Below are 72089 nucleotides of genomic sequence, written 5' to 3' on the forward strand. Positions count from 1 at the left end.
TCCTGCCTCAGCCCCTCCAGTTGCTTGGATTACAGGCATGCACCCCTGTTTGTGGTAGATCCCCAGTGTTTGAGCAACAAAAACAGAGCAGACGAAAACCTGTCTTTGTGTCCTTATTAAATTCTGATCTGGATGAAATTTACTATTACTCAAACAGTAGGCCTCCTGTATTAGACAGGCAGTCAGTGTAGATAGGTAAATCGAGTCAGGTTGAATCTAGGAAGCCAATTTTGAGTGAATCTGGGAAGTTGGAGACTGTCCTCTGAGGGATATTATCAAGAACCTGCCCCTGCTCCAACCTGTTGCCAAGGTAACCTGTCCCAGGAATTTCCCCTCTCTACAGAGAGCCCTAAGATTGTTAATGTGTCCTTGTACTCCATCCTGCCCTTCCCCCTAAAACCCACCTATTTTGCAACCTTAGGCCATTCCACCAAGCATTTTTGGGCCTAGACCTGTCCTCAGGAAGGAGAAAGATATGGGGGGAAAGGCAGGATAACAAAGGAAGCATAGGACATACAAAATGGGCAGAACACCTTGCTTCTTGGGATACCCTGATACCAGCTATGCCCCCCTTCTCCCTTCTGGGAGAAGTCTATGTTACCCGTTTCTAAATAACCCCTGCTTTGTATGCTTGCCTCAACATACTTCTCTAATGTTCAAACTTCGACATATGGAAAAGTAAGACTTGTCACCCGTAACCAATGGTGTCACTACCAGGCTCAATTTTGCAGGAAGTGCCTGAAGCCCTTTCCAATCTGTCTCTTGGGTGAGAACTGTCCAATCAAGACACAGCCAGTGATGAGGGGACAGACTTCCACAGTCTTCTATTCCTTTTGTTTTTGAAGGCTGCCATTCATTGAATCCATTTCTCTGCTTCCAGTTTTCTGTGCTACAGTGGAGCTGAAAAAAATATAAGGGGATCACTTAGCATCCTGAAATCCAGAAAATGGTAAGTGTGTTTTTTTTTTTTTTTTTTTTTAAGACTGGGTAGGGAGGCTGTTTGAAACCACTGGGATTGGCAATGTTGGCTGAAAACTCCTCATAATTGTCTCCAGAGTCTGGTGGATAGAGGTTCTCTGCTTGGCAGCTTAGGCTTTAGTTTTCTCTGAATAGTATAGTGGAGCTTAGATCAGTATTTTTGACCTCAAGTCTTTTGTTTCATAATTGTATGGGGTTTTCAGGGCCTTCCTGAATTCCTATGTGGGCATCTGTGTGCCATTAGCTCAGCATGTCCCCAGAATGTGTGGTGAAGACTGGGATAATCATCAGAAGAGGACCCCAACCTTATTAGTTGTGTTCCTGTGTAGGAGAAGCTGTGGCTTTTTTGGGGACCCCTGTTCTTGTTCCTCCTAAGTTTTTATTTTTGTTGTTTATATGTTTGTTTATTTTAGACCATGAATTATTCCAATGGGTGTTTATCTACTGACCCACATTCTCAAACTTTTTCTATATATTTATGTAGAGACAAAATCTCACTGAGTTTCTTAGAACCTCACTAAGTTTCTCAAACTGGTTTTGAACTCAATATCCTCATTTCTCCTGAGCTTTCTAAATGTAGACTCAGAAGTATCTTAAATCCAGAATGGTTATCTGATAGTTTAGCTATTTATAGGTCTGAGATTAAATCCCAAATTTCCAGCTCCCTTCACATTTTCAAAGGCAGGGTTCTTGTTCAACTTGATTGAGAAAAAATAAAATAAAATAGATAGCAAAATTACAAGGCAGCTGTATCATGGACATCTTATTTAACCACACCTGAAGCTTAATGGATAGATACGTTAATGAGCACCATTTAAGCCTATTCAAATTAAAAAAAAAAAAAAAAAACACTTGAGACTCATTTATGGGAATACCTTCAACCAAATTCTTTTTCCTTGCTTGAACCCATTTGGAAGTCACTGGAAGGAGGATGAGATACATTAAGAACAAACATGAGCCTATTTGGTAATAAAAATGCCTTTTTCAATACTCATTTTAAATAGATATTAACCAAAGCACTGCCAAAAACCATATTTAAACTTCGAAACTGACACACAAAAAAATGGGTTCTTCTGCTAACATGCCATCTCCCGCATTTTGGGAGTTGTATTTTTTCTTGCTAAAATAAATTATATTCTTTTTAATATTACCTTTCCTGAGAGTTCAGAGATTTTATTCTTCAAAGCTTGTGAGACAACATTCCAGAGAAAATTGGTTAAATGGGAAATTTAGTTTCATCTCAAAACTTCAGTTTCAACATATTTATGTTTTCCCATGTTTTGTTTAAAGGCATGCTTTATTTGTATTTTTATCTCCAAGAACTGGATGGCAGTTTTAAAAGATTTTGCTTTATCGTTATGAGACTTTCACATAAGAAAAAAGCAGGAAAAAAATTACATGACATTAAAAATAATGACTCTTTTCTTAATAAAATAATAGAGTCAATGTGTCCCAGTCCCCAGGGACAAAATTGCGACATATGCAGTCAAGGAGAGAAATAAAAAATGACTAAATGCTTCTGCCCCTTTTAATGCTTTATTCACTCAAATTGCTCAATGCAATTATACTCTATAGGTTCTTACTCAAGAAAATAACTATCCTGAATGCTAGGCACTGTAATAGTGATAATCCATTCATAGAAAAAAAAAAAGGTTCATTACTTTAATGCTAAGAAGTCTAGATTAATTTTAGACACTGCAAAAGTAACTTAAACATGACAGGCTAGTGACAGACATTCCCTCTGTGTACTAAGTTTAAATGTCAGAACAAAATTCTTAAGCCTTAGCCTTTTACTCTAGCAGATGCACACTCACTCAGACCATGGTGACCAGGTCCAGAACCAAGGCAGGCTTCTCCTGGTTTGGAGTGGACAACAGGTTGAGGAGAGAACCTATGGAGAAGTTGTGGCTTTCACCAAAGTTCAGATGAAGTGGTGGAGTTTGAGAGATGAGAAAATCATGCAGAGGATCAAAAGAACAATGACAAGTGATGGGATGTCAGTTCCTCATCAGGCTCTTGAGCTTGAGTGCATGCTAGTTTCTGCTGGCTAAATCCCTGCTCATTAGCTCTATTATTTATGCTAAATTTGGAGGCTTTAACCTCTCTTTCAATTCTTATTAGCTCTCATGGGATTTCTTCATGACATCATTCACTCTGGGGTCAGAAACCTGGTCTAGTAGTCTCCACTCTGATTTTCTTGTCTCTCTCTCTTATCAGGCAAGTATAGCCTGCCAGATATTTCCCTCTGTTTATCAAGTTAAGGGGAAGTAACTTTTTTTAGGCCATACTGGAGGACTCTGTGTGTGTGCCTGGTGCCACTTCATGTTTCAAACTGGAGTTTTTAAAATGGAGTTGTTTAAGCTCAGGACTAAGGCCATCCTCACAGTCCCAATTAAAGACTTTTTAAAAATGTAATGGGACATTAATTGAGGTTTTTCCCTCCATATGTGTAAGACCATTTTAATAAAATGACCTGTAGAAGCATTCCAAACATTTCCAGGAAACATCTTTGTCCTAGTGTGGAGGAAAATAAAGATGGGACTGAACTTTATTTAAACTATTAGGAAGTTTAATCACAAAGGCTAGAGTACATAGTGTATCTGAACATCAAAGGCCATGTGAGAAATCTGGTACATTTAAAAAAATAGTTATCAATGGACTTTTATTTTACTTATTGATATGTGGATCTGAGAATCCTACCCGTGCCTCACCCATGCTAGGCAAGCATTATGTTACTGAGCCGAAACTCTAGACATAATCTAATACATTTTTAATAACCTGTTATACATAGACATTAACCAGTAGCCTTAATACATTTTCAATATCTGTTTGGATTGAATTAGTAACCCAGAAATCAGTAAAGCAAAGAATCTAATTTTATCTCCAACTGTGGTTTCAGATATCACAGTGTTTGAGTTAAGATTCCCCTTTGAAGAACTTAATTATGTTGTGTTCTCATTCCAACCTCCCATATTTGCCAGTAATTAGTTTTAGAACAGTCTGACAAAAGGGGTCCACAGATATCAATGTCTCTTAGCCTATTAGGAAAATATCATTATCTGAGTCTTCTCTTCTTGAGATCAGTTTGAACTATAAGTGTGTAGCATCTAAGGGGAGTAGTTGGATGCTGTGAAGCTGGAAGAAATCTTTTGATATTCCTTTTACCTAAAGGGTGTTTTTTGGGGGTGTGCATACCAGGAATTAAACTCAGAGGCACTCCACGACTTAGGCTAATCCCCAGCGCTATTTTACATTTTCTTTGGAAAGAGTTGCTTAGTGCCTTACCATTGCTGAGGCTGCTTCAAACTCTCTATCCTCTGCATCAAACTCCCAAGCCCCTGGGTTTAGCGGCATTTCCCACCATGCCTGAGTGGCATTTAATTTTTTTTATTAGATACTATGAATAAAGCTACAATAAAAATGGAATTGCAGTTATTTCTTTGAGAAAAATTTTCCAATTCCTTTAGATATATGCCCAGAAATATTATTACTGGATTGTATGGCACTTTTTAGCCAGATTTATTATTATTATTTTATTTATTTATTTAGTCACTATAGATTAACCCATGGGCACTTTTTCACTGTGCTATACACCAACCTGTACCCCTTTTTTGAGACAGCATCTCACTCATTTCATTAAAACCTTGCCAAACATTGATCTTGGACTTGAGATTTTCCCTTACTCCTGAGCCACTGGAGCATAGGCATGTACAGCCTTGCTTTGCTACCCAAAATTATTATTAGTGGATTATATGTCATTTTTATGTTGAGCTTTGGAAGAACCTTAACACTTTTTTCAAAAAATATATTTCTTAATTTTTAAATTTTCATTAATATTTTCACTTGTGTATGTACACTGGCATAATTGTAATCTTTCAGAAATTGTTCACCTTAGTTGGTTTGGCACTGAGAGATAAACCCAGGAGTCCTAACCACAGAGCCACATCCCCAGTCCTTTTTATGTTTTATTTTGAGACAATGTGGAGAAAACAGGAGCCACTTCAATGAAACTAAAATTGTGTCTGAACACAACAAAGCAATTTTTTCAAACTATAGCATTTATTTTATTTTGAATGTACATACTCTTTTCACTTATTTTTCTGGTTTCACCAGCATGGATGAATATATCTGTAGCCTTATGCTATCATATAACTACATATTATCAGGATCAGAAACACAGTATTTTATATAGGCTTTGCTACTGTTTGAGGAGTATCATATATATTAAATAAACACTTTACACAAAAATAATAACAATTTATATAGTTTCTCTAATTCAAGAGAAATTGTTTCTTGTCCTCTACAATTCTGTGTAATTTTTTTTGGCATCAGATATTAGCTTGCATCTTTTTAATTTGTTAAGATGTTAAGAGGTTTTAATTTTTGAACATTTCTCCTACCATTAGTGTCATTTTTTATTAAATATTCTTAACTTTTATGTGAGCCCATGAGTCTCACACTTCTCTTTATACCTTTTCTTAAAATTATGTTATTATTTAGTTATGGCTGGACATAATACCCTTATGTTATTTATTTATTGTTATGTGGTGTTGATTACAGAACCAAGGACCTCACATTTGCCAGGTGAGTGATCTGCTCCTGATCCAGAAATCCAGCCCATCTTTGTACCAATTAATGAAAAAAAGTTTTTTTCTTAATGTTGCCCAATTTATACTTTTTTAAACATATTTCTGTAACTTTCTGAAAATAAAAAAACTGCTCTGTTTTGTGGTTCTTGAGATTTAAACCAAAGTTGCCATTACACTCATCAACATCCCCAGACACTTTTAAAAAATCTTATATAGAGACATGTTGTTGGCAAGTGGCCCAGCTAACCTTGAAATTTAAACCTTTCTGTCTTAGTCTTCCAAATAGATGGCATTAGAGGTAAGTACTATGACATTTTCAATATAAATCCCTTTTATTCATGCTGGGCATTGAATGCAGGGGCAACTGATAAATGAATCACATTCCCAGGATCATTTTATATATTATGTAGTGACAGGGTCTCACTGAGATTTTTAGTGACTCTTTTTTATTGTGACTGGCATTGAACTCACAATCCTCCTGCCTCAATCTTCAGAGTTTTGCAATTGCAGGCTTGTGCCACCACACCTAGGATAAGTTCCTTGTTATAGTAACTTTTGACAGATATATATGGGCTATTGAATCTAGGGGTGGCATACCCTTAAGCTACAGCCATTTACCCAGGCAATTCAATATTTTATTTTTAGGCAGAAACTTCGTCATGGTGTTCATGGCCTTCCTGTGTTGACAAGGCTTTCTTTGAACTTTTGGTTCTTCAGCCTCTACCTTTCAAGTCATTGAGATTATTTGTATAATACCATCCACAGTTCTATTTTATTTTTATATTGAAGTATATAATACTTCTAAAAATGAGTTTCTTCTGGTTTTAAGAAAGCATATAATATAGTTTTCCCCAAAAATACTTTCTTGTCCCAATGATTTTTTTGGAAAGAATGTCATATTTCTATTTCTGCAAAACACTTCAAACTTTCCTCCAAATTTTAAGTTTCTTGTTGTTTGTTTTGTTTTGTTTCATTTTCTTTTTCTTAATAAATGTTCTGTGTTTCTTACACACATCTATTTATTCATATTATTATAAGGTATGCAATTATTTCTATAAGTTCATGGGATTTCTCCATGATATTATTTACCCTGGGGTCAGAAACTTCGGGTCTTGTGGTCTCCACTCTGATTTTCTTGTCTCTCTCTCTTATCAGGAAAGTATAGCCTGCCAGATATTTCCCTCTGTTTATCAAGTTAAGGGGAAGTAACTATTATTTAGGCCATACTGTAGGACTATATTGGTGTGCCTCGTGCCACTGCATGTTTCAAACTGGAGTTTTAAAAATGGATTTGTTTAAGCTCAGGGCTAAGGCCATTCTCACAGTCCCAATTAAAGACTTTTAAAAATGTAATGGGACCTTAGTTGAGGTTTTCCCCTCCATATATGTAAGACCACTTTATTAAAATGACCTGTAGAAGCATACCAAACATATCCAGGAAACATATTATTTTCCTAGTGGAGGAAAATAAAGATGGGACTGGACTTGATTTAAATTATAAGGAAGTTTAATCACAAAGACTAGAGTACATAGTGAATCTGAACATCAAAAGCCATGTGACAAACCTGGTACAATTACAAAAAATTAGTTATCAATGGACGTTTATTTTACTTATTGATATGTGGATCTGAAGATCCAACCCAGTGCCTCACCCATTCGAGGCAAGCATTCTGTTACTCCAGCCCTAATGTGATACATTTTTAATAATCTGTTTTATACAGACATTAACCAGTAGCCTTAGCACTTTTTCAATATCTGTTTGGATTAAAGTAATAACCCAGAAATCAGTGAAGGAAAGAATCTAGTTTTATTTTCAACGGTGGTTTCAGATATCACAGTGTCTGAGTTAAGATATCCCCTTTGAAGAACTTAACTGTGTGTTGTGTTCTCATTCCAATCTCCCATATTTGCCCAGTCCTTTGTTTTACAACAGTCTGACATAAGGTGTCCACAGATATCAATGACTCTTATCCTATTTAGAAAATATCATTATCTGAGTCTTGTCTTCTAGAGATCAGTTTGAACTATAAGTGTGTAGCATCTAAGGGGAGTAGCTGGATACTGTGAAGCTGAAAGAAATCTTTTGATATTCCTTTCATCTAGAAGGATGTTTTTTGGGAGGTGCAAACCAGGAATTAAACTCAGAGGCACTCCACGAGTTAGGCTCATCCCCTGCCCTATATTACCTTTTTTTTTTTTTTTTTTTTTTTTGAAAGAGTTGCTTAGTGCCTTACCATTGCTGAGGCTGCTTTGAACTCTCCATCCTCTGCCTTAAACTCCCAAGCCCCTGGGATTAGAGGCATTTCCCACCATGCCTGAGTGGCATTTAATTTTTTTATTAGATACTGTGAATAAAGCTGTAATAAAAATGGAATTGCAGTTATTTTTTTGAGAAATGTTTTTCAATTCATTTAGATGTATGCCCAGAAATATTATTACTGGATTGTATGGCACTTTTTAGTCAGATTAATTATTATTATTTTTATTTATTGAGTCGCTATAGATTAACCCATGGGCACCTTTTCACTGTGCTATACAAAAATCTGTACCCCTTTTTTGAGACAGCATTTCACTCATTTGGTTACAACCTTGCCAAATTGCTGAGACTGGTCTTGAACTTGAGATTTTCCCTTCTTATACTCCTGAGCCACTCGAACATAGGCATGTACAGTCTTGCTTTACTACCCAAAATTATTATTAGTGGATTATATGTCATTTTTATGTTGAGCTTTGGAAGAAACTTAACACTTTTTTCAAAAAATATATTTATTAATTTTTAAATTTTCACTAATATTTTCACATGTATATGTACACTGGCATAATTGTAATCTTTCAGAAATTGTTCACCTTAGTTGGTTTGGCACTGGGAGATAAACCCAGGAGTGCTAACCACAGAGCCACATCCCCAGTCCTTTTTATGTTTTATTTTTAGACAAAGTGGAGAAAACAGGAGCCACTTTAATGAAACTAAAAATGTGTCTGATCCCAACAAAGCAATTTTTTTCAAACTATAGCATTTATTTTATTTTGAATGTACCTACTCTTTTCACCTATTTTTCTGGTTTCACCAGCATGGATGAACATATCTGTAGCCTTATGCTATCATTTAACTACATATTATCAGGATCAGAAACACAGTATTTTATATAGGCTTTGCTACTGTTTGAGGAGTATCATATATATTAAATAAACACTTTCCACAAAATAATAGCAATTTATATAGTTTCTCTAATTCAAGAGAAATTGTTTCTTGTCCTCATCAATACTGTGTAATTTTTTGTTGGCATCAGATGTTAGCTTGCATCTTTTTAATTTGTTAAGATGTTAAGAGGTTTTAATTTTTGAACATTTCTCCTACCATAAGTGTCATTTTTTATTAAATATTCTTAACTTTGATGTGAGCTCATGAGTTCTCCCCCTTCTCTTTATACCTTTTCTTAAAATTATGTTATTATTAAGTTGTGGCTGGACATAATAACTTTATGTTGTTTATTTATTATTATGTGGTGTTGAGGATGGAGCCAAGGGCCTCACATGTGCCAGGTGAGTGATCTGCTCCTGATCCAGAACTCCAGCCCATCTTTGTACCACTTAATAAAAATTTTTTCTTCCTTAATGTTGCCCAGTTTATAGGTTTTTTAAACATATTTATGTAACATTCTGAAAATAAATAACTGGTCTGTTTTGTGGTTCTTGAGATTTAAATCAAAGTTGCCATTACACTCATCAACATCCCCAGGCATTTAAAAAAAAATCTTATATAGAGACAAGTTTTTGGCAAGTGGCCAAGCTAACCTTGAAATTTAAATCTTTATGCCTTAGTCTTCCAAATAGATGGCATTAGAGGCAAGTATCATGACATTAGCAATAAATCCCTTTTTTTCATGCTGGGCATTGAATGCAGGGGCAACTGACAAATGAGTCACATTCCCAGGATTATTTTATATATTATGTAGTGGCAGGGTCTCACTGAGCATTTTAGTGACTCTTTTAATTTTGGCTGGCATTGAACTCACAATCCTCCTGCCTCAGTCTTCAGAGTTTTGGAATTGCAGGCATGTGCCACCACACCTAGCATAAATTCCTTGTTATAGTAACTTTTGACAGATACATATGGGTTATTGAATATAAGGGTGGTATACCCTTAAGCCACAGCCATATACCCAGGCCATTCAATATTTTATTTTGAGGCAGAAACTTCGTCATGGTGTTCATGGCCTTCCTATATTGACAAGGCTTTCTTTGAACTTTTGGTTCTTCAGCCTCTACCTCCCAAGTCATTGAGATAATTTGTGTAATACCATCCACAGCTGTATTTTATATTTATATTGAAATGTATACTACTTCTGAAAATGAGTTTCTTCTGGTATTAAGAAAGCATATAATATATGGGGCTGGGGATGTGGCTCAAGTGGTAGCACACTCGCCTTGCATGCGTGTGGCCCAGGTTCGATCCTCAGCACCACATACAAACAAAGATGTTGTGTTTGCCGAAAACTAAAAAATAAATATTAAAAAATTCTCTCTCCCTCTCTCTGTCTCTCACTCTCTCTTTAAAAAATAAAAAGAAAGCATATAATATAGTTTTCCCCCAAAATAATTTCTTGTCCCAATGATTTTTTGGGAAAGAATGTCATATTTCTATTTCTGCAAAACACTTCACACTTTCTCTAAATTTCAAATTATTGTTGTTTGTTTTGTTTTGTTTCATTTCCTTTTTCTTAATAAAGGTTCTATGTTAGTTACTCACATCTATTTATTCATATTATTATACGGTATGTACTTATTTCCATAAGTTCATATTGTGCAACCATGTGTGGTAAAATTCATCTATTCTTCAGTGATATACTTCAAGTAAATATAATATGTAGCCTGAACATTTTGCAATACAAAATTCTAGATGTCAGTATTCACTATGACATATAAAAAATAAATAAGATAAATTTTTGAAAAAAGTTTAAAAAGTTTAGAGTTTATTTATTGTAATATATACCTATTATTAAATGAGGCATATTTGGTTCAGGTACATATATATTACTATTATATACAATTAATATTTTATTGCTACATCTCAAATTAATCATATCTCTTTCAATTTAATTTGTCTTATGGAAGCACCCATACATGACACCCTATGCAAATGGACATTTTTTTTGTGGTGTGAAAATTTTGTTTTTGCTTGTATATTTTGCCCTTTAGTCTCCTTTTTATGAAATTGTCATTTCAAAATTATTCATTTTTCTGAATTTTTGACCTTTTATTTTAACTAGTGAAGTCTGTAGATTTTCTTTTTATTCTCAGCTTTAGGTGCATCTTATTATATAAAGTTTTAATGTTCTGAAATTGACCTCTAATATTCTGTAAAATTTACTTCCAATTCTGAGCACTCTGGAAAATTGATGTCTGAATGAAAAAAAAATTCAAAATTATTCATGCAAAAAGCAGGAAACGGATGGATCAGAATGTAAGACTGGTGGATGCTAAGTATGTAGGTGACATTATTTTTTTAAAAGTATTGGTGGAGGGGCTGGGCTCAGCTCCAGATTTCTGGACATAAGCGCATAAGAGGCCCTCTGCTTGATCATCAGCACCACATAAAAATAAATAAATAAAATAAAGTTATTGTGTCGAACTACAACTGAAAATAAACACATTAAAATTGTGAAATATATGGGGGTAGGGAGAAAAAGATCAATGAATAAAAAAACTAGAGCAGCAGAAGGGTTCAGATGCAACAAGTTTATAATGGCATCATGAGGTTAGAGGGGTAGTGTTCTTGGAAGCAGAAATAAAATTTGGGAAGAAAGAAAAAGGTAACTGATGCATTATTCCAAAGTGAGGGAGCCAGTTGAGTGGGTTCTGTTTTTAACTCTTCCCATCTATATGTGGAATTGACAGTTCATGAGGTATGCCTCAGTATGTAGTCGAACACCATATCGAAGTACCTTTACACTTTTTCAAGGCTACAAGCTCTCTTTTACAATTGCATTCACATTAAATCTTTGTACTTTTTAGTTATTGATTCATTTATTTACTTATTTATTTGTTTCTTTAATTACCACTTTTTCTTGTCATTGTGTTTACATTACTAGTGATTATATAATGGTATAAATATCCCGAATGTTAACTTCTTCAATGTTGGTTTATGTGTTTATGTATATACTTATTATTTGAACAATTTCCCCCTTGCCAAGCCTGATTTATATTATATCTTAATCTTGTTTTATAAATACTTGATAAAAACACATTATTTTAAACACCTGAAGGATCTATCTCTGAACATAATTCCAATCACAAATTAAAGTGGGCATCTGGGTCAGTTTAAAGCTGTGTGAAATCTTTTCTTTGTTCCTATTTACACATTACAGTAGGACTCCTCTCTCACTTGTATATGTTTGAGAACATACTAATTTCTCAATTCAGCATTTAATAAATATAGATGAGTTTTCATCAACAAACCCACTATTGTTTTTTAATTGTTTATATCCTTGACCCTGAAAGTTTCACTGGTTACCCCCTCACCCCTCTCTCTCTCTCTCTCTCTCTCTCTCTCTCTCTCTCTCTCTCTCTCTCTTTCTGTCTCATATTACAGATAGAACCCAGGAATGCTTTTCTGCTAAGAAACATCCTCAGCCCTTTATAAAATGTTTTATATAGAAAAAGGGTTTTGTGGGGTTTCTTAGAGCCTCACTAACTTGCTGAGGATGGCTGGCTTTGAACTAGCGATCTTTCATCCACAACTTCAGAAGACTCTAGAATTACAGGAATGCACAACTGCACACAGCTTTTGATACTCTCTTTAAAATAATCAGTCACAACTCTAATAATTGAAATTGCATTTACATCACTCTTTTCTAATGCAGTAATATATGACCATCTAAAATATTTTTTTAAACAAATGTATTAGATGACTATTATTTTATTCCCAGAGTTTATTCTGTTACCTCTTTAGGATTGATAAATGGTCTTCTTTCTCTTCTCTTTTCTTCTCAGATATGTGTGGTCTCTTGTTATCAAATGGGTCTATGATAAGTGTGTTGAAAATTATGATTCTAAACCTATCATGAATCCCAACATTTCCAAGAGTATTGAGAGCAGAAAAAGAACAATATTCATAATTAATGAATCACTTTCAGTGGAAGCATAATACCAGTGTCCAAGTTGTAATGCAATCAAGATGCTTCAGTGGTAAGGTGGTGTCAGAACACCACCCTAGGGATTTGGGGACCTCTAAAGCACCATGTCCATATCAGAATCTTTTATTCACATTTTAAATACAGTTATTGCGGCTTCCATATAAATAAAACAGTATGTGTATAAAAAAGGTGAATGAGAATTAAATCCTCTGGAGGCACCAAGGTCGATCTTTAATTCTAGTGGATAATTAGAAAACTAAGAAAGACCTTGCAATAGCCCCATCTTTTCCAACAACATGGAATAGAACATTTAGATGTACTAAACTGAAGTGACAAAAATGCATTTCATGGAGGTGGTATCAAAGAAATTTTAATGGCAGAACCCTGGAATTGTTAGATAAAAATACACACACACACACACACACACACATATATATATATATATATATATATATATATATATATATATATATATATATAGAGAGAGAGAGAGAGAGAGAGAGAGAGAGAGAGAGAGAGAAAGATAAATGATAAGCTCATAAATGCAATGGTAAATTCAGTGTACATGAGTTGTATGCACAAGGTAATGATAATAGCATGAGTTGTATGTACAGGGTAATGATGGAACTTAAAAAATCAAGAAAATAGTAATTGAGGTGATTCAGAACTCTATAATCGTGGGGAATAATAATAAAAATTTAATAAAAATAGATACTGTTATATACCTTTGGGTATGCCTCTTTCCTCTGCTGTTCATCTGAATTTGATTCTCTCAAATAAGCTGAGGTGGGTATTTTGTTAGCTAAGTCTTGGAATGCCCAGTCCTGAACTCACTTTTGTTGCTTTTTAAAAACTTATTTTCATCTGCAGTGGCACAAACCCACTTCACTCATTTTGTTCAACAATCTGACTTTTTTACATCTTTGCAAAAAATGTTTGGAATAGTCAGTCTATAGGAGGGTCTTCCATATCATATAATATGGTTCTCAGACCCTGTGGGAATTGAGGGTAGTTCCCTGCTGTTTTACTATCATCTTCCCTGTGAGAAGGCTTATCTATCTTTTGTATCCCACCAACTCAGAAGAGAAGTATTTGTGGTCACAAGCTAAAGAACACTAGAAGCTATAAGATTTGATAAAATGCAAGAAATAATTTTCTCTTAGACTTTTATAGGCAGTATGGCTATTTCATCAACTTGATAAAAATTTATATACTCACAGTCATTCACACTATGAAAGTCTTGTATTTAAATAATCCATAATTGTAAGAAATAATTTCTGGTTATTTCATTCCTATAAGTGACTTAATTTTTTAGCTATATTAAAAATCAGAAATTACTGAAAGTTAAATCTATGTATTCAAATTTCCATCATGATAATGTGATCAGAATTAAGTAGGAATTAAAAGAACATTGAACAAAGTTGCTTTAAAACATGATTGAAACTTCCCTGCCTTTTCTGAGTGTAAGAATCAGGTTGATAAAGCAATGTCAAATTTCTGAATAGTATGTAAGTTTATTTGTGATTCATTTTTTCAGTACTAGTTCCAGGGCTGAGGATATAGCTCACTTGGTAGAGTGCTTTCCTTGCATGCATAAGGCCCTGAGTTCAATCCCTAGCACATAAACACTCAAAGAGAGAGAGAGAGAGAGAGAGAGAGAGAGAGAGAGAGAGAGAGAGAGAGAGAGACCTGTTCCTTGGTGATGTAACTCATTGGTGCTCTTTGCTAAACCATTCTCTTCATGTTAGATACTCACATGTTCTCTTTGCTTTGAGTTCCTTTTGATAATTTCTGCCTTAACTATTATTTTCTTATGAACCTAATAGGGATACATTTTATTATTTGAAACTAAGAAAACTGCTTTTCAAAAACATGGTTTTCTACTCTTTTATATATATATTCTGATCATTCTACTTTTATATTTTGGAGATTGGCTGTTTTTTTTTTTCAGGTTTTAACCTACTCAATTTAAACTTGGTCAATTTGTTGGCTAGTTTCCTATCATTTGTTTCATCAAGTGAATGTAGTTTGATCAGTTTATTGTCCCATTCTCTATTTTTTTACCTCATTGATATTGGTTTCTTCAAAGTTTCCCATCAATCTCTCTGATTGTTGGTGGGAATAACTTGAAAGTAAACTCAGGGCTACTGGAGAACTGAGCCTCACACCCAGACCTTTTTTGTATTTGATTCTGTGGCAGGGCCTCACAGATTTGCTTAGTGCCTTGTTGCTGAGGATAGCTTTGACGTTGAAATCCTCCATCCTCAGTCTCTTCAGTCTTCTAGGATTCTAGGCTTAGTCCACCTTACCCAGCTAGATATTGCATGTTGTAATTTGATGTCATTTTAAACTTGCAAATACAAGTATGTTGCACTTACAGAAAAATATTTCCATTCATTATGCAACTATTAATGTGGTAAGAATTTTTTTTGGGGGGTAATGTTTCTCTATAATTTTTTCTGTTGTACTTATTAAATTAAGAATATATAATGTTAATGTCATGTTAATGACAGTGTTTTACAACATTTAATATTTTTGTAGCTATGTAGTAACTAAAAATGAATAAGCTCATATTTTTTCAATCTTATATGACCCCAATGTAGCTAATTTCAGACACACTTTTTAATGTTTGTACTCAAATTTGTCATTTTATGATTAATAGGCCAAAGACAAAATTTAGTTTTCTTCAAAATATAAATATTTAATTGTATTTATTCAGATTATCATCATATTTGATAAGCCTTTAAAGAAAATAGTAGTGTGACTACTTCATAGGTGATTGTGAGTTGTTTTAGTAATTAATATTTTACCACAATGTGTCCATTAGAAACATCTCATAATTTACTCAGTGTACATTCATTAAAATATGATATTTTGAAAGACCTTTAGCATGACAGAATAAAGACAGTCATGAAAGGTTAGCCCAGAAGAACTAGGGAACAGAAAACAAATTCCAACTATTTATAATTGCTGGTCCAGAAAAGTATCTCAAGAAAATAGACAAGTAAAGGTATAAACAAAAGTATAAAAGGCAATAGAAATACACATTTTCTGCTTTCTTAATGGATATTGAAAGCAAAATATAAAACTGCATATTTAGAATATATGTCCCTAGTTCCTCAAAAAGCCTAACCTGAAAAATAAAAAAAAAAAACAAAAACAAACAAAAAAACCCCTCTCACTATGTGGTAAGCATTCTCAGTATTCTTCTTTATATTGTTTGACACATATTTTGAGATTTCTTAAGAAAAACATGTAAAAAATATAGAGTGTCTTCAGACTGAAGTGTTTAACATTTTTTTTTTCATCACCCACACACATACATTTGGCTTGGTACAAAAATCCTTGTTTAATTCTACTAATTCGCACTTTTTTTCAGAGTGCAACCAAAAGTTTCAGGATGTGTATCTTCTAGTCTAGCATGTACTTAGTGGCAAATTAGTTATTCACCAATGGAAATCAGTACTCAAAAAGCCCTGATTAATTAATTAATTAATTTTTAATTTTACTGTAGTATTGACTTTAGTAAATGTGTGGCTCTTTTTTATTCTTCTTATTTTTGCTCTTCTTTGTACTGGGGATAAAATTTATCAGTGCTTTATAATTGAGCAAAATCATCTCTGCCTAAGTTTCACAATTAGTCTTGTACTTTCATTAGTATCAGGAATTAAACCCAGAGGAACTTAATCACTGAGTTACTTGAAAAACTTTTTTTTTTGGTTAAATTTCTGAGGTTGCCTTTAACCTTAAGAATTACCTGCTTTTTCCTTCTGAGCTATGGTATTACAGAAGTTCACCATCATAATAACGAATCTTGTAATTATTTGTTTGGCCTCACCATCACAACTTACTAAAATTATAGATGTACACCATCATGCCTGGTGCTTGCTGAGCAAATTTGAGGTAGTGGGTTCAATTCTAAGGATCACATATACATAAATAAATAAAAATTAAAAGTCCATCCACAGCAACATTCATACTTCACATTTGTTTTTTATTTTATTACTAAATTAATATTTGTTAATAAAATTGTTTATTAAACCCATACTATTATAATTAGGCTTTATAAAACTGAATAATGAACTAGAAGTAATGTATATGTTTTGGTCTCAGGAGATTACAGTTCAACAGTTATTTACAATATATATCATGTTCCTTTGATTTGCAACTGTTAGTTATCTCCTTCAAATAGAAATTAAAGTAGAGGCTAAAAAACTTTTAGGCCATATTTGTTTCACCTAAGTGCTAATTTTGTAATTTAAATAACTATTAGTTAATTAATTCATTTTTAGTAAATTTCAGATATTAGTCATTTTAATGGCTGTGGTGATTGACCCCATTGACACTTTACCAGTAAGTCACAGCCTGAGAATTTTTAATTTTAAGACATTGTCTCTCTATGTTGCATAGGACTTCACTAAGTTGTTGAAGTTGGGCTCCTACTTGCAATTCTCATGAATCAACCTTCAACATTTCTGTGATTACAGTAGTGTTCCACTGTCCCCTAAAGTTATTAGATTTTAAGAGAGCATTATTGGAAATTGAATGACCTTGCTTAGTTTGCTTTGTATTTGTAATCCTCTGACCTCAGCCTCCAAAATTGACAGTTTTACCAATGTATGATAAATTGAATAATTTGCATCTTTGTGAATTACTCATGTAACTTATGTGTAAATAACATGTCAGGAAACTTTATGCTCAGGATCTTATTTCTCAGGTTTCATTTGGTCTTTTAGTAAAAGCCTTGTGACTCCTTTTTCATAAATCTGACTGCCCCTATGCATAGTTTCTTCTGTCTGAAAACATGGCTATGAGTTATAGACGATTTTTTGCTTTGTTAATGCAGACTTTTTCCCTGCTATGTTAGAGTAAGACCCATGACATATGCAAAAGCATAGGTAAGAGAGATTGCAGACACTGAACTACAGCAAAAGTAGGAGTGAGGAGGCTGAGGAGTCCAGAGAACTGAGGATTGTGTGAGACTGAGCACACTAATCAACAGGGAGATCAAGTTTATATTCTACATAAAATAAATAGGCAATACAAGAAAGCATATATGTGAAGTATTAGAAGATACTAGTTAATCATGTGAATTTTCTTTCACTTATAAAACAGCAAAAACAATCAATAGAGTATTAGCAGAATGTTAATTAGAACATAATAAATGTTCACTTTTACAATAAGAAATATATATATATATATATATATATATATATATATATATATATATAAAATACAGTTGAAAATTGACATTAGATATCTTTTCAAAAAGAGATAAATAGACAGATATTGCAAGACATGCCTGTAATCCCAGGACTATAGAGGCCAGCCTAATATACTTAGGGAAAAACTCCCTGCCAAAAAAATCAAAAGGACTAGGGATATAGTGCACTGGTAAATGACCCCAGGGTGCCCTCTGTGACCAAAAATACAAAACAGAAAGAATGAGAGAAAGGTAGAGAGTGAGGGTCTAAGAGAGAGACAAAGAGAGATAGAAGGAAAGGGGGAGAGAGAGAGAGAGAGAGAGAGAGAGAGAGAGAGAGAGAGAGAGAGACAACCAAGATTAAAAATATACATTTTAAAGGGTTGTGGCAAAACAGTCAAACACCTGCCATGCTTGTGCATAACTTGGTTTTGATCTCCATTGTTGCATGCACACACACACACACACACACACACACACACACACACACACACACACAAAAATGAATATTAATTCATTTAAGAATATTAAAACTTGACTACTTTACAATAGTGGTTGATGTATAGACCTAGTTTTCTTATTTACTTATTACAAATTATAAAGTAAAAATGAAAATTAATAAAGTCACAGTATATTCACATAAATGTAAGTGGATCTCATAATGAAAACTCAGTGGTTTTTTTTTAACAGTAATAAGTTACATTTTTATTTTCCTATTTTACAGGCTTTAATTTGGGCTGCTTTATGAGTTCCATAAATTATTTATCTTTTCATTTCTAGAAAGCACATGTGAACTTAAAATTAACTTTATAAATATTTTTCAGGGTGTGATTCTTTATCATTTAGTATATTCACATGTTTACCATCCCCAGCATTTAGTTTCAGAAACTAATCTAGATGAAAAGAAATTAGTGTCCACTAACAGTCTTTCCTTTTTTGATTTTTCACATAGCTCTAGGCAATGACTTATATGTGTTTTGGATTCATGAATTTACTTGTGCAAAAACTTAAATATAATATTAATTGTAAATCACATTACAGTTTCTCTGCTTACTTTCAATTACCTAAAGGTTTCCTTGTACACATTCATTGTAACATTTAGTGCTCTCATGAATCCTACTTGCTCAATGTGGCTGGGATAATAACTCAGAGGTAGAGTGCTTTCCTAGCCTCAGTGAGGCCCAGAGTTCAATTTCTAGCAACACAAATATAATATTCCTGATTAACAGTCTACTGTGAGGATTTACATGTTTTCATTTATCTATTTACCTTGCATTGATTTTACATCTTGGTTCTTATGAATAGTTCAGTAATTAATATTCCTATATGAATGACAGTCTCAATACATTTTTAGTAACTTTTGGTATATTTCTGAAACAAATGATTTTTCATCTAGTAATTCTTTATTTTACCAAGAAACCATCAATGAAATTTTAATTTTGTATCAGAGAGGCATGAAATTTTCAATATTCTGCATATTTACATTTTTTTCTTTTTCATATTGTTTTATTTTAGGGTATTTTTGAAATATTTATAATTTTTTTACTTAATATAAAACAGTTGCTTTGGATAGGTAAAAGGAACAAAAGAATAATGTCAAAAATAAACAAATAGTTTTTTCATTCAAAGGTATAACAAAGACATATTAGAACTGTGGTAGCAGTTTTATGTAATCTTTACCGTATACTATGTACTATGAAGTAATCTAGATTTTAGTAATTATCATTGACTTAACAGCTTTAAAAATTTGTGGTCTCTGGGATGTATAACATTTTTTTCAATGGTTTAGACCCTTATTGTTGGGTAATTATGAAGGGTGCATTTTGGCACTGGAGTATGAGAGCCTTAAAAGGTGATTATTTGGGCTCTCAGCTCAATCAGCCTCTCAATAAGGAGGAATGGACTGCCCTCTAACCTAGGCTAAAAACTTGGAAAAGATAGGCTTTTGAAAACAAAAAGAAAAACTTGACAATTATGTCTTCACTTTCATGGTGAGGTTATTTTTGTACAGCAGTTTTTTCAAGTTCAATTTGTGAATTCTTATTTTTACTTTGGAAGCATAAGGAAGACCCCACAGCTGAATCTGAGCTATAAATATGTAATTGTTTTCTTCTTAATTTTTTATAGTTTTAGTTCTCATATTCTAGTATAAAACACATTTTATGTTAAATATTGTACATAATCTCATGTAAAATTCAATAACATTACTTAAAACATAAACATGCATTTATATCAATCTACATTAAAGAAGAGACTACTTATTCTCCATTTAATTTCTCTGACACAATTTTCAAAATTAAATTGACCAGAGGTATGGAGTTTACTTATAGACTTCTAGTTTTCTTCCATTGTTGTGTTGTTCAATCTTATTTGTATATATACTTCCTGAATATTCAAATAATTATAATGATTAAGGTAATAGGATATGTCAATGTCAGTAAGATATAATATGTAATGACAGAACTTTTTTACTTAATTTTATGAGACATTAACAAATAAAACTAGTGAAAAGAAATTGAAGCACAACATTTTTAGAAAAAAAAAACACACTTTTTTTTTACCTTGGATTGAACCAGAGGCACTTCACCACTAATTCACATCCCCACACCTTTTCATATTTATTTAGTGACAGAACCCGTCAAAGATGCGTAGAGCCTCACTAAGTTGCTGATGCTAACTTTAAATTTATTATTTTTCTACCTCTACCTCTTGAGACACTGGGATTTTAGATATGTGCCAGCATGTTTTGTTAGTTTTTGTATTTTATAAAGATGAAATATTGTTTACTTGCATTATTGAAAATCATTCTCACTTATTAACAGAAGTGTTAATAATCAGAAAACTTTAGGATAAATGTGGCCTCTTTAGTTAATAGCTGGAACTGAATTTTTATCTTTATACCAGGGATTACTCTTGTGACAAAGGGGGGTTTATTTACCTCAGTTTTATTTTAGAATTAATTTTTATTTAAATTATTATTTGTTTTCTATTCATTTATATTATTTTTTTACTCAAACTCATATATAAATTTCTATTATGATATTTAAAATGATTCTTGCAATTAAATTTAAAATACTGCTCTATCAATGCATATATATCATAATCATGGAATGCATTTCCCAATTATGTTTATTTGAAATCCTTTTGTATTGACACAAGTTCCATGTAGCTTTATGTTCTTATATAGAAAGGCACAGATAATAATCTCATCATGGAATTCTAGTGTATTCTGTGGTATCTTGTTTAAAAGTGCTGTGTTCTTCTACACTCTTTCATGGGTTTTTAAATTTTCATTTTTAGCACTTTTGGGACACAGATGATGTATTCTTTATCTAAAATTTCCATAGAATATTTTAATGCCATGCCTATAGGATGCATTGTAGCATTTTCATATTTCTCACATGGTAAGAAATTAAGAATATATTGTTGATTACTGATTTTTTTTTAAATTGAGACATCAGCCATTACTCAAAATTATTCCAAGTTCTTTTTAGAAGGCTCAGAAGAACACTCTTGAGTATCTTATCCCCACTGGTTATGTACACAATATGGATACAGATCCTGCTCTTTTTGGTATGTCTCTGTCCAAAACCTCAGAGAGTAAGCAAATTTGCATGTAGTATGTGGTTTAGTGGAAATCTTTGGGATTTGGAGTCATGCATAGTTGATTCTGAATTCTACCTTGTCTGCTTAACAGCTGTGTATAAACAAACACATTCTTTCTTTCAAACCATTATATAAGCTTCATGTATAAAGTAGGGTTGAATGATATAGAGTGCTTGATATCAGCAATTCTTTCTTATTTTCTGCCTTTATAAACTACATATTGTGTTTTTCATCTTCACCTCTTAAAATGCAGAATCAATTCATAAGTCTATCTAATTTTTTTTCTTTCTTTTTCTTTTATATTGGAGTGGGGGTGGAGTACCAGGAATTGATGTCAGTGGCACTTGGCTACTGAGCCACATCCACAGCCCTATTTTGTAGTTTATTATAGACAGGGTTTCACTGAGTTTCTTAGTCTCTCAACATTGCTGAGGTTCAGTTTAAAGAATTTTTTTTATGTATTCTCCTGACAGAGTCTCCTGAGACACTTGTATCATGTTCAGGCACCCACCACTGTTATTTGCTTTTTTTTTAAAAATTTATTGTGGCTCATAGGAACCAGTAAAGATGAAAGTGAATAGTATAATACCTACACTCAGAAGATCTTGATTTCTTTTGATTTTACTTTTTAAATCCTGTTGTGTCCAAAATAACAAGCCTTCATTAGTGGAGGAATTATCAAAGCAGAGAATCATTGTGCTTCTTGTGAGGATGATAGCTAACCCTCTGAAGTTCACCAGCCAGCAGCTAACTTTTTCTACCAGAAAAACCCAGATAAGCCCAGCTTAAAATAATAAGGCAGCCCAATCAGAATCTAATAAGCTTTAGAGTGAATCATTCACCATTTATAATTGGAAACCAAGATTCTGTCACATACTTGGAGAAAATTCTGTGGAAAAAAAGCAGTTGCCTTATTGGTACTCTTTTCCTTTTTCCCTAAGTTAAGTCTTGACAATTATTGAGGTGCTATTAGCTTATGCAGACATGTATACATCAGATTGATGCAAAAACTGTCACGATACCTCATACAAACTGAGGAAACAATACCTCAGCCTAGGTAGGCATTAGGTCAAAGGCTAAGTTACAAAATAAGATGTTTGTCTTTAATATATTTTAGTTTTAGAGTCAAGGCTGTGAAAAGATATACCAAAATGAGACAGCCAACTCTTGGAACTCTCTGCTATGCTCTCTGACATCTGAAATGGGAATGATTCTGTGTCCAGCATCACATAGGAAAAAAAATCATTATCACTTATACCTTGTCTTTTGGTCTTCATTCTCTTTCTGAGGGCAGTGCCACTACTGCTGTTTGGTTTTGTGGAAAAGTATTTATTAGAAAGTGTATTCTCATATCTCCTGTATGGAATTCAGTGGGTCCAGGCACTTTGATTCCCCAAAGACAGGGAAACCATATTCTCAAAATGGAATGTGATCATTATGAATTAAGTTGTGCTAGAGCATTAAAATTGAGAGAGTTGTCAGGATCAAGTTCTAAATACATATATATTCTTTATTAGTTATTTTATATTTTTCTCATAATAAGAATACTGTAGATAAATTCAGTTTTGTGATTAAAATAAATTTCAACTATGTCTTTTTTTATTTTATATACTAAAAAAGTTAAATCTACACCTGTGCCTAACATATTATTTGTAGTTGGAGATTAGGGGAGTGCTTCCCAGTTGAGAGCTCTAACTGTCTTTTTAGAAATTAGATCAAGAGACTTTAATAAATAAAATATTGCCCATTGTATAGTTTTCAGTAATTAACAATATGTATGCATTTAATACATACATTGATATTATGCTATATAAAAGGCTTAATGTAAATATCCTATTGCCAGAATAGACTCCATAACTTTTAAATAAACTTGCCTTTTAAAAAAGCTGCTGTCTGTACTCAATTATAATCACCTTTAAATAATGAAGTAAATGCACACAAGAACATGCCTGTCTTGACTCATTCTGGCCTCATTCATTCCTGGAGTTGATGCCATCTACTGTTATTAGATAGTAGGCTCAGTGGATTCAGACTAGGAGAGAAGCAGTTTCCAATCAGGTGCTCTTGGATGATAATTGTTTAATCCAACATATGATAAGTACAAAAGCTATGACTTACACTATCTGATCAACTTTTAATATCTGGAGCTTGTCATTCTTTCAGATTCATTTCTAGGCTTTCTTCACAGTGCTCAGGAGACTGAGGTTCTCCTTCCTCCTAGATCATAATAAAATCTATTGGGAAAATGCAAGTCACCCTGAAAGCCAGGCAATAGTTAATGTGCAGGGTATTGAGACGGTATCTGTACACTGGAAAGGGAGAAGCACTCTGAAATATTGTGTGGAGATTATCTGGAGAGTAGTTGGATGCCCTACACCTGAAATAAATCTCTTGAGACACCCTTCACTTAATTCTTTTTTTTGTTCTTTGACTATTGGCAATACTGCTACATGATAATGGGCATGCAGTCATTTCTTTTACTTACTCATTTTAACTCCTTGAATTTATATCCAGAATTAATTTAATCATGTTATATGTTATTTCTGTTTTAAATAGTTCAAGTTTACATTATTTTCACAAGTGACTTTTTTATACTTACATTTTCACCAACAGAGTGCAATGGTTTTCTTTTTTCCATATCCATAGTTTCTTGACTCTTTGTTTGGTATTAGATTATTGACAAAACTATTCTATTTTTGGGGGGGTAGGCACTTGGGACTTAACTAAGATGCACATCCCCAGCCCTACTTTGTATTTTATTTAGAGACAGCATCTAACTGAGTTGCTTAAAGCCTCACTTTTTCTGAGTCTGGGCATTGAACTCAAGGCCCTCCTTTCTCAACTTTCCAAGCTGCCAGGATTACAGGTATGTGCAACTGTGACTGGTGACAAAAGCTACTCTAACACCTGCGTTCAGTATACAATTGTCCACTATTTGACTTGCTTATCAAATATGTCAGGGAAGATTGTGGAGCCCAGTTTGTCAAGTATTCACAGAGAGAGTGTGTGGAAACCTTCTCTGGGAATTAACAAATATATGTGCTTTATTACCCCTTATCTGAACTACTGTGTGGGATTTTATAAACCCATTTAGATGCTTGCAAATCAATAGTAACCAAATATTTTGTTATTTAGGGGAGATTTGCCTATGATCAGTAAGCTTTATTCCCAGAACTTGAGCATATGGAATGGCTTTTTATTTGGGGTCCTCTGCCTAAGCCTCCTACTTTTCTTTCTCTAGAGTGTTTTCTTATATGTGAGGTAATGAGTTTCTTCAATTGAATGGAAAATATTGAGATATTAAATCACTCAATAAAGAAAAATTTTCCTGCTGGGAAAAATTTGCTGTCATGAAATTTTTAGAGGGGCAAGCTGAAGACTGGAGTTCTTTGTGTGCTGATCACCCATAAATACATAAACCAAGTTATTTGTGATTTAACTTCTCTTTCCCAATCCCAGGGTCTTAAGCCCATGGAAGCCCTTGGAAGAACATAGATAACTATTATTTTTTTCTGGCTTCTTAGTGGTATTAATGTGCAGATCCTTCTTCAGCACAAGCAAAATTAAGATCTAAAGCACAGAAAACAGTTTAGAGGTAGAGTGTTAAATATATAGTCTTAATCTTCCTCTTCTTGGGGTTTCACTAGCTGTTGGTAATTCTGTTCCAATTACATAGCACATTGCCTAAGGGTGGACTGAGATCCAAGCCTACACTAGCTTTTTAAGATCATCAAAGGGTAGACATTTTCCAAATTGTACAGTTTTTATGAATTTCTCAACTCATTTTTTTTTACTTTGCCTAAGAGGAACTTGAAATATAATATTTCCTTTTAATGTATTCATTAATGGAAAGTGAGTCAGGAGCTACTACTTATTTGTATTCCCAACAGTGCCCTCACTTAATGTATGCCTTTTATCATTGGGCTATTATTGTAATCCTGTGTTTTGCAGATTGTACACAAACTATGCCAGTGAATTCTGCCCCCACGTTGATCTTTCTTCAGGTTGACCATGTTAACCATTCACATGTGATGTTGTTCTTGAGGTGTTTCGATTTATGTTGACCTTTAAATTCCTATTAAGTATACATAAAGTTTTACATACATATACATTCATCTATGGATTTAATTTTTTATTATTGTAAAATAAGTTCTTCTTTAAATTCAGAATTTTCGGGTTGCTGGTTTCATATATAACATATAACATTCCGGATGAATTTTAGAATTTTTTCTCTGGTCACTTCTCTCGTTAAAAGTAAAAGATGCTAATATTTTAATGAAGTGATATTGTAGATTTAGGGGAAATTTTACATCTTGGTAATGATGAGTTTTATCATGTACACAATGATGTGTATGATAAAATCTTTTATGTTCTTTTGTATATTTTTATTTTCACAAACTCTACATATTTTTATACATGCATGAATGCAAAATAACACATACATGTAACATCTACATAAAATTATGTGATGACTCACATATTTGTCAAACTGGATGTATTTTGATGAAAATGGGTTTTGAAAATCATTTTCTCACTGTATTCCTTGCCTTTCTAACACTATTATTGTTATATCTTTCTCAATGTACATTGCCTTTTCTCCATGTCCTGGATTTCACCTGTTTGCACCAATACGGCCATATCCTTATATGTTATCATGGTTCAGATATGCTGTAATTTTAATAAGCATATGCTTCTGCTGGGGAATAGACATGTATTTTCAATAGCCATTTCTTAAAAGTAATTACAATTTTTACTCTTTCTTTAGTTCCTGACAATTTACTTGCTCCATGTTTTTACTTATGCTATTTTATTTTTGTGCCACAGATATAATTTTAATTACCATTTTCAAATTTTTAAAGCTATTGAACTATTTTATTATTTATTGAACAATATGTTTCCTTTTCAAAGGTGGCTATTGAAGTCTCTTCCCTTCCTTTTATTGGCACCGAGCATTGAATTCAGAGGCACTTAACCCCTGAACAACATCCTAGATTTTTAAAAATATTTTCTTTTGATACATGGTCTCACTTGATTTCTTAGGCCCTTACTAAACTTCTGAGACTGAGTTTGGACTCACAATTCTCTTTCCTGTGTATCCTGAGCTGCTGGGAGTATAAAAATATGCCACCAATCATAGGTCTTACTTTCTCTATTTTGGAGTCTCTGTGTTTGATATTCTTTTTATTTTTATTTACTATTTTGGTGCCCAGTTTTAAAATCAGGGATTCTTAACTAATGTGCAACATCCCCTAATATTTTTATTTTATTTTTTAATTTTAAGACAGGGTCTCTAATTTGCTTATGGGCTTGGATGTGTTGCTAAGGCTTGGAATCCTCTTGCCCTAGCTTCTGTTACAACTTTTTCTTATGTGAGGCATACATTTTGTCATATGTGAGGCAATTAGTTTTTTCTCCAATTTGTTACTTCAGTTTGTACCCTTTAATGGTATCATATTATAAATGTGATTTGCATTTAAGTATTTTCCTGTTTTGTTATAAAGGTATCATTTAGTTTCTGGGGATGTGGCTGAAGCCATAGCATGCTCACCTGGCATCCGCGGGGTGCCTGGTTTGATCCTCAGCACCACATAAAAAAATAAAATAAAGATGTTTTGTCCTCCAAAAACTGAAAATTAAATACTAAAAAAATTCTCTCTCTCTCAAAAAATAAACGTATCATTTCACTTTGAAAATAAACAACCATATTTCTATCTCTTAATGTTATTATTATTTAATTATTCTTCATGATTAAAAAAAGGTGTGTCATACTACTCAGACACATTCACAGCCATTTTTAAAGTTTATTTTGAGTCAGCATCTCACTAAGATGCTTAAGCTGATCTTAATTTTGCAATATTTCTTTTTTTTCCAAGTAGCTGGTATTACAATCACCAACCATTATGTACACTGTATAAATTTCTTTCTTGTAAAAACTTTGGAATATCTTATATTTTTCTTTTATATTAAGGTATATTTTACCAGTGAATGAATTATTAAATAATACCAGGAAATCATACAATTGCATTTTTTTATTATGCAGATACTCCATTGTTTAAACAGATTTTTTTTGGAAAGTTTATCTTTTTCTTCTCCTTTATGGTAGCTCTGTTTTTGTGTTATATCATTGTCTAAATGACAAGAGTCTTCTTAAGTATTCTGTCTTTAGTTCCACAGTGCTAATAACTCACCTCATCATGATATCTATATTGACTGGTATCGTGTTAAATCCAGTAGTCAAATGTAGCACAATGTTTTCATTAATGACGGACTTTATGTACTCTAATGGCTAAATTATAACCTAGGTGTGTAGTGGTATATACCATGTAGAATTAAGTAAGTACCCTGCATCATTAGTAAAATAACAGAATCACCTTATGGTGCATTTTCTATAATGTATCCACATAATTAAATGAGGCATCATTATACATACAATACATTATACAAGTATATAATATATAAATAATATAAAAATCTTACTTATAAAATTTACCAGAGCTCTTTTAATTTTAGTTGTGTTCTCAATGCAACATTTGAAATTACTGATACTTTTTATGCTATATTCACTGTTAATATATTCAAATATTACTCCTTTGTTAGTATTTTTCCTATACACTCTACCTATAAAAATTACCTTTCTCAAAATATTGAGACTGATAATTATTGAATTAATTCTTACTTTTATTTTGAATTAATCATTTAGTAGTGTAATTTCTAGTACCTTAATTTTTTTGTCTCCCTTATGCTCTTCCTCACCAACTTTTATGAAATTAATTGATTATATTTAACAAGGCAAATACTTGATCAGCATCACAGTCTACTGATCAATGAATTATTACAAGTGGAACATACTATGTGACTACTATTTCTATGAAGAAATAGAACATTAATGATGCTACAGAGAACAGCTTCGTGTCCTCTTGCTTTCAGTATACACTCCAGTCACCCTAGTGGTAACTTCCACATTTTGTTTCAACTAGTTATTTTAAAGTATTATTCTTTAAACAAACAAATAAAAAAACAAACAAAAAACAATTGTGAGCAATTATTTATTTAATTAATTGTACAAGAATTGAGTAAAATATGTATCTCATTGTGTAGGAAACAAAATCTTACACCAATTATACCTGAAGCTTTTCTGGTGGAGCAAATAGGAGGGTGATCCAGGAGTCATCAAAAAGAGGGGTAGCTCAAAATATCAGGGATGGAGCATGAAGAGTTCAGCTATGACAGGTTACCTGAGTATAAGGATTGTGGGATTGTTTGAAGAAAAAAGAAAAAAAAAGCTTAGGTATGAGTTAATGGAGACAATCTGAGGGAGGTCAGATGGAGCAGGTTGAGAAGTAGAGGACCAGCAGATTTAAGTTGGATGAGCAGTGCCTGGAGAGGGATAAATTTGAAGTCTTGAAAGAAAAGGAGAGTGACATTTCTGGTAAAGCTCTATGATCAGAAAGCCAGGTGTGTGGCATACTTGATTGATTACAGCATTCTGGTTTTCAGGAATGTCCAAATATGAGGCGACTGGGGTAAGTATCCTGATGACAGAATATTTCCTGTCTTCTTTCCCATGGGATCAACCTCTTTTCTTATATAATACACAGTTAGCATTTTATTCATCCTCCTTAGATCCATTCTTTTAGTCATTCACCATTTTTTCTTCTACTTGTTCCAATTTGCTTTTTCTTTCATTGTGTCCACATTCAGATCCTTGATTCTCAAGGATGACACATTTTTTATGCTTTACTCTGACATTGTTGTGGGACTGGGCATGAGCTCATGGGAATCTTGGTAACCAGGGCCCTGACTTAGAAAACCTGGACAGTGAAAGATGGCAGCAGAAGCAGTGTATTTTCATTATGAAAACAGCGGTGGCAGTAACCTGTTGGAAAATTCAGAATATTTTGGTGTCCAAGAGTAGAACTGATGACCCATTGAGGTATACCTATGTAGGCATAACCAAATCAATTTTCCACAAGGCTTGTAATTTCAGTTATTTTTTTTTTACCTCTCTACTTCATGTTCTCCTCCCTGATTGATATGCAATGGTGAATTTGGTTTTTGTAAACTTGTCTCTATAGTCATGATTTATACTCATTTTTGTAAATTTACATAATGGTTTAATATTTCCTCTTTAATTAAGTGAATTTAGAAATATTTTGACTGTAACATACTCTTTTGGTATGCCTTCTTCTCCTCACAAATATAAACCACTTTCATTCTGTTATATCAACTTTTTGCTACACATGTACTTTGCAAGTATTTTCTTTCACTTTATATTTTATCTTGGATGCCTGAGTGTTCCTTATCTACAATATTAAAAATTGGCCTTCACATACATAAATCCATGAAAATAAACAGGAAAGCATCTTAAAGTTTGAGTAATATAGATCACTGATATAGTTTCTCTTTTCCCAGTATTCAAATAAGTTCCATGCACATTCATTTTAAGAGGATGACCAAGGACAGGGAGAAAGTATAAATAGGGTATTGGTTGGAATAATCCAAAGCTCCATGTTATTGAGTGGTTTACAGGGTTTCAAGAAAAAATAAATAAGACTTCCACTCTGTACACAGCTCTGTACTCTGCTCTGCATCTGGAGACAATGTATGATGTCACGTTTTAATCTGTCATAGTCAGTTTTGTGCATAATTAACCTGTCTTGCTACATTTTCCTGGATCAGTGTCACCTCTCTTCCTTCATCCACTGTGCATAAAATTTTATTTTTTGTGATTCTGTCAAATACTCTCTGAAAAAATAAAAATAAGCTCAATGGAGGATCTAACATCTATGCTGCTATAGTTTTCAGAATGTTGTAACTTGTTATGACAGCACCATTCTCCCTCCCTCTCTCTCTCTCTCTCTCTCTCTCTCTCTCTCTCTCTCTGTGTGTGTGTGTGTGTGTGTGTGTGTGTGTATGTGGTCTCTCTTTATTCTTTTGAAGACTGTATCACTACTAGGAGAAGGGAAACATTTGTAACCACAGAAAAAATAGAATAGCCATTAAAAGCTGGAATGATTGTATTCCAGAGTTTTGGAAGGAGTGTATCTTTGCTAAAAATTGTTATTAATCCTCTGTCTTGATAATAAAAACATCCATTACTGTAAAAGAATGAGTTTTTATTATTTTAAGCTGTTATATTTGTGATTATTTTCTTTAGTAGCAATTGGAATCTAGGGAATTTTTTTGCAAGTTTAATTGACAATGTAACCAAACTGAATCCTCCTAAAGTGGTAGGTATCAAATATAAATCCTGGTTGTCCAGCTTGTTTATATATATATTTGCAAGTTTAATTGAAAGCTGCCTAGCATATTTTCAGAATCAGAATGAGCTTGGTTAGGCAAATTCCTCAGCCTTTCATTTATCTATCTATTTATCCATCTATCTATTTATTTATCGATTTATTTAACATCTTACCTGCTGCTTACTGTAGATTTGACTCTATCTTTTATATAACTTCTCATTCTTTATAAAATATTTTGTTCTAAAATAATTTTTAATATATTTTATTTTTGCAGTTTTCAAAAGTGTAGGGCTGATTCTGACAAACTTCCTGAAAATATGTTTTTATTTTTTAAAATGGGAGGAATTCTTTATTGCTTCTGTCATCTACTTAATTGAGAACAGAAAATTTACTGGTTCATGTTTCTTTCACTTTTTTCACTGAGTGGATATATTTGTGTCTCTTTGGTGGTCTTGTTTTTTTTGTTTTTGTTTTGTTTTGTATCTGAATTGTAGATTTTTGAGATTCAAACCAATGTTTTTAATATGGTAAAATAAGATATATAACAAGTAGCTTACTTGTATCTCTTGCTATTTAATTTTGTTTTTTCAACAAATGAGTTATAACAGAGATAAAAAGTAGATATTTTCAAGGTTACCATAAAGGAAGTGTGTAAAAATAGAATAAAAAATAGATAAAATGGAAAAGTCAACAAAATATATGCACTTGGGCTTCTGACTAATGTGGTGAATTTCTGGCTGAATGTTATCTAAAGTATGCTGTCATTCTGTACATAAAAATTTCAGAGTGAAGACTTAAATTCAGAATGGTCACATAGAACTGTTTTTCATGTCTAATGTGTCTTAGAGTTTTTACCAGGGGTATTAAAGGATCACTATACTCCTTATTGTGTAGTGTTCACTGACTTTGAAACTGTTTATGAATTCACTTTCCTGAAAACTTTAAAAAGCTGAGAAAAAGTGTCTTGTAAAACATAAAATAATCATATATAAGAATACTATATTCTGTTGTTTAAATGGTATCTCAACCTATAAATAGTGATATTAAAAATCTATACTTAGAAATATGTGCAAAGAAAATTTACCAAAAACTGCATACCTATTAATATTCCAGACAAAATGTCACTAATAACATTTTATAATTTCTCAGTATTATCTATTAAATTCTGCATGTGCTTTATTATTGTCAAAGTTTTACCACACTGCCTACATTTTGTAATATATTAGAAATCTTCTCTTTTTTTGGTACCATTGATTGAGCCTAGGTACACTTAAGCACTGAGACAAATCCTGTGCTCCCATGCCCTTTTTATATTTTTATTAGAGACAGTGTTTTGCTGAATGACTTAGAGCCTTGCTAAGTAGCAGAGGCACTATTTGACATTGTGATCATCCTGCCTCATCCTCCCAAGTCACTGGAATTTTAGGTGTGTACCACCATGTCTAACATATATTAGCAACCTTAAGATTGACACTTGTTTCTTTTTGTTTCATAATAACCTATGGTTATTTTGTACAAAAATTATGCAATGTATTTTGGAATGTATAATGTGTTCATAAACATTTATAGTATTTGCACAAAGTGTACAAGAAAATAAACAGTCTGTGGTAAGGTTTTTATTTTGTATTTAGTAAACTCATATAATATTGGCTATAATTAAATTGAGATGATAAGATGGAAATTATAATTTTCTTAGAAACCAGAAAAAATGAAATATAGTGTCATTGAAATACTAGGAAAGAATAATCTAAGGGGAATAATTATTTGTCTAAAATTATTGATGGCACCACTCATCCTAATGGTCCAAAATGAGAAATTACTCAAATGTTCTTGAATGTTGAAATGAACTATTTGTAGTGCATCCATGAAATACAAAATCAGTCATCAATATAAAGGAACACTTTAATGAAGCACACATGTTTATTGACTCTTAGAGCAGCTGAATTTAAAATTATATTGCATTATGCCAGGCAAAATAAAATTATAGTTTTTATAATACATTAAAGTAACATCCTTCTGGGGAAAGCAAAGTTGAATGTAAAAGAAAAAAAAATATTGGGGGGGAAGATGTAAATACTCTGTGCTTAAGACTAGTGAATATTTTTAACATTCTAATTTGTTAAAACTGTATAATGTATTTCTATGACATTCAAAATATGTACATAGGACATCACCAAAAAATAAATATACAAGGAGGATGGCTGGCCTTTGTTGTGAAATGGGTAGAAGCATACAAAAAATAGAAATGGCATATAATAGGCAGGTATTAAATCTGGGTAACTGGTAAAATATTTACTTTTTTAATGTACATTTTACATTTATGTAATAAAAAATTCTAATGCTAGTTTTTAAGAACCTTTTTGCTCTTTGGGATAGTAGATGAAAAAACTGATTTAGACTTTCCTGAGCAAGGCTAATTCAAAATGTGTTTACTTTTGAATAACTTCTGAATCTTTACATAAATGTTTTTTTTTGTTGTTGTTTTACATGTGCATCATACTTTAATGAAAATTTTAAAAGATATGTTTCTGAAATAATTATATTTCTCAGAATACTAGTAACAATTTATGATTTGGTATAAATCTCAAATTGGTTATCTTTCTATTTTAATATTTTTATCATTCTCAAGCATTTACCCATGTTCTAACACTTGGACATAACTTTATTTATTTATTTAATTCAGCAACCATTTGGTAAACATTATTGTTTTTATTCATTTTTTTCCCTCAGTACAGAGGATGGAAGGAAGTATCACCAAATACACACACACACACACACACACACACACACACCAGTGGATATATATATATATATATATATATATATATATATATATATATATATATATATATATATATATATACACACACACACAAACACACACACACACACACACACACACATTCACTGGTAAAATATTCACCATACTATGTTATGAATTCTGTCACTGAACTTGCAATCCAAAAGCATAATGCAAAAAAAAAAGCATAATGCACATTTATTGCTAGGATTATTGGCATGCAGTACAACACATAGCTTAACACATTTTTTTAATAATTTTCTCCATTTAAATTATTTGATAAAATGATATGGTTCGTAATCCAGGCACTTAAAACTGTGCCTGGTGTATTCCCAGTAAGTTTTTAACTGAGTTAAATTGGCAAAATGAATCTCAATGTTCAGTGTATGCAAAGGATATCAATAATATAATACTGGCACTCTGGTTTGAATAATTGCTCAATAATAGTCCATATATTTAAGGTTTATTTTCTTTTTGTTTTTAAATTGATAGTAGTTTATTTTATTTTATTTTTTTAAATTAATTTTTATTGTTGGTTGTTCAAAACATTACATAGTTCTTGATATATCATATTTCACACTTTGTTTCAAGTGGGTTATGAACTCCCATTTTTACCCCATATACAGATTGCAGAATCACATCAGTTGCACATCCATTGATTTACAAATTGCCATACTAGTGTCTGTTGTATTTTGCTGCCTTTCCTATCCTCTATATCCCCGTCCCCCCTCCCCCCTCCCCTCCCCTCTTCTCTCTCTACCTCCTCTACTGTAATTCATTTCTCCCCCTTATATTTTTGTCCCCTTTTCCCTCACTTCCTCTTGTATGTAATTTTGTATACCCCTAAGGGTCTCCTTCCATTTCCATGAAATTACCCTTCTCTCTCCCTTTCCCTCCCACCTCTCATCCCTGTTTAATGTTAATCTTCTTCTCATGCTCTTCATCCCTACTCTGTTCTTAGTTACTCTCCTTATATCAAAGAAGACATTTGGCATTTGTTTTTAAGGGATTGACTAGCTTCACTTAGCATAATCTGCTCTAATGCCTTCCATTTTCCTGCAAATTCTATGATTTTGTCATTTTTTAATGCAGAGTAATACTCCATTGTGTATAAATGCCACATTTTTTTAATCCATTCATCTATTGAAGGACATCTAGGTTGGTTCCACAGTCTTGCTATTGTGAATTGTGCTGCTATGAACATGGATGTAGCAGTGTTTTTATAATAACACAAAATTATTTTGTGTTATTATAAAAACAAGGTTACTATAATTTACAAAGTCCCAACAGGTATAATTCTACATATAAAGAGTGTCCCTATAGTGTGCTCTTTTTAGGTCTTTAGGGAATAGACCGAGTAGGGGAATAGCTGGGTCAAATGGTGGTTCCATCCCGAGCTTTCCAAGAAATCTCCATACTGCTTTCCAAATTGGCCGCACCAATTTGCAGTCCCACCAGCAATGTACAAGTGAACCCTTTTCCCCACATCCTCGCCAGCACTTGTTGTTGTTTGACTTCCTAATGGCTGCAAATCTTACTGTCCAATAGAGGACAGATTAAAACTAAAGTGTTTTATAAAATTATTATTGCTAAAGTGTATAACAAAAAGCATAATTTTGTCTAGGAAATTTGACTTTTGTCTTTCAGTATTTACAAGCATGAATAATTCCCAACTATTAAAAAATGGTCTAAAGATTCTTCAATGTCAGGCTAAAAGTTGTTGACCGCTATCCAAGAAACCAGAAAAACCTGTTTAGAATGGGACCCCAAACTGGGGGACTCTCCCAAGGAGACCAATAAAGCTGCGTCTTTGGGAAGTTCCCCCAGGGAAAAATAAACCCCCTTCATTGGTCTATGTTCCCTCAACTCTTTTCAGCTTTCATGAACAAGATCCCCTCAGGAAAAAGGTCAGAAAATATTTAAAATTCTATATTTGTTATATGCCTAGGTTAATATGTTTTTCTGATTACCCTCTGTTTTTTTCTGAGTCCAATTTTCAAGGGTTAACTCTCATTCTAATTGGTTTTAAAAAATAAGCTACAAGGCTTTTTTTGTCTGTTTGCTTTGTGTGGGTGCACCAGTGTACTGTCTGTCTATATGTGTATTGCCATGTCTACATATATTTGGTACAAAAAATATTTTCATATGAGCTCATAAATTAAAATTTTAAAAAATGGATCCAAATACTTTTGGTTAATATAATTTAAAAGATTCAATTTAAATTGGGAAAATAGATAAAAGTACAAATGTCTTTAAAGTTACTAATGCACAGTTTTGTTTCTAGATGTTTAAAGACCTGTTAAAATGTTAATGTCTATAAAGTGTCTAATATTCATTGTCTCTAGGGTTTTTATTCAACAACAACAACAACAACAAAAGATTACTAATACTATTCAATGCACTTGTCTGATACATTGTTTTAAAAAAAAGATATGTAAATTTCATCTAAAAGTATATAAGATTAATCATGGATCTGTTTGTTAAAGACATCTAATTGGTACAAAGTTGAAATGCTAACTGTTAAATATAATATCAAATACTCTTAACTCTTTAAATTCCATAAGGTAAAATATTTAAAGAATGTTGGTGTTTTCATAAATTGGTAAACATAAGGAAAGTTTAAAATTATTTTGTGTTATTATAAAAACAAGGTTACTATAAATTACAAAGTCCCAACAGGTATTATTCTACATACAAAGAGTCAAGATTCTTCAATTGTATTTCAATTAAAGTACTGTAAGTAACAAATATTTCATATTATTAAAAGGGATTAATTTATCTAAATTCAAAAAAATATAAGGGTTATTTCAAGGTACAAAAAAAGGACCAATGGGTTAAAAGATTATTTAAAAAGTTCTAAATATAAAAATATATTTACTGAAAAATCTTTCCAGGTTAAAACTTTTTATGTGGTAAAGTAAAATTAGAATACATCTAAGTTAACAACAAAAGGGTCTAATTAAGTAATATAAAGCTCTATAATAAAAGACAAATATGAAACAGTTTATATGTAACTAAGTTGGTTATATATATGTAACACAAATATTTAAAACTATTCAAGGTTGTTCCCTAAGGACAAATAATAATGTACTGATATATTTATATGTTAAATTGACAAAAACATCTAAAAATATTAATTTTTATTAATTAATTACATTATGTCTGTTAAGTTTTATCCCCTAGAACAAGTAATCTTGGAAAAATTAAGGTTTGTACATCTGTGGCTAAACAGCAACTGTTATTTTAAAGTATTGTCTTACTTTACAAAGTGTAGATTTTCCTTTAAAAGCTAACCTTGGTTAATATAAAAACATCAATAAAAGTGTGGTACATTTTTCTTTTTTACAGATTAAGTGTCTTCATATCTCTCAGGTATACAAGTCTTTAAGGTAAAAGGTTTAAGGAAACATTTTATCAAGGTTGTATTCTCCAAACTAAAATTATCTGTATTGGTAATTTAAACTTATAGAGATAATAGATTTTATTGGAGATTTATTTATATCAATTGATATTGTGGAACCAAATCTTATGTTACCTTTTACCCTAAATTTAAAAAGTAATGAGAGCCTAATCTATTTAAAGGTTAAATATTATAAAACATTCTGCCACTTTTCCACATTAAAAAATGTTAAGTGTTCTCAGCCTTTCCTTAATTAATGTTTTAGAAGTATGTCATATTGTGCTAACTAACATTCATAAAGAGTCACAAAACAGTATGTGTAAACTTTATACAACTAGATCTAAAAAGAGAAACAAAGATCAGCTTTAGCACTAAAACACTAAGATTTGTAAAAAGCCCTGCCTTACCTGAGATAAGGCTCTGCCTCCCACCTTACAGCATGTCAAAATAACTTCAAAGTAGGCCAGATTTTAGTTAATTTAAAGTTATATTCAAAGATTAATTTTATTACAAAAATTACTGTGATCTCTAATAAAAAATATAATGTGTAACTCAGCCACAGTTCAAAATTATATACAAGCTAAATATGTTTTTACTATTGTTAATTTCACTTTGTATTCTCATTATAACTAAAAAATGTGACCACTACACTAAGAGCAACCAAGAGACCTTTACTGTGACAGTGTCTGATTAACACAAAGAGAGAGAGAGAGAGAGAGAGAGAGAGAGAGAGAGAGAGAGAGAGAGAACTGCAAAAGAGAGAAAAAAGGAGAATGAGAGAGAAAGTGAGAGAAAAAGGAGAGAGCAAGAGAGAATGACCTGGCAAGAGAGAGTTTTTATAGTCAAAATCTAATGGACTCTCTGTATGTGCAAGATGCCTTGTTGGTGTACAGTGATTACATCATACAGTAGATGCTAAGGTGTCATCTTCTGCCTTCAGGCAGATCTTCAGCATTATGTAAATTAATAAATAAAATAAGGATATTGTGTTATGTTAAAAATTAACTGAAAAGTTATAAAGATTAAAGTCAAAGCCCAGCATTCTTACTTTAAATCTGATAAAACTGACTTGCTGGATGTTTAAGGCCAAACTTAAAAATTAAGGGTAAAATAAAAGAGCTGAAGAAACCAATATTCGGCTCTTGCCCTCTAAGTCAGCCTGAACCCAGGACAGGGGAAAAAGCTTTGCAAATTCGGGCCAGATAACCTCCCAATAAGGGAGATTAATGAGGCCAAGGGAGAACAGAAAGCCAATGAGTGTACATGCTGCAAAACAGGAGGGTCATTTAAAAAGGAGACGTGCCTGATGCTTCCAAGGGAAGCCATATGGTCAGCAAGACCATCCTAATGCAGATGACAGTAACAGAGCTAAAATGCTGCTCACATGTTCCCCAAGAATGTCCACCAAGGAAACTCAGCTGACTCTTACCAATAGATAGGAACAAGGTCAGTTTGTCCAGCTTGGTCTTAAACACCTTGCAAAAACAGTTAAAACCAAAGCACAGCCATTCCTGGACATTTAAAAAGAAACAACAATTATTTTAATGTAACTTAAAATGTACACTAGTGTTAGCATCTCCCAAAATAAGAAAGACTGGAGGCAACACAGAAAAATTTTTAGGCAAAAATGCCTGATAACTACCAATAAAAAAACTGCCAGAAGTTTTTAGTCAGTTCAAGGCCTACAGATCTTCCTAAATTCCTACCAGATAGATGTAATCAATATTTATTAATAAAATTATCTAGCCTTAATTAACAAAAGGATCTTTACTGAAAACAGTGTCATGTCAAAAAGGTATTTTTACAAAAATCAGATGACATTAACTAATTTAACTAAATGTTGTGTCTACATTCCTAATAATTCTGACAATGTTAAAGATTTATGTTCCCTAAAAAAGTGCCTTATTAGTCTTTGGTAGGCCTTGTTATGGGGACATTTTCTCAGGTCTTCTGCCTCCAGGTAAACAATTATTAATTTCTGTCATTTTCACAATATTCATGGACAGGTTCCAGATGCTACGACTGCTATTTTGTATTAATCTTACTTCAGCACTCATGTCTTTTTGTTTCTCTCATAGAAGTGCCCACCCATGGTGACTTTTCATCCTGTTCTTCCTGAACCAGATTTTTACCATGGACCCCTTGACCGACTCAGTTTCTAGAAAGGGACTCCAAACTGCTTGCCCACTGCACAACGCCCCCTTTCAGCTAGAAGTAGCAAGAACAGTCATCGCCCTTTTCCCTTACGGCAGTTGGAGGTCCCTAATATTAGAGGAAAAATTATGGTCAATATAGATGTTCACCAATATGTCTAGCTCAGGAAGATGTACCTGGAAAACTGCTTCCAAGATCACCCTAGGTGATCTACCAAAAAGAGACACTTGCTTCTACAAACCAACTTATAAGTGGAAAAACTCCCTATTTACCAAAGATTGTGCTTCCTGGGTCCCACTTTGAACTCCTTGACTAAATCTCCAAACTGTCAATAACTCTGAACAATGTAACCTACTATTTTGATGGAGTACTATTTTGATGGAGAAAAGGGAAAAGAACACCTGGACTTATTAAAAGGCCAGGCCCCACTGATTTATCAACATAGACTGGCTGCCCCCATTTTAGTTCCCCTCCTAACTGTTTTGGGAATAGCTGGATCTACTGCTTTAGGAACTGCAGGTCTTGTCACAAGCTCTAAAAATTTTAAGTCCCTCAGCCATCAAATATATATAGATTTAGAAAATTAGAAAGGTCAATCTCCAAACTAGAGGTTTCACTAGACTCTCTGACAGAAGTAGTCTTACAAAACAGATGAGGTCTAGATGGTCTCTTTCTGAAACAAGGAGGACATTGTATGGCTCCAGGAGAAACTTGTTTCTATGCAAACCATTCTGGGATAATAAAGGACAGTTGGGCGCTTGTGAGAAACAGGTTAAAGAAAAGAGATGAAGCACTAGAAGCTTCTGGAAATTGGATCCAAAACCTATTCTCGTGGTCCCCTTGGTTGGCTATCATCATTTCAGCCAAAGTTAGACCCCTAGTCCTTCTCCTGATTGGTATTATTGTAAGACCCTGCCTCTTACAAAAGAATGTAGATGAGGTAAGACTTATGGTCTTGTGAGCCCAGTATAGTCCTTTAGACACAGAAGGAAAAAAAAATCTGAGGCCTATGATGTGCAAGATTGACATCAAACCTACTAAAACCAGTGGGGAATGTGATAGTAGGAACAAATGTGACTCCATTTTGTTTTATGACTTCATCCTGTAAAACAACCATGCCAAGTAGAAGAGTCATGACTGGAGCAAGATGTTCTTTTCTTTTTGCTATAGAAACCTTCAAGAACACGGAACTAACTAATGGGGTATTGTTTCTATAGCTAGGGTAACGGGGCTCTGTTTCTGTAACTGGGGTGACTGGGCTAACTGTGATTGGTTAGACTTCCCTCCACTTGATTGCAGTGTCCCGCTTCTGTAACCTGGCTTGCTTGCATTGGCTAGACCCCCTGAACATCCCTTTTGCAGTTTTCAGGCTTATAAGGAGTGCCCTTGCAAATGTGTGGGCTGATCAGGGGAACAGCTTTATGTTCTGGTCAGCCACCACTGGTGTGCTTCAATAAAGGCTTGATTCGATTATATGTGAGTGGTCTGGAAGTCAGTTTATGAGACCCTGGGACGAAGCTTTAAATATAACAGAAGAAATAGCAAATAAATAAGGTGAAATGAATATGGACCAAAGGAAGTTAGAGCATTCATATCTTTCTGGACATATTGTGACATGCCAGAAATCACAACAACCTGGAGATTGAGGATGAAAGATCAAAACTGAAGCTTAGTGTAGCAACTTAGTGAGAGACTGTCTCAAAAAAATAAATTAAAGGTCTAGAATATATCTTAATTGTAGAATACCACTGTACCAAAAAAAAAAAAAATCAAAATTCCAAATGAAGTATCCTTTACAATGAAGCCAATGAATACTTAGGAGTTTTAAGAAAATTGTGTGTATGTTGGTTTGGGCCGCTATGAGATGGCTCAGTATTCTTAAAGTTTCATATAAAGAAAATTATCTAAAGAATACCAACCTGTTTTTTTAACAAATATCATGTTCTGACCCCTGAATGTAAAAGTGTTCATTTAATATTATTTTATGTAAAACAATGGGAATATTCAGAATAAGTATCTGAATCAGCATATTTAAAATAGTGAGGATCTTCTAAATCTTATTGAGAAAGGGGCTCTTCTATGGCGGAACATAAAAATTGGAGGTAATATCTTCAACCACTTATTTTCAAAAATGTCCTATATTGTGTCCCATTTTCCTCTGACATTTTTTTAGATTCTATGCAAGGATTCAATTGTCAACTTCCAGATTTATATAATTTATAACAAGCTGGTATACAAGTGTGTTCTTTTTTATCAGAATAAGTAACTTGAGTGAGTAAATGTAGAGACCCCTAATTTATAGGAAATTAATTATAAATATGAATATTGTTCTATTCTGGGGCTTGAAACTGGTACATAAGTTAGTAAATTTTGATAGTAGTGAACACCAAACTTGTGGGATCTGTACTAGATGGTATCAGAACCGAATTATTGGACTACTAGTTGTTGAAATATTGGTTGTTGTTCAAGTTTGCACATTTGGTATCAAAAGTGGTTGCAGAGTCAGGAAACGTTGCACAAACTTGTAATCATTGTGATGTGGAAAAATTAGGTAAGAAGAAAGTAAATATGATTCAAGACTCAGTAATTTAGTGACCCTAAGCAACATTGTAAGCCCATTTGTCACAATTAAAAAACATCAAATTTTTTTGAAATGCGTTTCAGGTGTAGAATGCAGCTGGATTAAATCTCTAATTATAAAAAATTCTGTATCAGAAGAAAGACATCACAGATCTGAATGTTAAACTAACTTCATGTATGTGTTTGTTAACTAGTGATAACTGAGACCCTGGTAAAAGGAGTATTTCCAAGCTATCAGAGAGGCATTTAGGGTGCCAGAGCCTTTCAGAATTTTTTTCATAATGGCTTAGTATTTTCTCACTTTCTACTTTGAACTGAGCCAAGTGAGGATTCAGTTTCACAGTGAGAGTGGTTTTATGAATCTGGGAATGTTAAACCTGATGTGTCAGTTTCCTTATGAACTGAGAGATTAACAGTCTATTTACTTAATTTGCGTTTTTATTTTTTTTTTGTTATAACTTTGTGCCATGTGATTCAAGTTGACCCAAGTACCTAAGTGTTTTGTAATAATTTGCTAGTTAAAATTTCTATTCTTTTGTCTTAGAAGTGAGTTGTGATGTTGTAAAAGTAATTTTTTAAATACACTGTAGATTTATGTTATATTTAAATAATGAGAAGATAGACAACTTTGGAGATAAACATTCAAATAATTATGTGGACTGTTGAAAGTTTTGGTGTGTCTTTAGTGATATCTTATATCTTCAACACACTAAGGTAACCACCATCATTTGAGTATTGTTATTACTTATAATTTTGTTATGCATATCTCAAGTATCATTGCTTTGTTTGGTTGTGCTTCTTTTGAATATTCAATAACTAATTGAAACTATTATTTATCCTTTGGAATTATGTTGGATTTTTTTCCCACTTTTTGTGCTTCAGTGTTTTGCTTCACATGTGCTGCTCCCTGGGTTTCATTATAACAAAATTAGCCACCAATTTTACTTCTTATAATAAATTATTGGGGTTGGAGATATAGCTCAGTTGGTAGAATGCTTGCCTTTCATGCAAAAAGCCTTGGGTTTAGTCTCGGGCACCACAAAAAAAAAAAAGTATCTTACTGAATGGTTGACATCACTACCATATATGAAAGCCACCTCTTCTAACTCTCATTAATATTTGTATGAAATTAAGTACTATGTCATTAATCATATGGTTTATGTTATATGTATTTCTTTATTTTTATTTCAGGAGACATTGACATTAAAAGATGTGATCATTGAATTTTCGGAAGAGGAATGGAAATTCCTGGACCCCTCTCAGCAGACTTTGTATGGAGATGTGATGTTAGAGATCTGTAAAAACCTACTCTTTATTGGTGAGTCTAAATTTCATTCAGAATTTTTAATTGAAAACCAATATTTATTTTTTTAACTTTATAGAGTATCTTATGGTAGCTTCTATTCTGCATTAAAAAGTTTGTATCTTGTTTATAGTACAAAGATTGGGCATTTGTTTATGTGGAAAAGTAAATTTTAATTTTTTTTCTTTTTATGTTTAACCTATCTTTTCTAAGTAATGCTCACAATGTAGAGAACGAAAATGATTTCAAAGTATTTTAGTGTCTTTGTCTAGACAAAAAATCTTTGAGAAAATAATTTTGTAGACTCTTATAGGATATTTACTCTTTCTTTTTTTCCTAATGAGGGTAACACTAAAAAGACTTCTTTAGTTACCAAGAAAATAACAAAACATGACATATTCCATCAAAAGTGTATTGATGTCTCTATGTAATCTTTGGTCACCACGTGGTCTCCAACGAAATAACCTTGAGATTCGAAGAGAAGTGACAGTAGACATGTCAAGTTGGGTAGAAATCAATGAAGCAAAGAATACAAATAAGAGGTCTAAAATTAAAGAGGAATTCACATTTAAAATGTTAATTGATTAGCTAAAATCTGAAAGAAAATATTTTTTACAAGCCTAGGTTTGTTTCAGTTGTAATCATTAAAGATCATTTCATGGTCTCTATTTACCATGCATATCAGTTATTTAAGCTCCCTCTTGTTCTTCAGTGATCTCCCTACATTTAAATTAACAAAATATTGTAGGAAAATCAAAAGAAGAGGGGCTGGGGATGTGGCTCAAGTGGTAGCTCGGTTTCCTGGTAGGCATGCACCCTGGGTTCGATCTTCAGCACCACATACAAACAAAGATGTTGTTTCCACCAAAAAAAAAAATAATTCATTCATTCTCTCTCTCTCTCTCTCTCTCTCTCTCTCTCTCTCTCTCTCTCTCTCTCTTTCTCTCCCACTTTCTCTTTTTTAAAAAAAGAAAATCAACAGAAGACACAGACAAGTGACAGAAAATGCGGCATAGTGACAGAGAGGCCAAACTGCCAAGCTTTATTTATATCAATAGGTTAATTTAGGTCATTGGCATCACTAGTACATACTGTTTACTTTATTTCTAGGCAGATTTCAAATTTAACAACATAATGCAGCTTATTTCTCAGTTATATACTAAGTGGCAATGTGCAGTGTTAGGAGTTTTGTGTAGCTCTCAAGAAAGTCCATTGTATAAAGTTACTGTTTTATGGACAGGTTTAGACTCAGTGAACCATTGTGCTTGTCTAAAAAGAGAGTTTTTTTTTTTTTTTATTCGGAGGAGTTGTGTGCCAGAGATTATGTTTCAGGCTGAAAACACTCTTGTGCAGAGCCTTTTCAAGCAGGGCACTGCCATAGCAGCTTTACATTGCTTGACTAGTTCCTAGGGAACTAGTATTTAATTACTTGACTAGTTCCTAGGGAAAATTGCAGGGCATTCTAAGACAGGGAAACAAAGAATTGTCACCCCTACAAATTATTCCACAATGACTGTGAGGATATGCATTACCTGGCATTTATTTGCATTTGGAGGCTCCCTAGAAAATCTGCTTATTTCCAAATATCTCTAGGCAAACCATTGTAAGATATTAATATTACAGGAGAGTTTCTTTAATATAATTTAAATATTTATTCATTCAAATTTTTCTCATCAGAACTTTATATGAATGCTTATATTGAATATTCTGTAAAGTTTTTTTTACCATGTAATGAATAGCAGTATTTCACAATACCTGCTCCTAGTGATTATGTACGTATAGCTGATCAATGTGGTTTAAAGAATAATTTTCAGGGCTGGGTCTGTAGTTTAGTGGCAGAGGGCTTGCCTCACACATGTAGGGCATTGTGATTTATCTTTAGCACTACATAAAAATAAATGGATGAAATAAATGCATTCTATCCATCTATAGCTACAAAAAATTAAAAGAAATATTTCTATTGTATTACAATTATTCATAATATTGTAGGTAAAATTTCTCTAATTCTTGTATCTTTTTTGACTCTCACACTTTAGAGAGCTTCAGTGTTGTTCATTATGTTTTCTCACTGTTTTTGTTTTTATATCTATATGTAATAATTGAATAGAAATTATCATGACTTTTCACTTTGGACAACATTAGGTAAAATTAAACTGCATGTGACCCATATGCCAATTTTCAATTAAGTTTTCTATGCTTTTACTTACAAGTATAAATATTACCCCTGTTTTATATATGATTGTATATTGTCTTGATTATTTACTCTGCTTTTGTGCTTAATCATGTAATGTATCCAAATTTTGTTATATATATAAACACACACACACACACACATACATACGTGCACATACATACATACGTACAAACACACACATACACATACACATACAGCAGATTGAACACAGAGGTTCTTGTAATATTGAGCTACGTCATCACCCCCTTTTGACTTTTAGTTTGAAATAGACTCTTGCTAAGTGGCAAAAGTTGGAATAGTATTTCCATGTTTCAGCCTTCCAAGTAGCTAGAATTAATGGCATATTCATCATCTCTACATATATAAATCTGTTCTTTTGTCTAGGAGTAAGACTTTAGCTTTTTAAAGGTACCATAAAGATGTTTACAATTCTTTTATCTTTTATATATTTGTCAAATATGTAATTGTGGTCAAAACTGTATATCTTTGCTGAACTTATTATCTTACATATTTTAAATATACTGGTCAGTTCTGTTCATTCAAAATTTTTTGTAACTTTTTTTTTCTAGAGAATTTGTATCACATTTTTTCTTCAAACAAGTTTTCTTTTTCCTTACTTTTTCATCCCTAATACCTTTCCTTTTGGTTTTCATATTTGGCTATAGTAGATATCTCTCAGAAGTAGAATTAACTGGTATTTCTTTTTTTGGGGGGGTGTGAATTACTCTTTTACTTAACATATTCTCCTAAATGTTGATCATTGTAGATATTATATAATTTATTATCTTTGAAAAGATTTCTAACGTTTTCATTCAAAATTGCCTTCTTGTAGCCATTTGAAATGATATTTGATTGGCTTGCCATATTTATCTCTTTTGAATGTTGTTTAATGAGAATATGTCTGTAAATATATTTTGACTTGACCATCAAGTTGAAGGCTAATTGATATACTTTCAATTTTATTACTCATGGCTTTCTCATTTAACCTCATTCCATTGAATATTGTAGCTTTTATTATTTTATATCAGGAAGCATTATTAATTTTTTATGTTTAGTTATGGAGGCACCAAGAATATTCTAAAGAATTGTTCAAATAACTTATTTTGTTTACACAAAAATAATATTGATTGTTTGGTGTTACATATACTTCTTAGATTTTGGGGGATGCTACTGGCACTTATTTTTTAGAACAGGTGCTTAACCACTGAGCAAAATCAATAGCTCTTTTTGGGGAAGGGTACTGGGGATTGACCTCAGGGGCACTTGTCCACTGAGCTACATCTCAAGTACCATTTTTTATTTTACATAGAATCATGGTCTTCTTGATTTGCTTATCACCTTTGTGTTGATGAGGCTGGCTTTGAACTCACAATCCTGCTGTTTCAGACTCCCAAGCTGCTTGAATTACAGGTGTATATTACTATGCCTAGCTGGTAGCTATTTTTATATTTTATTTTGTGATAGTGACTAGGTAAGTTGCTTAGGGCCTTGCTTAATTGCTGAATTTGGCTTTAAACTCATATTCATAACTTTTGAATATCACTTTCAATTTTTCCTTCCAACTTATTATTTTATGTTACAAAGCAATTTCAATATTTTAATATCTTCAACTTTTCTTGTATTTTTAACCTGATCTCTTTGGAAAAATATTCCATACACTATAAAGAAGATTGCCTCTGTAAACCTAATTAGTTTTTAATGTTTTCTGAAGTTTTTTCATTCTCTGGGTCCTAATGCAATCACATTTTTTTATTTGCATCAACTGGGGATTGATGTATCCTACTATTACTGTGTTGTTTTTTATGCTGTTGAATTTTTTTTCTCTGATTTCTTTCTAGAATTGTTTTTCTGTGATTTCTTTCTATAAAAATATTATTTGAGTTATAAATGTTTCTACTATGATTGTATTCCAGTGATTAGTCATATTTATCTTTGTATGATATTCTACTTTGTATCTCATTTATATAATTATTATCACCTTTGCAATTTTGAATGTAATATTATATCATTTTGTTTTTAGTCTTTTTGTTACCTTATATCTTAAGAGAACTTTATGCAGATTTGCATCTGACATAGTTAATATATTTTTATTTTATTTTAATATATTCTTTTAATCACATTGTTTTCTGATTACTTGTTTTCAAATTAGGTTATTTCTACATAAATTACTGATGAGAAAGAACTTATTTCTCTAGATTTCAAATTTTGTTGATATTTATAAATTTATCTACTATAAAAAACTGCCTTAATTTGTATTTCATAAATTTTATGATGATTTTTTTTTTATTTTGCGTGGGTTGAATATACTCTTTATTGTGTGAGCTATTATTTTTATTGGTATTTTTCTATTCAAAATTGGTTCAACTAGATCATTATAGTCATTTTGTAAAATATTTGGAATTTCAAAGTAAAGAAAAAAAGGTGATGTGCAATGATATATAAATATAATTCCATATAACTGGAAAGCTGAGACAGTGGAATGCCAGTTTAAAATAAATTTCAGCATCTTTTTGATAAACTATCATTAAAAAAGTATATAGATATAGATATAGAAATATAGAAATAGATATATAGAAATACAGAAATGCCTGTGGATCTAGTTTGGTGATAGAATACCCCTGTATTCTCTTATGAAATAATCCCCCCAATGACAAAAATATAAATAAACAAATAAGAGATACACATTTCCTGAATATTTGAGTCACAGGTGGAGTCTGAATATGTTGAAGTTAAGAGCTATGATTTGAAATTGTTGTAGTAATGTTAGTCAGTTTGCATTTTGTCCTCATCTGTGGTAGTATAATTTCTTATGGTAATTTTCAAAATTCGCAAAGCTTTTGTCATCATGTTGTAATAAAATCTAGATATTTTTTGAGTAATAATGGCCTTGAATCATACTTTTCTCTTGCTAGTCACCTCCACTTTGATAAAGTTCTATATAATTGCAGAGTTATTCACCATAGTAAGTGAAATAACTTCCTATTATTTTTTTTAGGTATGACTTCTAATCAAAACCAAGAATTTTCAGGAGAGCAAGAAATAAAATATTTTTTGCAAAACTTGAAAAAGCAAAGGTATGGAAAGCAGGACAGTTAATACTTGGTTTTAAACAAGAAATTTAAATTGAAAGAGAGGGAGTTCAGAAAATTTGTCTGAATGAGTGGGAAAAAAACATGAAAATTATTTATTCATAAAATTACAAGTTCATCAGTTTATATTATTACAAACATCTAAAAAGACTGACTGCTCAACTAGTGCCATTCAGTTTTATTTGGTTAAACTTTAAATTACATTTTTGTAATTCTAAAATATTTACTACTCAGTATTTTGTGTAAAGCCACTTGCAATACACAAAATTTTAAATTGCCAAAATATGTATCAAATTATATTTACACAATGTTTACAGGGCATTATGAAGATGTATCTTAAAAATATCTTTAGAAAAATAAAGACTAAACCTGTTTGCTCAGCTTTTAAATAGGATTAGAATAGAAATAGGCATTATGATGAAAAACTCAAAAAGTTATAAAATGCTTATTATCATTTACATTTTTAAAAGTTTTGATGATCTCTACATAAGTGCAGGTTAGAGAAAAGTGTACAGATCATTAATTTAAAGTTGCATCATTCTAATTTGTCTTTTTTATAAAGTAATAAGAAGGAGATTTTCTACACAGTATAGAGAAATTGTCTTTTAATTTAAACACATGTGTAGTATTTCTACTTAAAGAAAAGAAAAACATGCAGATTAAAAATGCTGCAACAAGACTTACTAAGACATTTGTGCTGAAAAGAACAATTCAGTAATTAAATGTGTTTACAGTGAAAGTTTGGTAGGTATTGCTTTTTAAATGCAATAATAATTAAGCAAAAAAAGGAGAAGAGAAGCAGTTGAATCTTTCTAAAACCCATCAAATAAGCAAAGAGCTCATCTGTCATGTACGACAATCGAAACACAGAAAAGTCTCAGAAACTTTTAGCACAGTCTCCCAGAAAACCCACAGCCCAAATGGCTTGCAGGAATGCATAACACCCCAAAAGCAGACATGAAGGTCTTGTGAGAATTGTGAAAGTCTTCTGACACTTTTCTGGGATTGTGCTAAGAGGTATAAAACATGCCTGGAATAGAAGTAGTAGGTATGGTGTGGGCCAAATGAAGAACAATGAAGGGCTTAAGCTAATAATTGTATAACCCTTTGAGAAAAGTAAAGCAGCCACAGTGGTGATTTAAGACAACCTTTGAATGAGGAATGGCTTACAATTAAACTTCTCCTCTGTAAGAAAAAGAAGATCTATAATGTCTTTGTCATTGCATGATTCTGTCTACCATTGCAGAAGCCCACTTCTGTACAACCTTCTCCCTGAAACTTGATAGTTTGAGTCAAAGGTGCTTGTAAATATTTATTTATAATATTAATTCAACTTGAAGCAGTCTTTGTGTAGTTACCAATGTATTTATGGCTCATAAGTTAGCATAATTAGGGCTGGGGATGTGGCTCAAGCAGTAGCATGCTTGCCTGGCATACGTGTAGCCTGGGTTCGATCCTCAGCACCACATACAAACAAAGATGTTGTGTTTGCCGAAAAACTAAAAAAAAATAAATATTAAAACACTCTCTCTCTCTCTCTCTCTCTCTCTCTCTCTCTCTATATATATATATATATATATATATATATATATATATATATATCTCAAAAAAAAAAGTTAGCATAATTACTCCATGTCATGGGACATCAAGCATCCCACCTGAGTAATTTGTTTTTTGGATGGTGATGAGCCATCTGAAAAAAAAATAAGTATCTGAAATAATTAGTAAATGAATATAAGACCTGGCAAGAACTTATGTTAAAAGAGGTAAAACATCTTATAGATTCTCTAGACCACATAAGTTCTGAAAAACTGTTGCTAGATAATTTTTCCAGTTCTTTATTTAAGGGAGTGTGCATCAAAATAGGAATAAGATTTCAACAGGAAGAATCTTTCTTGAGACAGGTTGATTGGCATTCTGACATGTCTCACCCATCTGTGTGATGCTAAGTGGCTATATGGCTCCAATGGTTGATACCATCTCTAGTGCCATGCTGAATTTAGACAAAACTAGGTAGTATATAACATGTACTGGATAGTCTCAACCCAGCTGGATTTCATCTGTGAGTTCAGAGATACCAGACTTTTTTCCCTAAAGACTTCCATGCTTTTTAAAAAATTTAATGCACAGTTTATAGACATCTTTCAGGAGCTCTATCTGACATGCACTGCTTCATCTTTCATATCAACAGGTATTTTGACCAGACTCCTAGTGAATATCCCAAAAGATCTATGCATTTTTGTGATTTGGGGTGGAAAGGAAAAAATTTTCCAAGTGTGAGAAACAGAGACTTCCTGGATCCTATACATGTCCCTAGTGAACTAAATCCTGTTGCTATTAGATTTTTCTGAGGCCCTAAGACTACTTATCTGTGCATCTAAAGGAATATGTTTTTGACAAATCAAAAGTATTCTCTAACTTATTTCAGTGAGCTAGTTACATAGAAAGAATTTTAAAAACACCCTCAGTGATAGATATTTTGCTGGAAAGTTGAGCAGCCCAGCTCAGATGAAGTTTGTTTTTTGGCTTAATGAAGAATACTCTGACACATCAGGACAATGATTATGTCCCAGTGCCTGCAGGATTCCCCACAAATTAAAACTAGACAATAGTGTGTTGGAGGCAAGGTGGATCTGTAGGGATGTGGGACATTGACTAAGCTGGAGAGAGACAACAACACATATGGCAGTCACATTTGAGGACCTGTGGGTGCTTGTGAATATACTTGAACAGCATTTGTAATTATACTATTCCTCTAAAAAATAAAAAATTTGCAATGGAGTCTATTTCATGCTATAGTTAGTCACTGGAATAATTTGAAATTCACCATTGAGTAAATATCCACAAAGATTTCTTTAGATAATTTAGTTTAAAAAGAAGGAGAAGGAGAAGGAGAAGAAGAAATTTCTGAGTTTTAGTAGTCTCCCTGATAATTACATTACAAAAATGATGAAATGAACAGTTTCTCCTTGTGGCAATGCATGGAATAATAATGAATGTGGGAGTAATTGTACTTTCCTAATATTGCTTTATTTAAAAGTAGAAAGAATTTTAAAAACACCCTCAGTGATACTCAAAGATAACTATATTTATGATAAATCTTTTAGGACCTGTAGACTGCCTCTACCCTAGGTAATTCACAGCATAATAGATTTGGTGTAAAACAATGTAAATTATGTGAAAGTCATTAAAATTGTCTTCTTTTTTAAATCCTAGAAATCACCCATGTGATCGTTTAAAAGAGCTTTACAATGAAAAAAGTAAAAAAGTTTTTAATCCATACCCAAAATTTATTTATCCAAGCTTTTATAATCAAGAGACAAATTACAGCTATAAGGCATGTGAAATCATTTTTAATAAAACTACAAGAATTCCTGAACTCCAGAGAATTAATATTTGTGGGAAGCTCTACAAGTTAAAAAAATATGTAAAAGCATTTAAAAATAACTCAATTGTTTATCAGAGCAGTGATAAATCCTCCATAAGTAAAGAATGTGAAAAATATTTTACTCAAATTCTATGTGTTACTAAAAACAATAGTCTTTACAATGGAGATAAACCTTACAAATTGAAGAAATGTGAAAATGTCTTTAAGTGTTGCTCAAACCTCTTTAAACACTACAGTAATCATACTGGAGAGAAAATCTGGAAACGTAAAGAAAGTGTTAAAGCTTTTAATAAAAAATTACACCTTCCTGAACAGCAGAAAATTTATACTGGCCAAAAGCCATACAAATGTAAAGAATGTAAAAAAACTTTTGATCAAAAATCATGCCTTATTCAACATCAGAAGATTCATACTGGACAAAAGCCATACAAATATGAAGAATGTAAAAAAGCTTTTAATCAAAAATCATGCCTTATTCGACATCAGAAGATTCATACTGGAGAAAAGCCATACAAATGTAAAGAATGTAAAAAAGCTTTTGATCGAAAATCATGCCTTATTCTACACCAGAAAATTCATACTGGAGAAAAGCCGTACAAATGTAAAGAATGTGAAAAGGCTTTTAATCGAAATTCACACCTGACTGAACACCAGAGACTTCATACTGGAGAAAAGCCTTACAAATGTAAAGAATGTGGCAATGCTTTTAATCGAAAATCACACCTTACTGAACACCAAAGACTTCATATTGGAGAAAAGCCTTACAAATGTAAAGAATGTGGCAATGCTTTTAATCGAAAATCACACCTTACTGAACACCAAAGACTTCATATTGGAGAAAAGCCATACAAATGTAAAGAATGTGGCAAAGCTTTTAATCAAAAATCTCGCCTTACTCAACACCAGAGAATTCATACTGGAGAAAAGCCATACAAATGTAAAGAATGTGGCAAAGCTTTTAATCAAAAATCTCGCCTTACTCAACACCAGAGAATTCATACTGGAGAAAAGCCATACAAATGTAAAGAATGTGGCAAAGCTTTTAATACAAAATCCTGTCTTACTCAACACCAGACAATCCATACAGGAGAAAAGCCATACAAATGTCAAGAATGCAGGAAAGCTTTTAATAAAAAATCATGCCTTACTCGACACCAGAGAATTCATATAGGAGAAAAGCCATACAAATGTAAAGAATGTGGCAAAGCTTTTAATCAAAAATCTTGCCTTACTCAACACCAGAGAATTCATACTGGAGAAAAGCCATACAAATGTAAAGAATGTGGCAAAGCTTTTAATCAAAAATCACACCTTACTCGACACCAGAGACTTCATACTGGAGAAATGCCATACAAATGTAAAGAATGTTGCAAAGCTTTTACTCAAAAATCTTGCCTTACTCAACACCAGAGAATTCATACTGGAGAAAAGCCATACAAGTGTAAAGAATGTGGCAAAGCTTTTAATAAAAAATCATGCCTTACTCAACACCAGAGAATTCATACAGGAGAAAAGCCATACAAATGTAAAGAATGTGGCAAAGCTTTTAATCGAAAATCGCACCTTACTCAACACCAGAAACTTCATACTAGAGAAATGCCATACATGCCTTTCTAAACACCAGAGAATTGATACTGGGGAGAAACCATACAAATATCTGTAATGTAGCAAATCTTCTAATTGAAGGTCACTCCTTAGTCAACACCAGAGGCTTCATATCAGAGAAAAGCCATAGAAATTTGGAGAATGTGGGAAAGCTTTTAATCAAATATCGTAACTTATTTGACACCAGAGAATTAATACTAGGAAAAAGTCATACAAGTTTAAAGAATATGGCAAAGCTCTTTATCAAAGATCACACATTTCTGAACACCAGAGAATTCATACTGGGGAGAAACCATACAAATGCAAAGAATATGGCAAAGCTATCTATTAGGAAAAGTATTGTTGTTCACCAAATATTCATACTGGATAAGAGCCATGTAAATGTTAAGAATGTGGCAAATTTTCAGTATGCTTCAAGTGTTAACAAGAAACAGATCATTCATACTTGCAACAATTCTCACAAATACATAGACTGTAAAAGTCATTTCCTGTAAGATAAAACCTCATTGGTCACCAGAAAGTTCATACTGGAAAGAAAAATTACCATTGCCCAGAGATAGCTCCGCAGCACTGACTCCATAAAATTCTGACCCTTGCCCTTCTGGCCATTACTCATTAGCCCATGGAAGTGGGCAGGAAGCATGATTGGATGATCTGGTTTCTTTCCTTCTGTGGACCTCTCTAGGTTCAACTGTCATTTCCTCAGTTTCTCTGTATTGATTGAATTCAAATCATCTTTTTTTTTCAAAAGCTATATTTGGACTTAGAGGCCTACTTGTACCAAACCAACTCATTAATAAAATTATCTTATGCCTGAATTTTATGATCACATCAATATTTTTTCCATAATATCAGCTGGACACAATGGTCCTATGTCAATGTCTTATTTATTTATTTTATTTTATTTTCGGGGTATACCGAGGATTAAATTCAGGTGCACTCATCGACTAAGTCACATCCAAGCCCTATTTTGTATTTATTTAGAGACACAATTTCACTGAGTTGCTTAGGGTATCACTTTTACTACTAAGACTGAATTTGATCTTGTGGTTCTCCTGCCTCAGCCTCCTGCACTACTTGGATGCAAGGCATGCATCCCTCAACCCAGAAATGATTGTCTTTTGCTTTGTAGTTAATTAAAAAATTTTACTCAGGGTTTCATGTCCATAAAAAGCATTCAAAAGATGGTTTTGTCACACTTCAGGCATCAGATTCTGGCTTTTAAAATGTCCTGCATGATACAAGTTAGTTTTCTACATCAAATGCAGAGTTCAAAAGTTTGAAACCAGATGGTGGAGAAACAAAGATATTAAACAGCAAAATGCAACACATGGCGTGGTTAAATCCACACATGAGGTGGCTATAAATGCTCACACTAAATAGACATCAAGAGGCCTGTCCATGACCTCTGAGAGTCCTGAGACTCCATTCAGACTTTGAGCCCCTGAGCCTTCAAAGGGTCTGCACAAATGAGAGTGAAGCATAATACCTCTTCCCACCCTTTAAAATACTATTGCATTTACTAGACACACCAGAGGAAGAACTGTGTGTCTTTGTACCAAAGTATGGCTCTACTTGCATATATATGACATCTGTTTTAGAGAACACTGATGTTCTTTAAAACAGATGTCATATATACCTAATGAAACATAGTTGCCCTTTTTTCTCTTAATAGAAAACCACAGCCCTGCACATTTTTAAAACAATTTTGTTACAGTTGAAAAAAAAATAAAAATGGTTAAATAATTGTGTCAATGAAAAGCATTTGAACTGATGAGTCCATCCTTCCAGTAGAACTTACAAGGATACAGTTGTGTCACCCAGGAAAAGGCAGGTCTGTCCCAAGCCACACTGTGAAATCTCAGAAAGTTACATATTTTCCTGGACCCATCCTCAGTTCTTCAAGTTGCTTCAACCAAGTAATGATGTTTTTAATGGTTAATAAAGTATAAGCAAATCTCTTCTACTGCAGTACTTCAGGTTATTTCAGTATTCTGGAAAACTCAAACTTCAGCTGGGCACACTGGTACACACTTTTCATCCAAGCAGCAGGGGAGTTCAAGGAAGGAGAATCACAGTTACAAAACCAGCCTCAGCAATTTCACATGAATCTAAGCACCTTAGGAAGAACCTAACTATAAATAAAAAGATTTGGGAATGTGGCTTAGTGGTAGAGAGCACTTTGGTTTGATCCCTAGTACAAAAAAAAAGACAAAGAGGCTCAGGTTTTGTGGTCATCAGAGTCAGTTTATTCAGTACATAAGTCTGAACAATTGCATTATTTAATTTTTTTAAATTATATTAGCTATAGTTACTTAGTGATCACCATAGTACTATAAAGCACAGATACCTCCACTAACTTTTACTGTCACAGAAATACCTCCATAAGAATCCCACAATATTAAGATGATGCCTCTGTTGATGCAGGGATTCATTTGGTAGCCTCTGTTCAATTATTCTCTCACAACAGGTGTGCACGTAACCCCTGAAAGTTTCAGTAATTCAGACTCAAAAATCATGCCTTACTCAACGCCAGAGAATTCATACTGGAGAAAACCCATACAAATGTAAAGAAGGTGGCAAATCTTTTAAGAAAAGTTTATGCCTTATTCAACATCAGAGAACTCATACTGGCAGTGGATACACCCAATGGACACTGGGCATTCTAGAGGCATTTTTATTTTCAAGTAGGGAATAGGATTACTAATCATCATCATGATGGTCAAGCCTCTTACCAAAAACAAGCCTTTGGTCTCTACCTTTTACCATGTTGAGGCTCAGGGTAGATCACACATGCTAAAAAAAAAAAAAAAAAAAAAAAAAAAAAAAAAAAAAACCTTCTATTTTTCTAATTTATTTTTTCTCCCAGTGCTTTAAGCATAATGATTGTCTCCCAGTAATGAGGAAGGTAGGAAAGAAACAAGTGAAGGAGCAGAAGGAGACACACAGCATATTATCAGAAGAAACCTAAAGCCTGCAGACAGGAGAATTATTAATTTGGGCCTGATTGTGTTGCTACAAACTCTCTGTCAAAGAGTTCTACCATCCTTCCCAAACCTTACCAGTCTCATGTCAGTTGTCAGTATCAAGCCAGATGCCCCTACTTGAATAACAGACAAGATCCTTTTTTAGCAGAAACTTCATTGAGTAAGCAGTCATTCCACCTCTTCTTTTCCAATAATGAATAGTGAGTCATTGAGAACTTCACCTGCATTCTTGTGCACACAAACACACACATACACACACACACACACACACATACACACACACATACACACAAATTATTTTTCAGGCCTTCAGATTCTGCAACATAATGCTGAATCTGGTTATTTGGGACATTATCTTGATATCTACAAGAAAAACCTTTGACTTCTGCTCCTGCACATTCCAGAATTTTCTGTGCGGTGTTTCACTTTCCCCTTCCAAGATACTATCCGAGAGAAAAAAATCTAAAGTGAGATTCAAAGCCTTGCCACTGCCATATTCTCTGTATCTGAGTAGTCTGCCTTTGTCCCATACATCCTGAGTTTTCCCCAGGCAGGTGTCACCTGGTGACAAATTGAGGATCAAAGACAGAGGAGAGACTGTTGACAGGCATCAGAATTCTCTGCTCTGCTGGCCAAGATTTAAGGCTCACTGTAAGACACTCTATTAAAACAAAGAGTTCTGCTGCTCCACAGTCACACACAAGGCTGGATAGAGTCCATTTTAAAATTTTACCATGAGCCAGGATCTCACTAAATTATTCAGGCTGACCCTGAACTTACAATCCACCAGCATCGGTCCCCTGTATCACTTGATTTACAGGCATGGACCTCACCCAGGCATGGACTACTTCACCCAGTCATGACCTTCTGGAGAGAGCCAATTTTTAGAGATAGTCAGCCATCTTTCCATGTTGTTCATGTGAAAATTAACTAATATAATTTTCATACTACCAATATCCTTCCTATTATGCTCCCAGCATCAAAAGTCAGTTTTTGTCTGACCAAATCATGGCATGTCCAGTTACCAGAATAATAGATATGGCTCATGCCCCCTAAAGTTCACTGAAATTATAATAACATAATAACCCTAAATCCACTTATGCTGTATCATCTTTTCTTCCTGCATGAATAGAAGAAAGTCTCTTTTACATGGTCTCTATCACCTCCCACACCCTCATCTCCTGACCAACCCTGGAGCTTCCCAAATGGCTCTTCACTACTGTTTATAGAAAATTCTAGCTCTCTGTGACAGTGCATGTGTTCATTTGCATCTCCTATATATGATTAAAACAAACCCTAAGCACTATTATGACAATGGGAAATCTATAAATCTCCTCAAAAGGGCCAGAGCAACTCCATCTGTAACCTGTGCACTTGGACTTGGTCATGGGGAGGCACCGAAGCCCCTTCTTTCTGTTATGCCTTCCCCATCTTAGTGCTGGGGAACACAAAAGTCTTCCAGAGGTGGGAGGAAAGGAAGGGCTCTACACCTGGAATGTGGGAATTGTGCAGGCACTGTTCCTGTTGCATGCAGACTCTTCCACCATTGTTGTAAACGTGGGTTGCAGAAGTGGTACATTAGCAGATAAAGTCCACAATAGTCCAGAGTAGAGCTAGGCTTGGATTCAAAATCGAGATATCTTCCAATCTTCTCAGTTACCTTCCTTATAAACACTTTAAAGCATCAAAAAAAAAAGGCAGGCCATGTATTCTGGGTGTTCATTAAAACCATAGTATACTTTTCAGGAGAAGAAAATATTGACTCTACTTTTCACTTCGAGATTGGTATTATTAAGGCCTATGACCATTCCCCTGCCACTACCAGAACTTCAGGCTGTGGGAAAATAGTTAGCCTGTCCTGTATGAGGAGGAGGACCTGCACCATTTTCAATAAATTTCCTGCTACAGTACTATAGTAGTACTGTAGTCAAAGACCCTGGCTTCATATCACTTTCTGGAATCTGCAGTGAAACCTGCCTGAGCATAGGGTCACTTCAGGGACTCTGATGGGAGCAACCAAGAGAAGCCCCCAGCCACCTGCAGAGAGCCTCCACTGGCAAAAAAAAAAAAAAAAAAAAAAAATCACACTCGCCATCTAGCGGTCTTATCGGGCAACTGTGGGGATCTGCACATCATGATCCAGAATCTTTATTAAGAAAACCATGGTCCATCCAATCAGAGTTACAGTGAAGTAACATGGCCTTTATAGATTTTTAATTTTTTTTAATATTTTTTTTTAGTTTGAGGTGGATGTAATTTTTATAAAATTTTATTTTTATGTGGTGCTGAGGATCAAACCCATGCCTCATGCATGCTATGAGAACACTCTTCCACTGAGTCACAAATCCAGCCCCCTTTAGAGTTTTTAAACAAGAGATTAGGTTATTGCTTTAATCTCTGGAAAAGAAGTAAAGGTTAAAATGTTTACAGGGATTGACTCTTAGCTGTGGGTGCTGTGTTTGAAGGTCTTAATGAGGTCACTGCAACATGATTCCCTAAACATTTCAGCAGGAGAGATCCATGCACCCAGCCCCTTGGATCTCAGGGTCTGTCCACCAGGGCTGAAATTAGACAATTTTGGATGCAGGTCATTAAGGTGTAAGTGAGTGAGGTCATAATAACTTTTTTTTTGTAGAATGGTGAAAAAAATGCTCTTGGAAGAGAGACCAAATCAGGACACAGATTATTAGCCCCAACCATGGAACTGAATGGATCATACAAATTAAGATTTGTGAGCCACCCGGAGTCTCATATAATAAAGCTGAGCTGCAACCTGAGAATCCACATTTCTATCCAGTTTTCTGGTAAAACTTATGTGTGTCTGGGGGCGCAGTCTTTGGGACATTGGATCAACAACAGCATGGTTTAGGCTAAACTACTTCTTGCTAAATGATAGGGGACAGATGTGAGTGGTGAGAGCATGAGGTTCAGGGAATAATTCTATAAAGTGGGGGTCACTGTGCTGACCCCTACATGCTTTTCTCTTCATGAAGAAATTAACCTGTAACCCTGCCTGCCTTAAGTGGACAGGATATATCACATTTCTCAGTAAACTGTCTGTTATCTGCAGGAGAAAACCAGATATAAAATAAATGTCCATAAGAGGAAGCCATGTTACACTTGAGAAAGGAACATTTGTGACTCTTTTTACATACCAGATTCTGAAACACATAGAAATAAAAATATTTTTCCTAGCTCTAAAATCTGCAAGAATTTATGGTTAAGAATTAGAATCAGTTGCATTGGCCAAGGTGACATAAAGTTATCATAGCAGTGGGGACTTGACACTTGGATGTCATCCAGCTGTCAGTTCAAAGTCAAGTAGTAGGCCTGTGTGGGACTCTTTGGAAACTTCTCTGGGATACCCAACAAAAGTAAATTGCATAAAAGAAACACTGTCTCTCTCCCCTCTCAGAGGACCGATTATCTACTATGAGAGTGTCCCCTTTCCTTGTTTATCTATTCAACAAACTCACGCCTGTTTTTCTGAGTGAAATGTCTTAAATCATTCTGACTTAGTTAAAAGAATTAGAGTTTAAAATGAGGCCTTCTTACTCTCTCAGTTTATTTGAAGTCACCAACCTTGTATCATTAAACATTTACAAAGTTCTCATGATATACATTAAGCTTGCTCCAACTACATTTTCAAGTTTTACAAAATTGTAGTCTCCAGCTCTTTCAGGCAAAGCCAAAAGATAGAGCTAAGATCAGCTAAGATAAAGCTAAATGGTGTGACTGTCTTTTTCCTCACACTCTTGTGCTTAGGACCACCAGGAGATAAGGTTGAGCCCAGTTCCTGTGCAGCAAAAACCTTTGATTCCCACTTCTGAATCCAAAATACCAATGAGGTTAGGATGGTCATCATCCACAGTATGTGAGTCCAGGTATAAAATGTTTTCACAAGATACATGCACATTTTCATCACTTTCAAATAAAGATTTGCATGTGAGGTGTTTTATGCTAGAAACTCACCCAAACAAAGGTAAGCTTGTGCACTGAACAACCAGAAGAATTTCATCAGAGGATCAGTTCCATCCTGTATCTCCAGCATAAGGGGTTCTGGTAAATGCTTGGTTTAATAAACCACTCTTAGTTTAGAAATAAGCAATAATCTGATACCCACCCACAAATTCTGTTCAGCCTATTCAAACCACTAGTACATGTAGCCAATCAGAAGTTATCCCTGCTCAAGGGAACCTCAAGAAAGTGGAATCTATTATCTGGCTGTTCCTGTTCTACTCAATCAAGGAATGTATCTTAGTTGATATGGTTTTTAATATTCATTGCAGAACTAGTAATAAAAAATAATTTGCCTGAAGCTAGAAACAAATTATTGGTTATAAGTTTATGCCACTTATTACATATCAGTAAAATAAACAACAAAACAAAAAACCCCAACAATTTCAGAGTTAGTTCATTCACTGAGAAACATCCAGCCCTATTTTGTATTTTATTTAGAGACAGAGTTGCTTAATACAATGTTATTGCTGAGGCTGGGTTTGAACTCAGGATTCTCCTTCCTCAACCTCCAGACCCACTCATATTACAGGCATGTGCTGATGCACCGGGCCACAAATTTGTTTTCTTTTAAAAATAAAATATCTGTGGGTAGTTCTGACTGAGACACAGGTGACTTCAGGAATCGGTGTCTTTTTATCTCTCACTTCCCATTTTATTTTCTGGCCTCCCCTGAAGCCATAGTTGGCAATAAGCTTTCCATGCTCACTTTCTAGTTATTTGTGGCCCTCTGAAAGACTATGTCCAGACCAGCTCAAACCAACTTTGCAGGTTAAGAGCCTCTTGGCCAGAGGGGATCATGTTATCACTTCCTGGTCTGGGTAACCATTCTGACTCACCTCACATGGAGTGGAAAGCAGAAGGGGATTCCCTGGAAAAAACACAGCAACTTCTGGAAGAAAAGAAAACTGAAAGACACTGAAGACAAATAAGGCATCAGACTCCCTTCTGGTCTCCAGGGAAGCCATTGTCTACACTGTGGATCTGAGAATCTATGTTAGTTCATGACACTGTCCAAGTACTCATGCCTCAGAACATCTCCACTTTATAGATGAGGAGACTGGAGCTCACACGTAGTTTAAACTTCCTGTCAAAGGCCACTGGCCTTGAAAGTGATAGACCTGAATATGAAGACAAATCCAGACAGTTTTGAATCAGTCTTGACCTCCCCGCTCAAGGCTAGTCTCCTTCAAGTACAAAAAGATTATCATTGACATACAGAAGGAAGAGGGGAGGCAGGAAAGATAAAGATTCCCTGATAGAATTTCACATAGACCATGTACTGGTCAGTTGGTTCCTGATTCTGGGAGGTTTCCTGCCTACTAATGACTTCTAGTGTTTCATAAACATATATATTTCCATATTACTTTTCCAATTTTGGCATTCATATATTTTTTGTTCACTTATTTTTCTTAATTCAACTTGCCTGCTATACTTACAGAAATATCCTTAAAATCTTAAGTGTTTGTGGCAGTTTTAAATCAAAGTGAGTAATGCTTGCCTCAAATAAATATTAGCTTTAAAATTGTATAAAAGAATTAAATGAAAGGCTAGCCATCTGTTCACCATTTAATATCATCCCACAACTGAGGTAAGGTCTTCAGAATCAATTAGAATAATTGGAGCTACCAGTTCACACCAGAACAGAAATGACCACTATGCTCCTCCTCCACATGAAATTTTCCATTCCTGTACTTTCCTCTGCACTCTAAGAGCAAGGCTAAGGAAGTCCTGGTCCTCTAAACCAGGATGTCAGGTTATCCTACCGCAAATGTGGCCAAGTCCCCACACCTTTTCTCAGAAACTAGATCCTGGCAACTGCACCCTCTAGTTTCTGAACACATACTTTTGTAGGTGTGTAAATTTATTCAGGGACCTTGATTTCTTCCAGCACTATTTTCCTGAACAATGTATAATGTTATAACTCCCATTTTATCTTTAGTGGGATTATTTCTTTATGTGCCCTGAGAAGAAGTCACCAGGTTTGCAAGGTGTATCCAGGAATCCAGGCAGTGCTGGGCCATGCACATCTTTTCCCACTTTTCTTCTGCCTAGCTGCTGCACAAACGTCTGTCTTAGACCAATTTTCAGGGGAAGACACAGAGGCAACCAACCCCAGAATAAAGAAGGGCCTTTGAGAGTAAAACCAAATACCAATCACTGTGAAGAGAAAAAAGTCAGTCCTCAGGGACCTGGTCTAACTATCTTGCACAAATAGCTGGGACAGAGCTGTACTTGATCAGTATCTTCTGATTTCTTGCACAAGGTTTTCTTTTATTCAGCTGAGATTATTTCTTTCCCAAATGACATTGATCTCCTTTCTCTAAGAATAGAGTATGCAAAATTCTCATTCTAAAATTGTCTAGTCTCTGTGGAATAGCCAGGTAGTCATAATTACTTTCTCTCACCTAGGAGATGAACCACATGACTTCCTAGAGACTAATGATCCTATAGAAATAGAAATTTTTAAAAAAAACTTGGAAAAACAAAAGGATGTAGAGAGCCCCACCACACCTTGCCTCATCCTGAAGACTCCAAGACATTTCATCCTGTGGATGGAGAAAGCTTCATGTGATTGCATAAACCAGAGGGTACACATAAAGTGCATTTCCTCTGTCTCAGAAAGCAATATGAAGTAGTTGTGGCTTGAAGTCTTTTCTCTCACAGTTGGCCACTCAGCTCCCTTCTGCTGAGCCCTGTTTCACAACTGGGTTTCAGTCTGGCTCCTCTCTCAGTGCTGGTAAGGGTCATCCTTAGGAGGTCAATTCATCCCACCTGCCCAAAATCTGTGCAACTACACCAGAAAGATAGCTGAGTATGGGTGAGAGACACAAAGAGTCTAAGGAGTTGAGGTCCAAACAATTTAAGGACAGATATTCTCCCAAAAGCCTCGACATCCAAGAAAGTGTGGTCGTGTTGAAAAGGGATGGAAGAGAACAGAAATCATTGCTCAATAAAGAATATTTCCTCTAAAATCACTTCTTGTTTTATTATTTGGTGTAAGATGTTTTTTATGATTATTTTTAGAATGGCTAAAAACCAATCACCTAAGATAGCAATATGGCTGGGTATCCACCCAAGATAGCAATATGGCTGGGTATTCATGGTGCAACTATTCTACAACTCTCATGCAGACCTAAGAATGATGGTTTAATAGTATGGATGGTTTAATTCAGATAATATTTATATGTAAAAAAATTGTTAATTGCATGTGTGATGAGATTACTACTGTGGTAGTTGATGCTGCATTTTTTGAGCAAAATGTTTCAACCCATATACAACTATAGTGGTCCTAGTGAACTTCTTGGCTAGTGCATACAAATATGGAAATACATGACTGAAGTATAATCCCTGTTTCCACTCAGTGCCTCAGAGTGGCCAGGGTTATCCAACTCTGGCCTGCAGGCAATATAGAGCTGTCCCTAAGAATTTATGCTAGGAAGCTCATCCAGGTACCAAACCTCTCCTGCTTCATAGAAGGTGCCACACGAAAAAGAATGACACTGTATTTTGCAGAGTGCATGTGGTCTTGAGGAAATTTTTTTTTTATATTTAAGGCTTGGAATGGACTTTCCAATGAGAATGAATGTGTCAGTGTTGCTTGAGGGTTGAGCCCTGACCCTAACCTCAGGGGGTTTACAATTCAGGATGACTATTCACAGGTCTTGCTCCTTTTCCAGTATTGTAAGAGAACTCAAGGTCACTAGTACCTGTCAAGTGCCACAACCACAGTTCTCTTTGTCTGTTTCTCTGTCTCTCTTCTTGCTTCCCACCTTTTTTAGCAGGATCCCACAGGTATTTCCTTCATCAGCACTGTGTAAAGCCATATTTGGCATGCCGCTTGTTAACACTGGGATGAAACTAGAGCTTCCTTGTTGGGGCTACTACCTCTATTGTTCAGAAAATACAAGGAGAGTGTGGGTCATGTCTGCCAATACCAAGAGTCTGTGCCAGCATTAATCTCAGCTCTTTGACCAATGTGCCCCAAAGGGGTGGTTGCATTATTTTAACCTTGAAAATTCAAGAGGGTACTTACCTCAAATTGTGACTTCCAGAGATACATGGCACACCATTGCTGGGAGCGTCTTGGACACATTGCTACCAGTCACAGCTTGGCTTAGCTAAGGAACTGGTCTTTGGAGAAATGGTCCATCCCTCTCCTAAACATCTGAGGACCATGCCTGGTTTGGATTCACTTACACTTAATTGAGGAGGGTGTATTTTTTGGCCCCAATATGTTTCATTTCTTTCTTGCTCCCTACTCTTTTCCATCTTCTCACCCTATATTTATTTTTTTCCATAATCATGGTAATGACAACAGTGTAAAAGTCATTCATGGATTCATGGCCGTGTGTCTTAAGCTTCAGAGTCAATCCTTCAAGTGAAATCTTGTCCACACTTCATAAATATAGCAAAACTGGTTCCCAAAATGCCATAGATGCTGCTACCAAGAAGCAAAAGTCAAAAACACTGAGAAGACAGCACCTCTAGCAATTAGAGAAATGTAATTTAAAACTACACTGAGCTACCATCTCATTCCAATTATAATGCCAATTATCAGGAATATAAGTAAACGCAAACGGGTGAGGATGTGGAAAAAAAGAAAACACTCAAACATTGTGGTGAGTCTGCAAAATTGTGTAACCTCTCTGGAATGCATTGTAGAGATTCAAAATAAGATAAGCCTAGTATTTAAACCCCCCCACATTGAACCAATTATCAAATTCTTCAGTATATATATATATATATATATATATATATATATATATATATATATATATATATATATGACTTGATATCAGCATAATACAGTGACAAAGTCACATCAATGTTTATAGCCAAACAATTCACAAGATTTGAGCTATGATAAATGAATAAATTGTTGTATATATAAACAATAAAATATTACTTACCCATAAAGAAGAATGACTCTATGACATAGCCCAGTAGTTAAATGGACATGGAGACTCTTATTGTAAGCGAAACAAGAAAATTAAAAAAAAAAAGAAATATAGGTGGAATGTTTTTGCTGATATGTGGAGGCTAAACCACAATAAATGAGAGAGAAAAAGTGAAGAAGTTCAGTATATTATCGAAAGAAGCCTTCAAGAAAGGTAGAATAAATAGGAATAGGAAAGACATTAGAATGAATAATTAGAATAATTATGAATTATTGTTTTAACTGGACAAAATATCATTATTTATTTTTCTGGTGCTGAGAATTGAACCAGATCTTTACATGTGAGGCAAGCACTTTACCAACGTACTATATCCCAAGCTCAAAATAATTATGAATTATTAATAAGAGTTTCTATGCTTGTACAATTTTACCAAAATGGATTCTATTCCATGTAAACTTAAGGAAAACAACTAAAATAAATTAAAAAATAGTGAATAGGAACATGAAACAAAATTGATAGAATAAAAGTCTGATGATTAAATGTCTTTAGGTTCATTTCAGAATTTTCTGAATCTGTTCCTATGTGGAGTCTGCCAAAGGTATTCAGGCCTGAAATGTCAGAATAAAAAAGGGCTGGGATGTAGCTCAGTGGTAGGGTTTGATCTCCAGGACTACAAAATGCAAGCAAGCAAACAAAAACAGAAATAAAACAAAAGCAAAACAACCACCTCTCCTCCTCCTGTTGCAGAACATCCTTCTCTTTCCCTGTCCTAGCATTGTCCTTGCCTCTGAACCTTCTTTATTCTCCTGCAGCTTCTGAACCTGGATAATCAGCAGCTCCACAGGCCTTTAGGACCCCTCTTGCTAAATCTTTTTACATGTTCTCTTCCTCTTTCTCTCTAATCTCCCCAAATCACTGCTCCAAGTTCCACGAATAACACAATACTCTTTCACATGTGGGAAAAATGAAACCCAGCTTAATCAGCTCCGCTGGGCTGCACTTTTGTGAGGCTTCAAATTGCCTGTTACCAGCCCCCTGTGGGAGGGTTAACACTTTCACACTGTCCTTTCTTCTTGCAATCCATCCTGTCTCCCTCTCTTTGCCCCTGGCTCTGTGCTACAACTTGATATCTTAGCAATGCATTTTTAAACCTAGTTGGAAAACATTTTTTATCCTTTTTAGCTTATGGTCTATTCCCCCATCACTTGGCCTTATTTAACTGGAAAGTACCCAACAGACATTGCTGGTATAAAAAAACCATTATTCACAGTGGCTTTGTTATTGTCCTATAGACAGTGTTGAAAATGTATCATCTCAGTCACCAGGGAGTCTCCGAGTTATGGCAAGCACAAGAAGACAGACATTGTTCAACATGTCACAGATGCCTGCATGTTAAAGCATTGGGGGAAATGATACAGAGACTAGGTCACCAAAGCAAACAAAAACAGAAAACAGCTCCACCATCAACCAAAACAGCTCCACCATCAACCAAAACAGGTCTGGAAATAATACAACATTATTGAAGGTAAAAGCGTTTACACCGAGCTATCTGTCTTAATTGCTTTGAGAATATACTTATTCAAAATATCTATATATTTACTTAATTTCTAGGTAGGAATTAAAACAAAACAGCAAAAAAAAAAAAAACTTTTAGTGGTAGACATATTATGATCTCTGGTGCTAGGGTAGCCCTAAGAAAGGACCATGAACTGTGTGGCTTCAATGACAAATTAATTTTCTCCCTATTCTGGAGGCTTGATTGTAAGATGAAAGAGTGGCCACCTTGGTTTCCTCTGAGGGCCGAGGGGAGGTGGGGAGGAGTTGCTCCAGGCCTCTCTCCTTGGCTGTCTTCTTCCTGTCTCTTAACAGAATTTACTTTCTATGCATGTTTCTCTGTCCAAGTTTTCCCTTCTGATGAGGATGCCATTCATAAGAACTAGGACACCCCAATCACCCCATTTTAACTTGTTTACCTCTATAAAGACCCTATCTGCTAACAAGGTCTCATTCCAAAATCATGTTTGGGGGTTCCATCCCTCTTATTTGGACTGCCTGCACGATTTGCAGGGTCCAGGATAAATTGAAAATGTATGGCACTGGATGGATAGTATTTTTCACATACTATCACCACTGTGACAGTAGAGACACTTGAAACACAGGCACAAATTTGCTTGCCACTTTAGACCTTGGTAATTTGGTAAATAACCTAGATATATTTATCAAAAGATAAATAGGAGAAAATGTGAATAGAGAAAATACTATGGAGTGGGTGTGTATGTGTATGTGTGTATGTATGAACATATACAATGAAGCATAGATGGATATGCTAAGTGAGTGGGCTAGGCACAGAAGGACAAATAATGTATGATCTCATTGTATGTGCAATCTTAAAAAAATTGTATTCATAAAAGCACACAGTACAATGGTGGTTACCAGGGCATTCAAATTGGGTGGAATTAGGGAGGTGTTGGGAAAAGGGTATAAAATTTCTAGTAGGCAGGAGAAATAAGTGATTTTAGTAAATAATAATGCATTTTACCCTTGAAAATTGCTATAAAAATAGATTTTAACTACTGTCACTACAAAAAAAGACATAAGTATATGAGATTATGGATACATTAATTAGTTTGATTTGATAATTTTATGTGTATATCAGTATCGAAATATCATATTTATACCTTAAATATATAAACTTTTATTTGTGAATTAAATCATCACAATACAAATTAATACAAATGTTGAAAAATAATAAGTGCAATAGAGTTAAATTCTTATAAATATTAGAAGTTACTATTAGGAATGATTGATACTTTAACTTGTAGAATCCCAAATAAAAGAGAGGATTGAAGTGCATTCTTGCTTTCTCTTTGAGTTAGCTTGTCAATATCTCTGACCAAAAGACCTGACCAGAACATGCCAAGAAGAAAAATTTATTTTGGTTCATGGTTTTAGAGATTCATTCCACTGTCAGCTGACCATGCTTAGGTCAACCTGAGTTGAAGAACGTCATGGCGAAAGAGTTAAGTAGAGGACAGCAGCTCAGGGCATGGCAACCAGGAAACAGAGAGCTCTGCTCACCAAGAGCAAACTATAATCTCCAAAGACAGTCCTCCAGTGGCCTATTTTTCCAGCTACACCCTACCTGCTAACAGTTACCACCCAGTTAATCTACATCATTGGTTCAATCCACTGATTAGGTTAAGGCCATAATAACCAACTCATTTCAACTCTGAACCTTTGTGTTTTGTCTCACACTTGAGCTTTAGGGAGACACTTCATATATAAACCTTAACACTTTCCAAGTTCTTAATATATAAAAATTTGGTGGTATATTTCAGTGTTGTTATCAAATTCCAACTTGTTAATTTCTTTTGACAACCTGTGGGTGGAAAAACAAATACGTTTTCCATGAAAATAATAAGTTATTCTAATCAATAATAAAGTTCTTTTTTTATGCTTCATCAGAGTTAGGACATGGAAAAGAATTATACAATTTACATAGGACTCAAGTGCCTTTCTCTTTTAAGTGCTTTATATTAGAAACCAGGGCTTTTGAGCCAAAATTTATCAAATATGTCTATTATAGACAAATTTATTTGCTTTAGCCTTTTGACCATTCATACTTGCAACCTTTAGAATAAGGATTAGCAAAGTTAAAGAATTTGTTGTCAGTGTTAATTTCTTTCCTACTTTATTCAAAAAGCAGAATTGATTCAATTTCAAAAAATGTAGAATTCCATCACTGCTAGGAACTTGCCTTCTCAGATCGTTGAATAGGAAGGCAGCCCATCCAGCACTTGCTGTTCTCACTTTGATGACAGTTGGCTCTTGCCAGAGGACACTTTCAACTTTACTGGAAAGGCAAAACATTTTTGATAATCTTTTATTCCACTCTATCTCATAACTTGAAGACTCCAGTTCTTTGCAAACCTGTGACACAGCCTTTGCTAGTCATTGTTTTCATCCTGTGTGATCTGTTCTTTCTGCTTTTCTATTCTTTTCAAAATCAAGCTGAAAACAGCACGTTTGCTGCTCCATTTTCTCTGGAGATTCCTCTCTTGGTTTTTCTCTTAAAGTTCTGTCTTCTTTGTAGGCTTCCCTTTCTTCATTTTATATGTTGATGTTTCCCAGAGCTGTTTTGGCTTCTTCATTTCTTCTTGCTACTGAATTTGAGCAGTGCATCTCCAGAGGTGTGAACACAGGAGTTTTGAAAGTGGGAGTTGGACTTGAATTGATGTTCTACCAGTTAGCACTTAACTTTGTAACTTTGGAGGAAACTTTTGGAAGCACTCTTTATATCTATTTTCCTCCAAAAAATCAATTTAAACAGGATAATAGGCTTAGTTCAGGAGATTATTTAAAAGATTAAGAGAGATTAGAGAAATAATGCATATAAAGTACTTAGGACACCAGAGAACCTGTGTTTATCAGTTTTTTGTTGCTATGATCAAAACACCTGATAAGAACAACTTAGAGAAGGAAGTTATTTTGGTTCATGGTGGCAGAGGTTTAGTCCTTGATGGGCCAATTCCATTGGCCTGGGCCCAGGGTCAGGGAAACATCATGGAAGAAAGGATACAGTGGAGGAGAATTCTTGTAGCCAGGAAGCAGAGAAAGGAAAGGGAAGGAGCCACAGGGAAGCTGAATACTTCCAGTGCATACCTCCAGTGACTCACCTCCACCAACTACTCCATACTGCTTATATTTACCACCTATTTAGTCCATTCACACTATAATAGACCAAGTTACAATTCTCAGTATTCAATAACTTCATGTCTGAAAATCCCTAGTTTAACACAGGAGATATTTTTTTGGGGGGGAGGTACCTTACAGTCAGATCATAACAGTGCCCAGACAACAAAAAATGCTCATTGCCATGCTGGATTTCACTTTCCACCTCAACCCTGTTTTCTAATTTACAAATTTATCAACTTCAAATTGATATCTAATAGTATCTTTAACTCAACAATTTTAATGTCAAAGTCATGATTCATTCTCTCTCTCTCTCTCTCTCTCTTTCTCTCTCTCTCTCTCTCTCTCTCTCTCTCTCTCTCTCTCTCTCCCTTCTAAAATGATATTAGCTCCACTTTAAACATTCTTAGTCATGGAATATCTGAGCAAATGAAAAAGCACAACCCCACCCATCAAACTCACATGCCTCCAACAAAACCTGAACACTAGCAATAGCAGCAGCATAGGGATTTAAACCTAGTCAATCCCTGAAGGTAAATAGCTTGTAGGAATTTGTCTGCAGAGACCATAGCTGTCTGTTCAAGTTCAAATATTTCTAAGAAATATTAAGAGTAAAAACAAAACATGTAGTAGTTTTTGGAAGAAGAGATTATGTTAATGTGTATTAAAGAGAAAAAATTTGAAGCTGCAGAATTTTACTACGTATTTAGGTAGGACATAAATTATGAAGGTGATTTCATTTTGATGCTTTCCCTATGTTTTCAACCGGTGCTGGGATTCATTCTTTGTGATTCTTGGGAAATCTTTTAACTCATAAGAAAAAAAAAACATACTGCAGCAACTTTTTTACTATACAGGAAAAATGGAAGTACCCAAAGTCTTTCAGCCACAAGAAATCATAAATATGAATCATAATTGACATATTTTAGAGATGATGTATAAAGCTTTAATTTTAATATGGAAATTGGAGAGGTAGGCTATGTCCAATACCAACATTATCCCAATTATGGTCTTAATTTGGCAAGCACAGAAGTCAAGTGGATTCTGGAAGTTATTTATAGACCATAAATAGAATTATTTATAGATTTTAAAATTGCAGAAACTAGAAGAGAACTGTGACTGACCATATTTCTACCTTGAAAAATTATTTTAATTATGGCTAATTTGTATACAGCCATTGATTTGGCTTATGTGGTCTTATGAGTCACTGCTAATGCTGGATATTAAGAGTAATTTGATTCTTTTCTTTCAGGGCCAGCAGTTTTATTTACTCTTTGCCTGGCCACCTGTATGTTTAAATTGCCTGGCATGGTATCACTCAATAAGCTTGGTTTTAAGCAGGTGGTTTAAAATTCAAAGACTGAAGTTACTTTAGTGATGGTACCATTTATCAGTAATTAACAATGGAAGGAAATATATGGTGCTCTGTATTTCTTTAATGATTTTATTGCAAAAAATATTGGATTATTAAATGAAAATGAATTATGATTATTTGTAAGAGCAATATCCCTGTTATATGAGACAAGTTATATGCTCAAGAACAAATAGTTTTTGTTTTCACTGAATATCTTGAACAACAAAAAAAAAAAACCCTACTATGTAGACAGAAAATGTCCATTATATTCCTGGGAGCTGTGTATATTGCCTCTAGTATGATTATGACTTTTTCCTCAGACTGATAAAATATGACAAGATGAATTTCAGTCATGAGCTATATGGTATCTTAGAGGGAAAGCTTGTTTTTCCTTTTGGAATTTAACAAGTATGAAACAGTAAATTCAGGAAATGTTCTAAATACTGAGGTCATACTAATAAAAAATTAAAACCACATATTCAAACATTATATTTCAGTTTAAAGGTAGAGGAACCTCTTTTAAAATTAGGAACATGTTGTGTAGCATAAAGTGTTAAAATACTATAGAAGAATAACAAAGCAAGGTAATGGATGCAAAAGTAATAATAGATACGGATTCCTAATACAGCATTGTCAGGAATGGCTTCACTGACCAGAAAGCCTTTAAGCATTTACTTTACCTTGGTCAGAAAGACTAACGTGCAAAGAATGTCATGAGCACAAACAAGAACTTTCATATTAATAGGAGGGGTGCATATAGGATATGAGGAAATCTGAACCCATATCCTGGCACCATGCATTCTGACCTGGACTAATCTCTCCATATGATCTCCCATGGGGGTATCATCAGTTGCTGCCACTTGTGTTGTAG

The 72089-nt window shown here is 33.9% G+C and overlaps 1 protein-coding gene across 1 annotated transcript; it reads left to right on the top strand.

Moving 5' to 3' along the window:
• The first annotated feature begins 29011 nt into the window (after window positions 1-29011).
• On the top strand, window positions 29012-53598 carry LOC143410706 (uncharacterized). Its single transcript, XM_076871480.2, has 4 exons — window positions 29012-29035; window positions 42880-42974; window positions 51491-53267; window positions 53482-53598. The coding sequence occupies exons 1-4, from the start codon at window positions 29012-29014 to the stop codon at window positions 53596-53598; spliced, it is 2013 nt and encodes a 670-aa protein (XP_076727595.2).
• The last annotated feature ends 18491 nt before the right edge of the window (window positions 53599-72089 follow it).

Source organism: Callospermophilus lateralis, chromosome 11 (assembly GCF_048772815.1).
Source record: "Callospermophilus lateralis isolate mCalLat2 chromosome 11, mCalLat2.hap1, whole genome shotgun sequence".
NCBI classification, from domain to species: domain Eukaryota; kingdom Metazoa; phylum Chordata; class Mammalia; order Rodentia; family Sciuridae; genus Callospermophilus; species Callospermophilus lateralis.

Excerpts from the sequence above, each read along its gene's own strand:
- LOC143410706 (XM_076871480.2), top strand. The coding sequence starts at position 29,012 with ATGTCCAAATATGAGGCGACTGGG. Across the intron at positions 29,036-42,879 it reads CCAAATATGAGGCGACTGGG|GAGACATTGACATTAAAAGA; the intron begins GTAAGTATCCTG and ends TTTTTATTTCAG. Across the intron at positions 53,268-53,481 it reads ATACTAGAGAAATGCCATAC|AAGTTTAAAGAATATGGCAA; the intron begins ATGCCTTTCTAA and ends AAAAAGTCATAC.